Genomic DNA, 71,703 nt, shown 5'->3' with positions numbered 1-71,703 from the left:
CATCAGGGGAGTATTAAAAATCTTAACAGCTTTCTCCAAGGCTGGAATTCCTGAACAAACATAGCATAAAGCTCATACATGTTTTTTTTGAGTTGTAACTGCAGTTCACCTCATAAGGTGTAGAAGACACAATCTCATTTTTCCTACATAGTTCAAAGCATGCCCCAGCAGAACTAAAAATATTATATTCTTCCTTTGATAGGGAAGTCTAGGCATTGCCTTCAACTGAAGCTCTTCCTCCCAACTATATGTGAAGAGGAAAGTGAGAATTGATATGTTAAAAATAACTGCCCTGTGTTACAGTATACGTTAAGCAGGTCTTCTCTCTAGAAAAGATTTTTTTTGCAATATTGCTTTGCACAGCTACAGCCCAAAACCATTTCTTTTGCCTTACTCAGTTTTTGGGCCATCTTACTAGGCACCTCTCCCATACCTTTTCACAAACTTGAGAATCAAAGTCTCTATGAATTTAAGTTCCTTTCCAGGCAGCCAGTCAGAGGCATTTCATAAGTCTTGATTCACACCCCTAAACCAGGTAATTCTGAGCTACGTGTATTCTTGCACAGCTTTCAGCACACACTGCTATTGCCTCAGCTAACCCCAGGAACTGCAATACCCTGAATTCACAAAGACATTTTGCTACTGAGAAAGTTATATTCATCCCATCTTAAAAACAAGGACAATGTCAAAAATTACAATCTTTCTGATGTTCAGTGAGAAAAACCTGCATCATAAAACAACGGAACAAGCAAAACTTATTCCAAGACACTGTCTTATAATACAGAAGCCAAGTTGCCCTTGACCTAGTTAAACAGGAATGGAGAGTCCATACTTTGGTTTCCAAGAACCTTTCTTTCAAGAGCCCTGATTAAAAAACATTTCCATGTAGAGACAGTCCTGATCTAATATTTACAGTACACTCATGGTAAGTGCTGTATTTACCGACAAAATGACTACCCAGAGTTACCACAGGCAAAGACACGAGCGTTAGACCAACTGCTACAACTCAGATTCTTTTACTCTGCTGAAACCTGACAATGCTTTTTCTGAGCATCTATGTGCATGCTAGCACCGTAATCCCCTTTGGCCAAGGCTTCAGGAGACCAAGCACCATGCTGTCAAGATACTCAGATGACCTCGTAAAATTTATACTGAAGATGGTGTAACATGTTACCTTAACCAGGCTCTAAGAGTCATCAATTTTACCTGAAACATATTCTCGTCTCTGTTACTGCTTTGCTTAGAAGAAGCTGCGCCTTTTGAACTTTCACCAGTCTTTTGTTTCTTTACAGGCTTTTCTGGAGCTGCTTGCTTTTTCCGCTTTGCCTTGGAGCAAGAAAAAAAAAAAAGCACGAACCACAACTCATTATATAAGTTACAGAAAAGTTTACGTTAGAGGTCACAAACTACTACTATGCAATGCACATTATCACCTTCCTGCTGTGAAGGCAGGAATCCAATACTGTACATTTAGACTAGAATTTAAAAAAAAAAACAAAAAACTTCAAATGAGCCTAATTCTGTTCCCAGTAAAGTTTACCTAATACTTTGGCTTTAAGGAGAACTGAATTAGATCAAAATACATTTCAAGAATCCTACTCTTTCTGCACACCAATACTGTTGGTTCAGTAGTTTTAATAAAAAAATTTAAAGTCTGATGGAAGTTTCACCTTCCTTTCCTCTGAGTGCAACAAAAAATGCAGGACAGCTTACAAGTCATCTAGGAAAAAAAAAAACACTAGATGAGAAAATGAAGAAAGGATCTGGAAATCACGTCCAACAGAGAAATTTTTTTTTTTTTAAATCAGCATCTAATCTCTGCTCATAGCATAATAAATTAAACATGTTTTTAAAACATTCAGACAGTATCACCTGTAAATCAGATTACCCACAGATGCCACAAAGTTACTATTTCTACTAACGGTTATATAGTAACCGTGCCCATCCCAAAAAAAGAGTAATACAAAGATACCAAAAATTAGTTTCACCTGCTACAATCATATTGTGGATAACCTCTTTTAAAGACAAACAGTTCCAACAAATACAGGAGGTTGTAGCAGGGGAAGAAAAAAAAAAAAAACAAAAAACACCCTACTGCCCACTAAAGCAGACTGTTAGACTAAGTCTTTTCAAGAACACAGCTTCCTATCAAAAAAATCACCTGACCGTTTTCTCTTATATTAAGATCTGACAGAATGCCTAATTTGCGAAGTGCAACCAAGTCACATTTGAACCAGTTCAGTAAAGCAGACCGAGTCTCCTCACATACTACATTAAAAGACCTTATGTCTGTGTTACCACCTAACATTTTTTAAAACGATAAATTCACTGGGGGTTTTTTTTCTGGTTTTGTTTGTCAACAAAACAATTTAATAAATTTATACAGTTTAATAAGTTCATACAGTTTAACAAGTTTATACAAACTTATAAATTAAATAACTATTAAATATAAATGGGAACACTCAATTTATACATTTAAAACAGTCAACATGTTAAAATTAATCAACTCGAAGACATTCAGTTTGGCTCAGCTTTTAAGTGAGAAACTAGCAGATGGTATTACAGTAAATGTAGGAATCTGAAACAGAGAAAAAGAACGTGCAAACAAGATAAGCAAGTGGCATATGAAGGACAGGGCAAGTGAAGGTTTTTGTTTTGGACAAGTAATCCAGATACCAAAATGGTGGTGGGGGGGTTGGGTTTGTCCTCAAAATTAGTCCAAATTCTTGCCACCAGGGGCAGCTTATACAGAAGCCTTCTATCACTTGCCACAAAGCAACAGAAAATGCCCGGAAGCTTGTAGTTAGATATATCATACGGAAAACCCTGAAGGGAGCAAAATGCAACTTAGGGAAAAAAGTTTACTGCAAGGCAAAAAGCAACCTATCCACCCAAACCCTAATCTTCGGAAGTGGTTTTGTTGTTGTTGTTGTAGTTGTTGGGGGGTGAGAGAGGGGGGTGGTTCGGGTTAAGCGTCTGATAAATCACATGGAATGACATGCATGTCGTGACATAATGCTCACATAATTCCTTCACCCCAGCCTGAAATGTAAGAGTTAATACAGTAGTAATAAACCACATATAATGTTCACCTTTTTGTCAACTTCACTATCTGAATCACTGGCAGATGAGCTTGAAGACACAAGTTCCTTTGACTTAGGCATTCTAGGAAGAGAAAAATAACGTGAGAACACTGTACACGGAGTATGTCCCATTACGGCTGGAAAGCCATCTTCAAACCTGTTTGTAAAGGCCCACCTTATTCAAAGCCCTCCTAAAGACTTTCCGCCTTTTTATATAAGCTTTAATACACGTTGTAGATGCGATCTCAAACACTCTTCCCTCTTATATCTCTTCCCCTTTTTGCTGCAACTGCATTAAATGCCGCATTTCAGTTTCGTAACTGTTCACAAAGGGACAATTTTTCCACCAGTTTCATATACCCGTGGATATGGCAGAAATCATAATGTAAAAAATACAATACAATACTGTCCTCCAGTTGAATTCTATATATTACATTCACAAATATAAACTATTAAGGCCCTAGCATTATCTGTACTCCTACATGGGCATTTCGCCCACTTGGATTTGCAAGCAACATGCTGCACAATCATCATACACGAAGCTAAAGTTCTCACCAATAATACAAGAGTCTGAAAAACACCTTGGTTACAGTGAACTACAGTACTGCAATTAATATTTCCACTGCAGCTTCAACGCATCAGTCACTAGAGTCTATTGCATTTGCCAAACAAGTGGACATGCAACTTTCCTCGAATACATGCTGCCAGGTGTGCTTCTACATCTCTCTAGTATGCAAACATGTGGTTAGATATAGCAGTTGCACATCTTGCCTGCTACTAGAAACTCTTTGTAACAGATAAATAGCTCATTTTTTCTTTCAGAATAAAAATAAGCATCCCAGAGAGAAACTGCATAAAATGAACTACAGCTAGGAAAGGCTAAGAAAACACTGAAGAAGCAAATCTCAGGAAAGAAAAAGGAATAGCAGTGTTTTTAAACTGGCAGTGGAAAAAAAAAAAAAACATATGCAAATGAAAAAACGGTGTCTGCATAATGCTAATGGATCAACGTGGTTCTAAAGTAGGGTAAGTTCTGTCATAATAGCTTGGAGCACAACGATGGAAGCTGTAGCACTGAAAATGAAACAGGGTATGGGGAAACACAGATAAACCATGCTGCAGGATGGAGACAGAGGAGAGCTGGAATGGAACAATGTAAAAATAAGCAGAGCAATGACATGAAATCGAGGAGCCGAACAAGAAAAGACCTGAGAGGCAAGGGGCGCAGGGCCCAGCAGGGGACAACCCCAGGGTCCGCGCCAGGACGAGGGAGTGACAACATGGAGGAAGGTGGGGGCAGAAACTGGAGGAAAAAGAAATGGGGGGCGGCAGGTGCCCCTCGGGAGAGGCTGGCAGGGAGAGCGTGAGGAGACACCGAAGCACCGGTGAGAGCGAGGGCCGAAGGAGACGGCCCAAAAGAGGACGAAGTAAAGGGAGAGAAGACAGACAAGCCAGGACGAGTTAGGAACACCAGGTAGGCGGATCCCAGCCGCCATTTTCCTCCCCTATTCCTCTTTTCCACGGCTCGTGTTGCCCCCCAGGGGAAAGGAGCGAGGGCCCGAATGGGGGGCGCGGGCAAGGACGCCCAGGTCCTCCCGGGGCAGGGTGGCAGCAAGCGGGCTGCAGGCCACCGGCGGCGGAGGAGAGAAAAGGCAGCACAAAAAAGATGGGTCGGGGGTCTTCAGCGGGCAGGGTCAGATCCTGGCGTGGGGGGAACGGAGCCGGGCGGTTCCCCGCCGCCATTTTCTCCCTCACTCAAATCCTCTTTGCCCCCCCAACATGGCAGCTTCTCCTCGACAGCGGCTCCTCCTCCCGCCCCAGGCCCGCTCCACGCCGGGGCATCCCTCCCGCAGGGCACAGCGGGCACTCGAGGAAAAGGGGAAGCCTCGCCACACGGCCGCCCAGCGCGCCTCCTCCGCGCCGGCCGAGAGGCGCCGAGGCCCCAGCAGCCGGCGACGGGGGCGGCGGACGGGAGAAAATGGCGGCGGCCCCGGTGGGGCGCGAGGGGGGACCCCAACACTCACGTCCTGCTCCGCGCGCCGCTCCTCCGCACCCCGAGAGAAACGGAAGTGACGCAGCGCGGAATCCCCGCCTCTACCCTGCACCACGTGGGAGGGGGCGGCGGGGAGGTGTTTAAAGGGGACGCGTCCCATTGTTTCTCGTTCCCGCCTGCCGCGTCGCGGCGGCGGGCTGGGGCGGGCGGGCAGCAGCAATCGCTTCCCGCGGGGCCGCTCCCCGCCTCCGCCGCCTCCTCACGCTAATCAGGCGCCGAGGGGGGCAGAAGCGCGCCCTGCCACAGGGAGACCTGCGGGGCTGACGGCAGGGCCCCGCCCGCCCCGCGGCCCAGCCTGGGACCGGGGCCTCCCCAGCGCCGCGGCCCCGCTGAGGGGAGGCGCCGCCGGGGCCGAGCCTTCACCAGGCGCCTGCCCCCCGCTGAGGGGGTTGGGAGGAGGGCACTTAATGCTTAACGGGAACCCTTAAAGAAATAATAAAGTAGATCCGTAAATGTCCGTTTTCTTCCGGACGCTGCAGCGGTTCCTCGATCTCGCCGGGAGCCGCCCGGGCAGCAGCCGTGCCCGAGGAAGCGCCGTGAGGCGGCGGCGGCTTTGCATACCGAAACCGCAGCCCCGGGCGGCAGCTGAGGCGCTGTTGAGGAAGGCGCCGGTTCCCCTTTCTCCCACCGGCCGGCCCGGCTTTCGCCGTCTTCTGCAGGGCTGGGGGGCGGGTGAGCTCGGGGGGCTCCCATCTTGGCAGTCCCCTCGGGCCAAGCGCGGCTCTGAAGGGAGCGACGGTTAAAACCATCTCTGCTGCTGTTCTAAACACCTATTTTTTACAAGCCCTCAAAAAAAAAACCCTTGAAAATACCACCTGACAGGCTTTCCTGCTGCTGTAGCACGTTGACACCAGACAGCGCCGCATCCTCCGTGCCCTGCTGGTGCTGCCTGGTGCGTGGGGCCTTGGCGAGGGGCTGCAGGCTCAGTCCAGCTCTGCAAGCACACAGCAGCCTCTGAGAGAAACCAAAGTGAAGAGGCGAGGTGGGGAGAGGCTCCTCTGCCCCCAACTTGGTGAAAGGAAAAGGCTTTTAGCGGCCTTGGCTAACTGCAAGAGGCCAAGCACGCTGTCGGAGCACGAGTGGTTTCATGTTGTGTCTTCCGATACCTGTTTGAGCCTCTCTTTCCGTTTATGACAAAATTTATTAACACTAAAATATTATCGTAGTCAATACAACTTCACACAAAGCGAACACGGCCTGTTTGCAGCGATGGGTCCTGTAGTTGGGCTGTAAGCATGGCAGGATGCCAGTGCTTCAGATACCCGATATCAGTGTCGTTTAGGCCTCTTCTCATTGTTATTACCTCTAAACCTGTGCTTCAGCTACCATGACAATGCAAGCTTTTCGTAAAAAGTGCAAGAAAACTATCAAAAATAGGAAGTGGACTCTAGTCCCAATCCTAGCTTCCAGATAAAGCTACTGTTGGTACGGGTGGAGTGGGGTGATGGCTGATTGGCCTCTGTAGTTTCAAGAACAAACACTTATTAATAAAGTATCTAAAATCAAAAGTCTTGGGCTTTTTCAAATTCCAAAGATCCCTGTTCATTAACACAGGCCAGAAGGACAAACATCATGTTTCAAGAGGGGGTGATCACCCAGAGTCAGCATGAGCAGCTCCAAGTCCTAGGCAGTGTTGCTAAAAAAATACTTACGGGAGGTGGGCAAAGAGGTTTTTAGAAGGGATCCATGAGGTCTTTACAGCCTTCACCATGAATTGAGGTAAACTGGTATACACTCTCAGTACGAGAGCCAGTTTTTCACTTGTTCACTGTAGTAGGAGGAAAACAGGTAGCTAATAGAAGTGCTCTCTTTTAACTAATTGTTGGAAATTGCCTGTTTCATAATGTTATATACAGTTCTTACTACATGCCTGACCTTTGGAAAATAAAACTACCATTGTTTATATAGAATCAAAGCACAGTAAACCACATGCATGCAAATATAATTATCAGTACTGCGCAAATATCAGGCTTGTCAAACCATATAATTGTGGAAGATGAACAGATGATCTTTTAATACTTAATGCTTAACTCCAACAAAAAAAAAAAAAACAAAAAAAACCCAACCAACCAACCACCCAACCAAACAAAAAAACTATTCCACACAAGATAGTCTCCACATGTGGAATATTAATTTGAAAAAACATAGCCATTCTTTTCAAGGTTTTTACTAAATTTGCCTATTAGAATAGTAATGGCAGTTCAGGTCGTTGTAATCCTTATCTGCTTGGCTTTCTTATAGGTCAACATCTGGTACACAAAGAATGCTAAGGTTTTAGGAGCATCACATTCAAATTAACAATTCTTTATGCATTTTTAATCAACTCCTTCAGCCTTGAAATAAATCAAAATGACTAAAAGAAAGAGCTTTTTCTGCTGGATCTTAATGAGTTAATTTCTCCCACCTGCAGCATTTCCTCTAAAGCAAGCACCAAGTTTATTTTTACAGCTGAATTCCCAAATAACAGGTCAGTGAGGGGAAAGGAGTGTTTGCTACAACTGTGGATTTCATGTTCTGTTTTTCAGTAATGATAGGTTTCTTTGAGGTTTATTCTGGTCGTTGAGTATAGCGGCTGTTGGAGCTTTTTGGTAAATTACTCTTACTATATTTTATTCTGTTTAAAAAAAAAAGAAAGAAGATACTAAGAAAAAAGGCTGGCTGTGGGAAAGAGGCCTTAATTTTTCCAAGGTAAATTTCTTCTGTTACCTTCTGAGTGAGTCGTCTATTCCCTCCAGGGGTATAGTTCACTTTCTGAGCTCTTAAAATAGATTTTTGTAATGGGTTTGTTCCCTCATCAGACACTTTCCTTCTTTTTCTTTAAAGAGAAATTTTAGCATGCAGATTTGAATGGGAATGCTGAAAAATACAGGCTCATGCTTCTGATCACATAGCAATTACTAAGCGCGATTGTTGACTCCTCTCGTTCCAAATAGTAGAACTGGTAGGAAACACACCTTGGGCCAGGCAGAATGAGGGACAGCTCTTTAAAGTTTTAGTATTCAATACTTATTAGTTTAAAAGGTGGATGAAGAAATCGGCTGAGGAAGAGAAAGTTAGTCTATAATATGGACACTAACTTTATTAAAGTGTCAGGAAAGAAAGAGTAAGGGATACTGCCAGGCAGCATTCTTGCTTGTGTACTGTAACTTGTTTGTTTCTCGTGTGCATAGGACGCGTAATTTGAGTTTGCATTAACACTTGCATAATTTTGTATTATGCTTGGGTTTGGGTGGTGGGGTTTTTTAGGTTGCAATTTGGTGTTCTAAATGCTGGTAACTTCCATTTGTGATTTAATAAATTATTAACGCTTATGTTGTTATGGTCATTGGTCAACGTCTAAACTTTGTTGTTAAAAGGTAACACTTTTTTGCTTTAATCACTTAAACCCTTGGTGAAAACATATGGTCTTTGTCTTTACTGCTTAAAAAAACCCATAAGTTCACTTCAAAATAAGAAGGTTGATAAGCTGATGAATGTCTTGTCTCTCTGTAGCTACCTGAAACAATTTCCAGGTGAGAAGATAGCATTGGACTCCTAATACTGATTTTAAGCCTTTTCCTATCTAGGGCCTTTACAAAGAGAGCACTAAGTGTTAAATTACCTTTTCAGGAAATAGAAGCGCAGCCTTTGTTAACACAGTCTGTACTCCACCGTGTAGGAAAGTTTTACTCCTCTGCTACATCTGCCCTGCCCTCTGGTGGTCACACAAAGGCCAGCTGAGAGTCTGTTTTTACATAAACTGGAAGGTTGTCTCTGAGAAATCTTACTTCCATCTGCTACCAAAAAAAAACCCCAACAAACAAGCAAACAAACAAACAAAAAAAAACCCAAACAACCAAAAAAAGGAAACCCAAAAAGGTCTATGTTTGCTCACTTTTAGTGGTTTACAGAGAAGGTGCAAAAGATTTAGAGTTTTCCCCATTGTGTTTCAACTACAGTTTTGCCGTCCTGTGGTAGCAGCTGCGATGTACATCTTGGACATTAAATAAGTAGGATTGATGACACTGCATGTTATATGGTGCTTTCTTTTCCTCACCATGTATTGGAGATCTCCTTTCATATAGGTGACATGAAGGTCAAAGGTTTGTTTTTCTGAATGCTAGCTTGCCGTTTTTGTCTGTGATATTTTTAGATGCACTGAACTTTGCACAAATAGAGTAGCTGTACTGTTTAATCCCAAATTGAAGTTTTGCATTCCAGTGTATGTTTTCATTCTGGAAATTCTTGGCTATTCTTCTGTAATCTTACTAGGAACAGAGATGGAGAAGTTTCTTTTTCCTATTTAAAAAAAAAAAAATATTTTGAATGATTCACTAAAGCTTTTCTGCCTTTCTCCCTCTGCCACATGATTTGCACTTTATCACTCCGTTTGTTTTCCTTCCAGTTAAGGATACAGAAATCACAAAAGTTCAAAATGCCGTAAAGCATCTAATCTGAATTTATTACTGTTTCATGTTGAAGCAAATTCGATACACATGTCTTACAGAGATGCAATCTTGTTTTATAACCCACTGAGGTTTTTTAAGTATAGACTAAGAATCTGATCCTGCGAGCTAGTAGTAACATAAATAGATGTTGTGTAATGGCTCACAAAGTCATCAAGAAGCATCAGGTTCTTATTAGGAAACTGCTGAGGGAAAGACTTGTATAATACCACTGGGATTTTTTTTCCAAGAAAATGGGAAACCTTGATTTTTTTTTTTTTTTTTTTTGGTCACAGTAAGTGTGACTTCTCATAAAGTATGTTGTAATCTTTTTAAAGTGATATATGCACTGAAGATTCAATATGCAAAATTCACTCGGAAAAGTAATCTGAAACTTCTGCTGAAATTGCAGCTGAATCAGGCTGCCAAATGGGAGCTTATGCTCAGACATATGCAGGGCTGAAATCACAAGATATAGGGTGGAATATTTGAATTAGAACTACTAGAAATTACTTGGATGAAAGAAGTTATGAAACCTAAGACAGAAATCTGTACTGTGAATAAGAAAGCTTTTTTTTTTCCTCAGCTTGTGGATCCAAAGCTTGAAAAGAGGGTAAATATTCCAAGTTCACCTCATTAATGAAGATGGAATATGCAATTGCAGGCCTACCCACCTGCAAAATATAGGTTTAATGCTACAGTGTTAGAAGGTGTGTGAATGTCTGTGTGTTTATATAGATGCTTGTATTTTAATGAAATGTGTATTGAATACTGTATATTTATCAGTATAGTGGAAGGCTTATAACTGAAAAAACTTGAAAGACAGTGGAACAAAGATAACTTCCATTTCCTTTTTGTGCAAGTACTATGATCCAGTGGTCCAATTATGAACAATTTTTAATAAAAATGAGGGGGGGAGAGTATAGATATCTCTCATTTATGTATCCTGAGTCCATTGATGTTCTCATGGCAGAAGTCATGCTCTTCTATAGAAGATTTGTGTAGAACGCTCTCCTGAAGTACTCTTGTAGATAACATCAGGATTAGGGCTTTTGTTTTATACGCAATAGTAATTAAGTGTCTTTACCCAATACCTGCTTTCTTCACAGAAAAGCACTTTGAGTGGAAATGTACCACACAGGTTGGAAATTCATTCCTTTTCCCATGCAGGTTCCTTTTCCTATTGTGCTTGATTAGGATAAGATAGAACAAGAGGTACAGTACTATTTAGTTCCTGAAACTAATAATAATGACCAACAAATAATGTTCAGTGAATTGGCAAGGATGTTTGGCATCTTAAGGAGCAATACTTCATATGCAGCTGCAATAATGTAAGCTTTAGATGAGAAATTACTCCCTCTTCTCATTTGTTTTATGAAAAAAAAAGAAACTTTGCTGAAGTCTTGCTGCCTAAGATGACCGCAGGTACTGCAAGGTAAGGGAAACCCGTGCCTTTGTGAGTGCCACGAGAGATCCCTAGTGTGGGTGTTTTGAGTGGGTGTGGCTTATGGAAAACAAATACTTCTAAAATGATCACTTTTTAATTAATCCAGACGTGTTTTATAGGTCCTGATTAGTTTATGAAAAATGCACATCATACTGCAAAGTACACAAATGAGATGCAAGCGTTTAAGGATTTCAGTTTTGCTTTGTTCAGAGCTTTGAGAAGCATCCACTGCTCCGAGGGAAGGATTGCCTAAAGGTGCAACAGGGGAACAGATGGAAATTCGGTCACTTGAACCAGAGGTTGCTGCACTGACTGTAATGTTCTGCCCAACAGCTTTTAGGAGCAATCTGATGGACTGCTAGTGCCTAGAAACTGCAAATGGACAGGCCTTTATGGGCGAGGCTTTACCTCACACGTACAAGGAGCACATAGGAACTATCGCAGAATTAATTTGCGGAGAGGTCAGCTATGGCGCCTTGGGGACAGGCCAGACGACGTGCACGTGGCTTTAGGCAGACGACAGCGACATTGCTCTTCACATGTGCGGTTGTGGTGGTGCAGCTGGGGGCCCAGGTGAATATAAACTGGTTTGAAGTTTAGAGAAGTCCGAGGACTTGCCGTGAACTCTGCACGCGTGTGCTAACTGCAGCTGCTGCCTTCTAGCTCGGGGGCCTTGCAAGACAGCTAACTGGGTACCTGCTGTGTGTGCCGGGCTGCAGCTGGCCATGTGCTTGCGTGGGAAAGCCGGTAAATACTGGCATGTGCAGTGTGTGGCAGGGACACGCACCAGTGTGTGGCAGGGCGGCGGTGACCCGCTTCACCTGGACTTCTGTTACTGGAGCTCCCTGCTGCCATGCGTCGTGCCTCTGCAGGCAAGAATGAGAAGCCGACCTTATCTTTGCCGTACGAGTCCGCGGGCAGGGGCGTGGTGTGGCTGCGGGTGCGGAAGAGGGGCCAAGCGCGGGAGGACGGGGAGAGGCGGGCGCTAGGCGCAGCGCTCCCCCGACAGCGGCTCCCCGTCGCGCCTGGGCCTGAGGGAGACGGACTACGGCTCCCAAGAGCCTTTGCACATCCCGCGCATGCGCATAGGAGGACGCGGCGGCTCCGGCGCGGCGGCGGCTCCGGCGGCGGCCAGCGCGCTCCTCTGCCGTGGGGGGGCGGGGGGCGTGGCCACCGGCCGGACTACAACTCCCAGCGGCCCCTCCCACATCCCGCGCGTGCGCACGGCGCCGGCCCGGCCGCACTCCGCCGTTGTCGCCGTAGGTGGGTGGGTGGGGGGAAGGGAGCGAGCGCGGCGGTGAGGAGGAGGAGGAGGAGGAGGAGGAGGGAGGGGGGGTGAGAGTTGAGAGTTCAGCCGCCGCGGTCGCTGCCAGCTCGGACTCATGATTCCCATATGCCCAGTAGTTTCGTTCACCTATGGTGAGTAACGGCGTTCGGTGTGTATGTGTGTCCGTGCGCGGGGCGGGGGAGGGGATGGGGCCCGCGCGCGGGGCGGGGGAGTGGAGCGGGGCGGGGGGCGGGGGGGTCCCTGCGGCTCCGTGTCTGACCTGGCGCTCGCGCGCTCTTTCTGTCCCTTGTCCATCTGTCCCCTTCTCTTCCTCCCCCCCCTCCTCCTCTGCCTCCTCCTCCCCCCCTCCTCCTGCCGGGCCTCCTGTCATGGCCCCGACCGCCGCCGCCGCTGCCGCCGCCTCTTGGTTATCGTCGCCACAGTGCCCAGCCGGCTGGGAGAAGATGCCAAAATGGCCACCGGCAACTACTTTGGATTCACCCATAGCGGGGCTGCTGCCCAGTATAGGTAACCACCGCGACCCCTCCCTGCCCTGCCCCGCCCCTCCCTCTGTCCGGGCCCGCAGCCCCCTCTCCCCGCCTCGCCGCCGGTCCCGGGTCCCGGCCGGGATCTCCCCGCCCCCTCGGGCTCGGCACTGCTCCCACCCCGGGCGGGGGCTTCTGCATCCCGTTCCTCCGGGGTGGTTGTGCCCGGGACCCTCCTGCTCGCCTGCCCCGCCCGCGGGTGTGTTTTCTTATCCTGCTGGTAAGGGCTTCCCTGTATCCCCAGCGGTGTGAGGGTGGGGAGGTGGAGCTGGGCACCACGGACCGGGAGGAAGGAGGATCAGCGGCAGCATCAGGTCCCAAGGCCCTTAAATTAAAATGGCCACTTGCAGTCAACACCACCAGCGAGTTACCGTCAGCCACCCCTGGGCCCTTCTCCTCCTTCAGCTTCAGGGCAGATGGGGCTTGCTCCCCAAGTCTTTGCCCCCACTTATGTCAGTGTGGGAGGGCAGAATCCTTTTTAACATAGGTTAGAACCCAACCTATGAGAGGCCGGATGGATAAGGGTATAGCTGAAGCACCAGAAAATACAGCGGACTCCATTCCATTGAAGCAATGTTATAATTAATGTCTCTAAGATAAGGTAGAGAAGGTAGTTTCAGGGCCAGGCACCTTTTAAAAAGATTTCCTACTTTGATATCTGAGACCAGGAGCAGATCTTCTAGTGGAGCTCGGGAGCCTGTAACTGTACCTCTTACATCTTGTATAGACACACTGCCATAAGTCTTTGTATCTTCGTAGTTTTTGTGCATTCAAATTGTGTATCACAGTGTTAAAAAGTAATTGTTAGCATGTATTATCTCACATTTTCTGAAATCAGATTACTTAGTTTGGCAAAACCCAGATACAGTCAGGAACATCGTCACATTTTTGGCTTGTATTGGAGTAGCACCTTAAAGTCCATGTTTGAATCTACGTTAACTCGTTTCATAAATCTGTCATAAAGATCTTCCTTGACTCCTAAGTCTTGGTTAATGGGGAAAAACAGAATGAAGCAAGTATATGAGAGTTTGTTAACAAACGAATGCAGATGTATGCTACTGTTAACTAGCTAATAAGAACTGGATACCTTACATAGTTTCAGGAATATACAGTTTTATCGAGGTCTTGGAATGACTCCCAATCAATTCTTTCTATCTATTTTTTTCTTGGAAATGGACATAAAGTACATTAAATTTCATTTACTCCAATGTTTAATAGTTAAAGGAGAGGAGTAAACTTAGCTTGTCTTCTTTTAAGATTAGGTGCTCACAGTATGTTTATGTTTTACTTGACAGTTATAGTGAAATTTGAAACTGAGTTGTCATGGGGCATGAAGGAATTTCTAAATAGGATTTTCTTTTTTTTTCTTTTTTGTAAGTAAACAAATTATCTTTAATAATAAACTGAGATCCATATGTCTGCAGTTTTGAAGTGGAGATGAATTTTTAAAATTATTATTCCTTTTATTGTGGAGCTGAGGTGGTCTCTAGACTTCTGAACATGAACAACCCGTTTGAAATTTCCCTTTGAATTGCAATATGAAAACATAATTGGAGTAACATTCAAGTTCAAAACTTGTTTTCATAGTTAATCCTAAATGTATTCTTGTGAAAATGGAAACAACGATCAAAAGAAGCTTTTCTTTTGCTATCACAAGTGCAAGATACTATTTCCTTTGCTATCAGTAAAAGACTCTACATCCTATAAATGGTTTGTATATTTACCATGGCTGAAAGTGGGGAGATAGAGCAATCAGTGTTGAAGCAGACCTTTCATAACAGGGAATTCAATATTTTGAGCAGAAAACACAGGAGTCACTTAAAATGTCTAAAAGGGAGCTTACCTTCATGAAGTGGACTTCGCAGGTCCTTAGAAGCTTGTTTACAGAGTGCTATAAAATGTATATTCCACTTCAGTATGTTTGAGAAAGAGATGGTGGTGTGGTGGTGGCAGAGGAAGATAGTAAAAGATTTAGTACTGCAACAGGTCCTCTAAGATTGTTACCAGTATTTGAAGTAACAGTTTACAAAATAATAAAATTCTTGCATTCTTAGAAACCAGGATAACAGATAAACAAATGGATGTTTGTCTGCATAATTAGCACATAGATAAGCCTCATAAATCTACCAAAAAAATGTTTCTAGCCACAGGACTAATCCATGGATTTTAAAAAAGTTGCTCAAAACAGCAAGTTGTTTTAGGAGGTCAAATCAGACATTTGAAACTGAAGACCTTAGTTCTTTGATACATGCCGTTTAGAAGTCCTAGTGCTGTAGTTTTTATAGCAAGTAACATAAATTTTCATAATAAACATATTACTGGTCACATTTTTGCAGTTCTCCCTTGACAGAATGGCTGTAAAAAATTCTGATGTATGGAGAGAACTTTAGGCTGCAACTGTAAAGGAATCTCAGTCACTGATCCCTAATGATAATATATAGAATCCTGTTGATTTCAGCACTTGCTTCGGCTAAGTGCAAAAAATCTGTGCAGTTCTTTTTAGAATACAGACCTTTCTTGGAATATCTCCAAGTATGAAACTGTTAAATCTTCAGCTGGAGACATGCATTAAAAAAAAAAAAAACAAACTTTGCATCAGAAAGAAGGCAGTCTAAATACTTTCTGATCAATTTCAAAGAATAGAATAGAAAATTTTCAGTTGGAAGGGACCTACAGTGATCATCTACTCCAACTGCCTGACCAGTTCAGGGCCGACCAAAAGTCAAAGCATGTTATTAAGGGCCCTGTCCCAATGCCTCTTAAACACTGACAGGCTTGGGGCATGGACCACCTCTCTAGGAAGCCTGTTCCAGGGTTTGACCACCCTCTCCATAAAGAAATGCTTCCGAATGTCCAGTCTACGCCTCCCCTGGCGCAACTTTGAACCATTCCCACGCGTCCGGTCACTGGATGCCAGGGAGGAGAGCTCAGCACCTCCCTCTGCCCTTCCCCTCCTCAGGAACCTGCAGAGAGCAATGAGGTCGCCCCTCAGCCTCCTTCTCTCCAAACCAGACAAGCCCAGAGCCCTCAGCCGCTCCTCACAGGACATGCCCTCCAGCCCTTTCACCAGCTTTGTTGCCCTCCCCTGGAGGCATTCAAGGATCTTCGCATCCTTCCTAAATGGTGGGGCCCAGAGCTGCGCACAGAGCTCAAGGTGAGGCCGCACCAACGCTGAATACAGCGGGATGATCCCCTCTTTTGACCGGCCGGCCGTGCTGTGCTTGGTGCACCCCAGATGCGGTTTGCCCTCTGGGCTGCCAGGGCACGCTGCTGCCTCACAGTGAGCCTGCTGCCCACCAGCACCCCCAGATCCCTTTCTGCAGCCCTGCTCTCCAGCCACTCCTCTCCCAGGTTGTACTTGTGCTGGCAGTACTCCTTCCCAGGTGCAGAATCTGGCAGCTGTTCTTGTTCAATTTCATCCCATTAATCACTGCCCAGTGCTCCAATCTATCTGGATCCCTCTGCAAGGCCTCCTGCCCCTCAAGAGAGTCAACAGCACCTCCCAGTTTGGTATCATCATCAGACTTGCTAATGGTGCATTCAGCTCCTGCATCCAGATGATTGATAAATACATTGAACAGAACTGGCCCTAGAATAGAGCCCTGAGGAGCACTGCTGGTGACTGGTTGCCAACCAGATGTAGCCCCATTTACTACAACCCTTTGAGCCCTGCACTTCAGCCGGTTCTTCGCCCAGCACACCGTGAACCCACTCATCCCACAGCTGGACAACTTGTCCAGAAGGATGCTGTGAGGGACAGTATCAAATGCCTTCCTAAAATCTGGAGAAACTACATCCATCACCTTCCCTTCATCCACTAGGCAGGTGATCTTATCACAGAAGGATATCAAATTAGTTAGACAAGACTTTCTCTTTGTGAACCCATGTTGACTCTGCCTGATGATTGCATTGTTCTTTAAATGCCTTTCAGTAGCACCCAGTATGTTCTTCATAATTTTTCCAGGAACTGAGGTTAGACTGACAGGTCTGTTAGTGAGGTCTTGCCTCACACCCTTCTTGTAAATTGGAGTAACGTTGGCTAGCTTCCAGTCAGCAGGGACCTCCTCAGACTCCCAAGACCTTCAGTAGGTGATCAAGAGGAGTCCTGCTGTAACATCCACTAGCTCCTTCAGTGCTCTGGGATGAATCCCATCAGGCCGCATGGACTGACGAACGTTCAGCCGCTACGACTGGTCCTTTCCAATTTCAGCATCTGCATATGGAAAGTCACTGCAGTCGTGGTTCTCCCATTCAGAGGACTCAAAGGAGGAAATCTGCTGTACTAAGTGATATTTGAAAGGTACTTGTAAGAAAGGTTTTCTGTATTTAATTCTAGACTTGTTGGAGACCTGTATAAACCCTGCTGGAACTCCAGTTTCTCAAAATGACAATATTCTAATTTGCATTAATAGTAGTGAAGGGACAACGTATTAGAACCATTGGGTTCAAGGAAATAGCTTCTTTAAATCAACAACTGAAAGGATGATGAAGCTGTTATTGGCATAGAAATCACTGTGTCTTCCTGTGATTCAAGTTTATGGGTGGCCATGGTGGATCATTTAAATAGTCTCATCCTTCACACAAAGGATAAATTAAAATTTGCCCAAGGAATATAGTCTTTAAATTAAATACTGATATTTGAAGTCTTTAAGTTAAATACTGATATTTGAAGCAGTTATAAAGGCCAGATTAGTAGCTGTTCAGGTGTTAGATCTTGGATTTGGGAAATTCAGAAGTAGTGTGTGCAGGAGTTGATAACGTATTTACTCTTGTAACAGTGTAAGTAGAATAGTTCCCTGAATTGGCTAGATAAGAAAGGAAATAGATGTCTGTCTTTATTAGTTCATAAATACTAGTTTTCATAAAACACATTTGAAATCTTAACTCGTTTCATATTTAATCAAAGGCAGCAAAAGAACTAAGTGCCCTTTAAAGTTGTAAATAATGGATTAGAAGCGTTCTTGTTCCCTTCAGTGTTGTCACTGCATAAAATTTCCTGCTGCCCTGCTTATTCAAAATTCTTTGTGTGTACTACCCATAATAATATCATGACATAATGAGAGAAGCATTAGATTATGCGAATACCAATACAGGAAATTTCTCTGAGTATTGCAATACCTTTACAATTTGTGCTTTCTGCTAGTGGTGGTATTAGGGCCTAAAGTTATAAACCTGCATGCAATGCAAACTTCATCTGTTACGTATTTAAGTGACTGTATTAATCCATCTATTTAGGAGCCCGAAATAAATGTGGAATTTGGTGATACTAGTCCTCTTTTCTTTGTGTGTCTGTGCTCTGTAGGTCACCTGAACCACTGTGTGTCTACTCAGTTTGAAACAACCAACCAAACATGGCTTGTCTTTCATGTGTAAAAAATATTAGCCTTCTTGATTCGGTGCTGGAGAGAGGCATAGTTATGCTTGTATTCTAAAGCTGGCTGATTGAAATGTGGGGATGCTGGTGGAGAGATAGGGGCATTGAGAAATGTTTGGACAGAGGACTGTGCAAATGTGGTAGTCTCACATTTGGTTAATTAAAGGTTAATTAAAACCTTGCGTTAAGATGTGGGTTTCTATTAAGAAGATAAAGAATCTTTAAGTGTCTGAGTTTCATCTTAGTGATATTCATACCGTGTCCCTGCTCTAATGAGACAGGACACAGACGGGGGATTCTTGGGTAGTTAGGAGTGATTTGTTAACTTTGAATTGCCTTGAAGTAGCATGAATATTACCAAGTGTGGCAAGCCTTCACAGATAAAGGCAATTTTAGCAGTTTAGGTCCAGAGCAGACCACAGTGCCTGTGAGTTCAGGTTAAGTTGCAGTCTTCTAGGCAGCCATATGGAAGTGGACTCTTGCAGTTATAGCTGGTTTGGAATTTAAGTGCAGTGCACGATGTTACAGGGTGTTTGAGGTTGGTGCAGAACAGCAAAGGAAGGTGAAATGCTTGGATGGATATGTTGGCTCTTGAGAATTGTTTAGAGGTAGAGTGGTTTTTTCACATTTGCTAGTACGTATAATTAACTTTACTTTTGTCTTCAGTGTCTGCCCCAGTTACCTCTTCTTCAACTAGATATTGGTTTCAAAAGTATTCAGTCTTTCAGAGACATTAGGGCTGTAATTCACCCAGGCCTACTAGCCCAAGCTTAAAGTATCACTAAACATAATTCAGACTTGTAGTGGTGGACAACAGCCAGATAAGGACAATGCTGAGTAGGACTTTGGCTTCTTCTGAAGTGAAAGTGTACAACTAGACTTAAGCTTGTGTTAAGAAACACATTTATTCATCTTACAGTATTGTGTAATATGCACCCCATTCTAAAATGCATGGGGAATGAAAGTAATCATAGTTTTATCATAGGATGAAGGTACTTGTATCACAGCATAAAAACTCCAAATGCTTGCTTCCTGCAAATTTTATGCCCGTGCCATGTTGAGTTGCATCACATCTTAAAGCATGTGCATTTTTAGCAAAAGAGACTTCACAGAATATGATAGAGCTGCGTGGTGCTGATTCTCTTCTGTTCAACCAACGTTAGTCTTAAGTGCTATCCTAAACATGCTCTTCTACCTTACTTAATGTACACAAGAAGCCTCCAGTAAGCTACTGCTGTTTATAAAAAGATTTTGATAGGCTTATTTTCAAATCAGTGATGTCCCACTCTCAAAGGAGATATGCCAACGTAGAAAGTCAATAAGGGGTTCTGGGTTTGTTAACATGGGCTGTATGCCAGTATTGCAGTTGACTAATGATGGGAAGAGAGGAGGTGGTGGTAATTGGGGAGGAAAGGTGCCTCACTAATCGGAGGAGCCTTTGTCATTTTTAGGAGGGAAGTCTGCCAACTAGTTGAAATTTGCAGCAGGCTCATGTCTTAGGAACCAAATACTTGGGGTAGCTTTTCTGTTAATGGTGTAGTTACGTCCTTTGTAGTTGTAACCTCAAAATGGATTGATGGTTGTAGGCTTAACTCTGGGGTGTTAAATTCCCTGTAAAATTCTGTCTGCTACTAAAACGCAACAGTGGTAGGTTAAACTGTAGTTGCATTACTGGTACTAGAAAAGCAAAGTCGGAGCTTAAAGGCAGGAAACGTTTTAAGAATTGAATACAGTTTTCCATACTAGTGAAGTTTCTTTCCTGTTCTAGAGAACTTGTCAACTTTAGCATTTTTTCTGTTTAACATCTTCATTAATGATCTGGATGATGGGGCAGAGCGTACCCTCAGCAAGTTTGCTCACAACACAAAACCGGGAGGAGTGGCTGACATGCCAGAGAGTTGTGCTGTCATCCAGAGGAACCTCAACAGGCTGGAGAAATGGGCTGACAGGAATCTCACCAAGTTCAGCACGGGGAAGTGCAAAGTTCTGCCCCCAGGGAGGAACAACCCCATGCACCAACACATGCTGAGGGCCACCCAGCTGGAAAGCAGCTTGGCAGAAAAGGACCTGGGGGTCCTGGTGGGCACCAAGTTGAACGTGAGCCAGCAGCGTGCCCTTGCAGCAGAGGCGGCGAATGGCATCCTGGGCTGCATCAGACAAAGTACTGGCAGCAGGTCGAGGGAGGCGACCCTGCCCCTCTAGCTCAGCACTGGTGAGGCCACACCTCCAGTGCTGTGTCCAGTTCAAGAGAGACACGGACATACTGGAGAGAGTCCAACAAAGGGCCGCAAAGATGGTGAAGGGATGGGAGCATCTCTCCTATGAGGAAAGGCTGAGAGCTGGGACTGTCTAGCCTAGAGAAGAGAAGGCTGAGGGGGGATCTTCTTAACGTATATAAATACGTCAAGGAAGGGTGCAAAGAGGACAGAGGCAGGCTTTTTTCAGTGGTGCCCAGTGGCAGGACCAGAGGCAGTGAGCGCAAACGGAAACACAGGAGGTTCCCTCTGAACACCAGGAAGCACTTTTTTACTGTCAGGGTGACTGAGCCCTGGCGCAGATTGCTCAGGCAAGTTGTGGAGTCTCCATCCCTGGAGATACTCCAAAGCTGTCTGGACATGGTCCTGGGTGACTGGCTGTAGGTGGCCCTGCTTGAGTGGGAGTGGATCCCCAGATGACCTCCAGAGGTCCCTTCCAGTCTCAACCGTTCTGTGATTCTGTGATTTTGACAGGGAGAATGTTAGTAGTTGGTACTTTTTCTGGCAGCCGTAACATCTCAAGCTCAGTTCTTTTTGTCTTGCGTGTTATCATTGTGAACATGGCTGTTGGCTAGACTCGAATAAAATCAATGTTTTGAAAATGAAGAAAGCAGTGTAGGCAATGTGCTCTCCGTTGTGTGCAACTGCGTAAAGGGAGGTAGATACAGAGCATATGTTGCATCACTGTTACAGACACTTGCAGTTATGTTGTGATGTACAGTGAGGAAAACATTGCAGAATTTGAGCGGATTTAAATCAGGTTGTGAAACTATGTGTGAAGGTTAACAAAGCAGTAAGGGGGTATCGAAAACACGAGGATATTCATCTTTGAGGTGAGTATATGGTTTAGCTATCTAGTAGCAATCAGTATTTTTTGTTTGTAATGTAATGATGCAAGGATGTTTTTAGAAACAAGGAAGAGGAAGGGAAATTCAAAATTGCTACAAAGGACTTTTTTTAGACCTTATGTAGTTAAACCATAGAATACGTTACTAGGAGTTGCTGAAATTTAACAGAATTCAAGAGGGCATTGCACATTTGCATGCCTTCAGGCTTCGCTTCTGATTCTTACTGAATTGTGTTATAAACAATGTTCTGTTCACAGAATTGTAATAACAGGAAATAATAATTTTCATTAAAGTTCTAAAAAGATAGAGTCAGTCTTCAAAATTTTATGCTCGTAGTGAGTGACAGGCTCTAGAAAAGCAGAAGTAAAGTCACTTCTAAAGTACAACTTACTGTAGTGTGATATTTCATTTCACCATTTTATGCTGTTTATTGTCAAGTGTGTTTAGGAGGAAAAAAAGTCGCTTTTTAAAAAATTATTATTTTGTTTTTACTTTGCTCTTCCCAGGTTCCATTAATACACTTGAAACTTCATCTGACCTGTTATTCAGTAGTGCCTTTTCCTAGGTTAGGATCGGAAGCAGCAGCAGATTGTAGTGCTTCTTTCAGTTTTTGTAGAGTTAGGCCATACTTGTTGCAGTCTTCATATCCCTGAAAGAAAAAACTGCAAAACAGTATTTTTTGGTATTCTGCTACTAATAGTATAATCTATGAAACTTTGAGAAATCTGGTAGTTAGGTCTCAAATAAATGTGGTTTCCTTAATGCTAAAATGTTCAAATGTTCTTAAAAGTTAGAATTCAATAAATAAGTCTTAATTAGTGTGGTTTTTTTAATTCAAGATATTTGTATTTTAAAAATTATTTTAAGAGTAGCTTAAGTGTTGTGCTAAGCTGGCCTGAAAATCATTTCTTTAAATGAAAAAAAAAAAGACCTGCAAGAAATATGTTTTAGAAGTTGTAGTTTCTGAGGAAGCTTGTAGTTTGAAAAGAGACAAAATTGGGTTTAGTCCTGATCTTAACTCTATATCAAAATACCACTCTTCAGAAAACTAAAACTAAAAAAATTTAAGATCTTTGCATCTAGGAAGAGTTTTCAGTGTTCAGCACCCCAAACAGAGCTGGAATAGCAGCAGTGTTAATATGTGTGTGTGTGTGTTGGTTGTTAGTACGGAGATGCACTGGAGATCAGCATTTTTGTTTTTCTTCAGCTTCTGTGCACATGAGTTACAATTCATTTTTGTTTTGAAATTAAATCAGTCAGTGTGATGAAAAGCAAGGCTTATAGGGAACCTTTTATGTGCTTCCTCTATATATTCCTTTTACGTACTATATATCTTATATGGAAATAGGCTGCATTTTCCTGAAAATGTGTTCCTCTGACAATAACTGCTACAGATACCTTATTAAGTTTCTTAATGCGTGACTTACTCCGCAAATATCTTAACGTGGAAAATAAAATATCTTACAATCTTAAGTCATCTGAAGTTATTACGTGGCAAAATAGATAGCTTTATATCAACGTGTTGTATTTTCTTGATATTGCTATTGTGCAAAAAATAAATAAAAGCTTTCTACTTTCAAGTTAATTTTTTTTCAAAAAAAGCCTCAAAACTTTTTTACTAGGAAAGGCTAATAGCTGGAAATGAAAAGGGCATGAGCCAAGTGTTCTACAGAAGAGAATTCAGTATTTGTTTCTTAAATGCTCTTAATTCTCTGTCATTCTTGGGCTGATATATCACAGGAAATCCAGACCTTCTATCAGTGTTGCTATAGAAAAGTAACTAGCAAGTGAGGCTTCTGCTATATTAGATTTAACAGTTATAACACAAGTTTTCATCTAAGCTTTTTTGGTGAAAGAATGTTGCTCATTTACAAACCTACATTATATAGCTATTTAAGTTAGACAAACCCGTGTGGTTTTGGAACGGGAGAGCAATGTTTTGCTAAGTGGACACCAATACTTCATTAATTGCTATTGATCAGCAATTTCTGCCTCCTAGCCGGCTTCTGACTTGATAATTTTAAGTGTGCTGCCAGCTTTTTTTCACTTTGGAAGTCCATATTTCTTTTTCAGTATCAAAAACACTGCTACAGTTTCCCTGTTAAAGATCTTTGTGCAATTCAGAAAAGGTTTTTAATTGTTGCTTGAATATTCTGGTTTTTGACAAGGGGAACAAAAACTACCAACAGAATTATGAAATTAATCTAGTTTCTTTAATAGCTAATAGAGAGTAGTGGTGGTTAACACCTGTTTTGAGAGCTTGTCCTCAGGGTGTAGATTTTTTGTTGCTGGTGTTTTAATACCACTTGGCCAAATGTAAGTGTTCAACCTGGAATTTCCCTGGCTAAGTATCTACCTATAATTACACTTTTTTTTTAAAGCTATACTATAGCTTAATTGATTGTGGGGTGTAGAATTGGGCAGGGAGATCTTCATAACTCTTTGATGCCTCAGTGTTTTGTGAATGGAGACTTAGCAAATGAGAAGATTTTTACATGTTACACTGTTTCAGAATCACAGTTCTGAGTGTACACAGCGATATCAAATGTTGATACCATGAAAGTAGCTGCAGTGTTAGTCTTGCAAAGTATCAGGTCAAAACATGCACCTGTCTTGGGAAAATGAACTTTCACTTAGTGAAAGGAGTTTCATACACCAGCCAGCAATGTGGACAAGGCCAGTTTTTGCTGTGGCCTTTGCTCTGGGATGAATTCTGCAAGATTGTGAGCCAGTTTGGCCCCTCAGCCCCAGAAAATCAGATTGACATGGAACTGGAGATTAGCATGGAGAACGATACACGGTCACAGCTCACTGCAGTCAGTCTTATCTAGGAGTTTTAATATCATAGTGGTATTTCATAATATATGGCACTTGTTCTGATACTGGTGCATCAGAAAGATTAGTATTTCCCATCATTAGTGCCAGTAGAAATTAGAACAGGTGTTATTCAAAGATTTGAGTCAAAGATGTTTGACAAAAAATACTTTTCTCGTGCACTGTAATACAGTAATTGTGAAGAAAGAATTAATTCTCTTGATCTTGAGGTTACTTAGATAGGATGTGGAAGATGAGGGCAAGATAGGTATACACTGAGGTGTAAAACTTTTGAATAGAAGCAAGCCTAATTGGGAGGAGAAAGCAAAGAGCATGGGGAAATAGCAATACGCATGTAGGAGTTTAAAGCAGGTAGGGAGAGACAAAATACATTAGGTAAGGTGCTGGAAATGACCTTCTGTAGTTGACTGAAACATCTACCTACACAACCTGGAGCAGACCAATTGAGTGCAACACGTAGACTGTAAACCTGCTCTGGCTGGGATAGTGAAAATGCAGTGAAATAGAAATCTGAGCTGGAAGATGAGCATCGAAGAATGTGTGTTGTTCCTAGAAAGTAGATATTAAAGTCAGCTTGGTGGGGAAGCACTGTTATTATGATCAGTTAAAGAAATAGCTGTGGTATGAATGAAATGTATTCTTTTTGAATGAAAATTTCTGGTGGAAGATGTAATATAATAGCAATACAGCTATTATATTACTGTACTGTACTGTCAGTACAATTTGAAGCTGCCAAGTCCTTCACCCATAACTTCTTAAATCAAAGAATGATGTTTATTTTGATAGTAAATTAAAACACTGTAATAATTGTAATACGAAGTTACATTGAAGAGAGCTGGAATTCCTGGAATTCAAAGATGGTAATAAGGTTATTAGACTTTATTTTGGGGAAGAGAAGAATTGATCTACAAAGAAAACTGGCTAAATTACCAGGTCAATGAGTTAGCTTCTCTGTCTGCTGTGCTGCAGTACCTGTTTGCATGTCCTTAGCCCATAGAACGTAAAGAGTAATTTGGTTCAACTTTTTCCCACTGTGTTGGGGGATTAAGCTAAACTGACTTACCGTCTTTGTTGTGGTGAAGAGCATGCAGGTGGTTTGTTCCCATAGCTCAGCTGACATACTGTATTTCCTTGTTGCTCTAATAACTTGATCACATGCCTAAATCTTTTGGAGTCTTATTGGGACTAAGTTGAAATGCTTGATGTGGTGCAGTACGGAAAATTATTACTTAAGGTAGAGATTAGTAAAAGAATTGTAGAGAAGGAGCTGGTAGAAGTGGTTAGTAGAATTAGAAGAGTAATTATCAAATAGGAATAATTGCAGTGGAGTTCCCTAGGGATTGGTTCTGAGTCGTACTTAGTGTTTATATTAGTATGGCATGTCATGAGATTTGATGCAAGGAAAATATTGTCAATACACACGTAACTTTACAAGAAGCTGCTCTGAGGAAGCTAGACTGTTTGGAAAGAGAGCACTGGCTGGAGCAGAGTGGGTAGCACAGCTGAAACTTCATCTGAAGTGATGCATACGGTTCTTGCCATCTGTAGTCGAGAAAGAAGAATAGATAATAGTAGGATAGGTGCACAGATGAACTACAAAGAAAGATCAGTGGAATAGGGAGTCTGGCAAAATAATCTAGGAGGAGGTAAGTTCATCTCAGCAGATACGATAAGGCACTAATCGCCAAACAAGGATAAAAACTTGTAAGTTAAATGAAAAAGTTGGCACAAAAATCTTTTTATGTAAATTAATTACATGAAAATGTCTGGTCATCTTAATGTTAAAAGGTTTTCAGTAAGACCATGGGGAGAAAAAGGAATGTTGTAAGTTTAGAAAAGATGTCATGGCAATTTCTGTAACATAATGTAACATAACTTTTAAAAAGGAAGAAGCAGTCAATTCTAGAATATTTTTCTTGCAATGTTGCAAACTCGATCACTAGCTCTGCATGATGTTGCAGAAGCAAGGGGAACAGGTTTGCTAAAGTAAACATGGTCATAGAACTGTATTAGCCTTAGAAATCAAATGATTGGGGCTGTTAATTCTATACCATGATAAGGAATTTCGATACAAAAATAGCACAGAAGACATGAAACTGTCTGTACCTGAATCTTGTTAATAGTTCTGCTGATAGTGATCATAATCTCTTCACAATATTAAATGCTGAACACTGTCAGGTAGCTTTAATCATATATATTCTGAGAACAAAAGCATTTGCTTTATAAACTGACTGGTACTGTTACTTCATAGTGTGTTGGGAGCACTGTATCGTATTTTGTAGTAGTATCTTAAGCATGGTTTCATGAAACTTGGAAAAGCCAAGTTAATGCTTCCTGGACAGGTCCCTGTTCTTTCTTCTCCCATTTTTTTCCCTTGTTTCCCTATGTATAATTTATGTGGGTTCTGGCACTCTGCAGACTTGTTTTGAAAGCTCCAATGTTTTTAACGTTTCTACCATGTTAGAAAATGAGCCCAGTAAAAAAAAATCTCATTGTTTTCTGCTAGATTAATGAGTTAAATCAGTGCCCTGAATAGCTTGACAAGTAGCAGAACTAGCACCAGGGATGGAATAGGATGGCACAGCCAGGTTTGGTATATGGGAGGAGGGAAGAATAAGAGTGGGGATAGGGTGGAGCAAGACTTCCCTTGTTGGTGGTATTGGACTGTTGTGTTCAACTGCAGTCTGAGTTAAACAGTCTGCTGTCTGTTTTCTCAATTTAATGTGGTTTTAGTAGATATATATGATATAGGATAATTACCTCAGAATTTGTGAATATTTTACACTTCTGTTAGTTATGGAGATAATGCAGCCTAATTTTATAGCCTGTCATTCACTTTCACCATCATAAAATAGTGTTCCTGAATTTTCTGGTGGAGTCCGATTTCTCACATGAAACTGACAAAACAGAGAGTCTTCCTGTGTACGTCAAGTAGGAGGAATTGTTTCAAGCAGTGGTGGGAGCTACACCAAAGTGTTTTAGGTCTTTTCTTTCTACTGTTATGCTAAGAAATTGAAAATAAAATGAAACGTGATTGTAAGTACAACTCACAACTGACTTAAATTTGGATGGGATGCAAGTGGTCTTTTAAGTAACCAGGGGCCTACGATGGGAAGAAGATAGAGTCCAGGCATGGAAGTCCAATAGTAATAAAATTTTCTCTGTTTCTGCTGTAAGAATGTTTTTTGTTTTTTTTTACTATATTGAAGTTAAATGGGTTCTGCTGTAATTAAAATGACAAAATCAGTTTTTCTAAAAATAAATAAAAAAAATTACTAAACACAAGGGAGTTATGGAAAAATCTTTTGGAAATAGAAATCTTTTGCAAAGTTAATAGGTGCTTTGTTTCTGGTAATTATGTCAGAGAGAATATTGCAGTCTTTAGGAAAAAATACTGTAAGTGGTTCCTTTTGGTTTTGAGCGTAATCATAGTGCAATTCCATTGTGCCACTGAGTATGTTTGCTACAAGCGAGATTTCATTTTTCTATTTTGTTCTGAAAAATAGATGATACTACCTCCTTGATAGGCATGGAGTTGGTTTTGAATTACCTTTTAGTAGTGCTATGGAGATGTGAATCCCTGTAGAGATTCTTAAGTGTTACTGAAGAGCAGTGCAGGAAGTGTAATAAAAAATTCAGAATAATCACTCAATCCCCACTTCATATCATCGTTCTAGATAGTGATATTTTGCCCATTTCACTTTATTTATTTAAAAAATCAAAATAACTGTTCTAAGTTTCTATCGTAATGCACAGTTACACATTAGTATAGGACAATAATATTAGTTTCTGTTCAAATAATTAAACCTTTGAAGCCATCATTTTTTATTTCCACTGTTAATATTTACGACTTTTTAGTAAATAGCCACATATTAATGTCCTACCTGCAAATTTTAGAGAGGCAGATTAGTCTCAGCATGTGCCTGGAAGATTGCCAGAGCTCTGGTAGCAGTCTTCTCACTCAATTTGACTGTCAGTTCTTTTGATGCTTCATTTTATGAGGCAGTGGACTTCTGCACAAGCGAGTGGGGCCAGCTTTTATAACTAAACTTCCTCTATCAGAAGTGTGTATTTAAAGTGTCTCTGCCTTAAATGTAAGAGTTTTGGGCTAATTTTCATGGAAGTCTTTAAAATCTCATTAATATGGTTTACTGAAAAACTTCATGGAAGTGCAGGTCAGTAGTGAGCTCTCACAGAAAAGTAGTATTTTTCTTAATTTGTCAGGTATGTCAGTTTTATTGAAGAACTACTAAAGCATTTAAAAACTTGTTAGTCGTGAAAAGATAACAGTTTAAGACTTCTGTACTATTTTGAATGAAAGACTTGGGTTCCACTGCTTGAAAAAAAACCAACACAAACACCCCACCCCAAGTCATCACCTGCATGATACGTGTGCATCCACAGAAACTTGAAAATGATATGGCCTTTTTAATGGGAGTAAAGAGAGGTAATAAAAGCCATTACAGTGTATGCATAGATAGATAGCTGCTCCAGGTCTGTTTGTAGAACAGACAAGTATTAATCAAATCTGGGATTTTGAAATGCATTAGCTTACTATGTTGGATTAATCTAATTATTTACTTACTGTCTTTTTCCAATATAGCCAGCAGCCAGCTTCGGGTGTAGCCTATTCCCATCCAACTACAGTTGCTAGCTACACTGTCCACCAGGCACCAGTCGCTGCGCACACAGTTACTGCAGCCTATGCTCCCGCAGCAGCTACAGTTGCGGTAGCCAGGCCTGCCCCAGTGGCTGTTGCAGCTGCTGCAACAGCTGCTGCGTATGGAGGCTATCCTACAGCACACACAGCTACAGATTATGGTTATACGCAGAGGCAACAAGAAGCTCCACCACCACCACCTCCTGTCACTACGCAGAATTACCAGGTAGGTTCCAAAACAAAATTACTGCTGTTGTATGATTTTTAAATGATACTTTAAAAGGAGGAGGCCTGTTTGGGTAAGAGAATGTGATGATATTTATATTTTTTTTCTTCTGTGAATCACAGTTTGAGTACAACTCGAATTACTTAGTAGCGAAAACTGATAGAATGTGAGGTGACTGCAGTCTCATATGGCCCGTATAGAGGATTATCAGCACTAGTACTGCAGTAGCTAAGACATTCACACAATAAGCAATGAACTGATGTTTACCTCCAGGTGATTATGTGAAACTACTGCTGAAAAGAGTAGTACTGTATTGTCTCAGCTGGCTTAAATGTTTGAGTGGTGTGCAGTGAACTGAGTCATGGAACTGATGTAGCTGAAAAAACTGTTCGATAAAAATTTTCAGTGGAGGTAGAAATAGTTCCCTTGTCAGATTCCTGGGTGCTACAGGAGTTCTAGTACCAAACATATGAGGACAGAAGATTGCCCTAGCAGAGGAACTACCCTTTGGGTTAGTTTTTGGGTACCCTTTGTGAGATCACTGCCTAACCTCATGTGGCTACAGGCTTCTACAAAAGAGAGGCGTTTGTCTGTTTTCATCTTGGATGTTGAAATAGTGTGTCTCTTGTAATAATTTTTTAACTTTTTAGTCCTAAACTTATCAAGGCATTATCTAGATTCTAATTAGTATTTTGATTTGTTTAAAAGGACTATACTACTGCTGCATGTTGTCAATTCTTTTGTACAGCTTTTATAATTTGTTACATATGGTAATGAATTGTAATGTAGGAGGCTTTCCAGTAGCATGTGTACTCATAATTATGAGGTCAGTTGTTAGATGCATTTGGACAGAAAAGAGAGTCCCCTAAACTGAATAAAAATAATTCCAGTTTACACAGCTTGGATGGAAAAGAGTTTTTATTGTTATATTTCTTGGAAATAAAAAGAATTTTTATACATTAGTACACTTCAGCTATAGTAGTTCATGCCTTGCTGCTCCTCAGTTGATCAACTCTTTACACTTTGCCATAAAAATGGTGAGCATGAGAGAATATAGGCACATACATATAGTGGCTTCCAGGCCCTCCCCTTCTAAGTTTACTAGCCATCTCCTGAGTTCTAGAGGTGTTGAATGAGCTACTTGCCTTGCCATTGTAGACTAGATATGGTTCCCTAATGGACGAGTTGATACACCAGAAAGTAAATAAGGCTTTCAAAGTATCACTTTCATACTCTAAAAAATATAGCCAAGGAAAGTATCGTTAATGATGGGATTTTTAAATCCAACATAGGGTCATGTCTGTAAACTTGTGAATTTATCGTGGTTTATAGAAATTCACATTTTGTGGAGATCTGTGGTGGATTTTCTGCTTCATATTTTACAGAAATGTAGTCTGATACAATCATGAAAAACAAATGAGAGTAGTTGCTTTTCAGTAACAAAAATAATTTGGTAGGGAAAGTGATTTAATAGCATGAGGTTAATTCCTGTATTAAGTCTGAAAAAGACCATCAGGGTTGTTTTCAGGCCTGAAGTATCTGTAAACATAAATTTCTTTAATGCATTTATTTGTGTATACTGTATCTGTAAATGTTTTTATAAATCTACTTTAGTAGACTAGAAGAAAATACATTGTTTCTTTGACTCTGCTAATGACTTTTATAACTCCACATGTATACTTAAAGGAGAAATTTGCCTGCTTTTCTTTTTTTAATTTTTAGGATTCCTATTCCTATGTTCGATCTACCGCCCCAGCTGTAGCTTATGACAGCAAACAATACTATCAACAGCCAACAGCAACTGCGGCGGCTGTGGCTGCTGCTGCCCAGCCTCAACCTTCAGTAGCTGAATCATACTACCAGACAGGTGGGTGGCATGATTCAAACTGCTGTCATTATACACAGTCTGTGTACTACTTTAATACCTCAAAAATATTTTTTTGAATATTTCACATTATCCAGATTATTTTTTTGTTTTGTCATGTAATCTCTGTCAGTGTAGAAAAATTTGCTGCACCTAGAACTTGAACATTATTGTGACATTGCTATAAGTAGCTATCTCTGAGGTTTGGATTGTTACTAAACACACTCAAAACATACTTCTAGGCAAAATTCTTGTTGATTTCTCTAGAAACCTTGCTGAAGTAGGTTCAAATAGTCAACGGTGGGTTCAGATGATAACTTGGTTAGAAGACTCTCTTCTTTAATTCTTTAGTTACTTAATGTATGTAGTTCTGTAATTATTGGTATCATGATTGGTACAAAGCATAAATCCTATTTACTTTTTTGTACTTTAATTAGAAATAATAGGAAAGTTTAGGTGTACTTTGGTTTAGTGTACTCTAGTAAAACCATTGAATGAGAAGGTTGTTTGAAAACATGGCAGCACAGTTCAAAATAAATCGATCAATCTGAGGCTTACTAGTGTGAGCTGTGACGTGATTAAACAGTTGTGTGATACATGGCACATAATGCATAACCACGACTGTAAAAACAAACAAACAAAACAAAACACCACAACACAAAAACCCAAAACCAATCAAACAAAAAAAACCCAAATAAAAACCCACTTGTTACTCGTTTATTCCCCAGCATATCATTAAGTATCACTTAGTGTGGTTTGCATTTCATTCAGCTAAAACATATCAATGTTTGTACACTTTTATCTTCTATCCTAATTAGCTCCAAAAGCAGGATACAGCCAAGGGGCAACTCAGTATACCCAAGCCCAACAAACACGACAAGTGACAGCTATAAAACCTGCAACCCCAAGTCCTGCAACAACTACGTTTTCTATATATCCCGTATCCTCTACTGTGCAGCCAGTAGCAGCTGCAGCTACTGTTGTTCCATCGTATACTCAAAGCGCAACGTACAGTACAACAGCGGTTACTTACTCTGGTAAGAATTTTGCATATTATGTTGCTGGAATCTTTGCAGTTGTTACAGAAGAGGCTTTAAATACTCAGAATTTTAGCAGTTTGTGTTCAATTCCATCATAGTCTATGGAGAAGTATCAACCAGTTAAATCATTATAATGGCAAAATATTTTGCTGTATCTTTAAAAGAGGTTTGATATTTGTATGTGCCTATTTTGTTTCATGTGAGAATGTACAAAGCGTTGGCATTGCTACGTGCACAGTGTTTGTGACTTACTGTAAGGTTTGGAGAGAAAAGATGGGGGATAGAAAAAATAAGGAAACGCATCTACACAGATATTACCCAGGGAAATTGGAAGGGAGCATGTTGCCATCAAACAGCAGTTAAAGGGACAGGGAGGAGCAGTCCCATGTAAATCTTGTAAGTTTGGGTTGTCTTGACCCAAAATGGGAGGAGAATGGGTGCTGAAAAAGAGACTTTCCATCAAACAGTAGAAATCCAAAAAGTGGTTAAAGATGAAAAGATTTTAACTTTATGGCCAGATGGTAATCAACTGGCATATTATAGCTACCTTGAACGTTTTGTTTTGTTTTGTTTTCTGTTTAAAAAAGGGTTTTAAGACTCCTTGAGACAGAGCCTGATCAGAGGATTAAAATAGTTGAACCAGTAGATGTAGAAATTTTATGGGAAAACTGGCTCAAAGGTATGAAAGCCCAGTTTCCTTGATTTATTCAGCTTTGATACTAGAAATCAAGGACTGCATAGCCAGGTTTTAGTGGGCAAGCAGCTTCTCTGCACTAAAACAACACAAATCAGTGAAGCAGAATGTAATAGCACTAGCTGTTCTGTCTTTTATCTTCATTTTTTTCCCCCTTCCTCTACATAATGTCTGTCCTCCTTGCCATTTTGAAACATTGAAAAGTAAATCTAGTTCTGGAAGACTGCTTACTTCAAGTGGCCTTTGAAAAATCTTTTATTAAGATTCTTGTTATATGATACTTGGTCTTACCAGATGTACCAGGAAATTTCACGTATTCTCTAGGGATGCTTTGGTATACCTAACATAACTGTGTGTCTGCAAAGATGTGTCTAAAATCAAATATATTCCTGATACAATTGGTAGCTGTGTATTTGTGTACTGTGAAACATCAAGAAAAATTCAGACTGCCTAACAAAACCTCAATAAATCATTTATATCTTGCCCTGCCCCCCCCAACTCTATTATGCAACATGTTTTGAATTAGTGTATTATGTAATTGATACATGATGTACAGTGATGTAACATTTATTTTATTTTGATCTTTGAGGTACCTCTTATTCCGGCTATGAAGCCGCAGTGTATTCAGCTGCATCGTCCTATTACCAGCAGCAGCAGCAGCAACAGAAACAGGCAGCGGCAGCAGCTGCTGCTGCTGCTGCAACAGCTGCTTGGACAGGGACCACCTTTACTAAAAAGGCACCATTCCAAAATAAGCAACTGAAACCAAAACAACCTCCCAAACCGCCCCAGATCCACTACTGTGATGTTTGTAAGATCAGCTGTGCTGGACCACAGGTACCTGTATTATGTAATATTCTGCTATATGCTTTAGTCATCGTTTCTTCAGCTAAAAAACTGACCCCTTTAAGAATATTTGTTAATTTTTAAGATCTGATCCTGTACTTCTACTAAAGGAATAATGAAATGAAAATGTGCACTATTATAGAAGGAGTTCCTGTGAGAAGACAAAAATATACATCCCCTTAGCTTGTACAGAGAAGCTTCAGCTGTGCTTTGACTTCAGAAATATTCTAAACTTTGAATTTGATTTGCTCTTTTAGCATAGCAAACTTCTTAGAAAATACTTTTTTCAAAACTATGGAATTTTATAAATTTTGTGAATGGTAAGCCTGAAAATTTATTCTTCATTGTATTCCAGCATCCCAGTTTAGTTTCACAGTGGGTACAAGTGTGTAGAAAGTAGATACCAATTCATGCAGGGTGTTTATGTGTGTGTCTGGCTAAACAGTTCTTGTTCTTTAGGTAAACTTGTCATTATTTCCCACCCTGTCTGCTCTCTTGATTGCCAGTGTTGGTATAAGAACAAATATCAACTTCAGCATTTCATTTTCAGCACAGCTTTATTTATCCGCTACCTTCTTTTGAATGGATTTCTTTAGTTCACTGGCTACACTTAATCACTGTGGTCTTGTAGTTTGAGGAAAATTCAAAATCAAGAATAATTGAATGCAATGCAGGAAACTGCACTTTTCTTATCATACCAAGTTTTCAGTGGTAATACTGTTGACCAGTACTTGATTGTGGAAGTGAGAAGTTAGATGAGAAAAGCCCATATTGTGTTACCTAAAAGTGGAATCCTGATGGTGGAGAAGAAAATTTCTTGGTCTTAGAAGTGGCCTGCTAATGCCTTAGAGCATGTCATATGGAAGAAATATTCAGTGTAGGAAGTATTTATTATACAAAGCATGTGTTTTATGCTATGTTCTATATTACATGTATTCACATGAATGGTGAACAAGCAGTACAAAGATGGCTTATTGTGTGTATATTGTTAATTTAAACAGACTTACAAAGAACACTTAGAAGGCCAGAAACACAAAAAGAAAGAAGCAGCATTAAAAGCTTCCCAGAACACCAATAACAGCAGCACTTCTGCTCGTGGAACTCAGAATCAGTTGCGCTGTGAGCTTTGTGATGTGTCTTGTACAGGGGCAGATGCTTATGCTGCCCATATCCGTGGAGCCAAGCATCAGAAAGTAAGAGTTTTCTCTTGTTCTTATTATACAAGTCAGTCGTATATTTCCTCCTGTCATTTTTTCTCATCTTAGAGAGAAGAAAATATGCAGAAACAATATAATTTGAATTATTTTGTTTAAAGATGTTTAGTTCTGCTTTTTATGTCAAACTTACCTTTAAGCTCACTATTAGAAGGGCCTTGTTGGGAGAAAGGGGGGAAAATATTGTCACAGCATCAGTGAGAAGATGATGTGTTGGGGAAAGTATGTAAATCATAGGAAGAAGGTGTAGAGTAAGATGGGGAAAAGAATCAGTGAGGGCATACAGTGGCATGCTTTTGCCCCTTGACTCTTTTCTATACTTTTCTTGACAATCGTCTTACTTATATGGTGCTGCAAAGCTTTCCATGCACTTTGAAACACTGTAAGCTGAGTCAGTGCCAAGGGACAGGACTATAGTGCATCACTGTGGTATTTCTTGCAAAGAAAATTGGCATATGGGAGCAAGGAACAATGTCCTGTAGCAGACTTTATAATGAGTATGTTTGGTAGACTTTCGGTAAGCATATTTTCCCTACTGTTTGGGTGCAGTTAGGTGGGCATTCTGGAATAAAGACTGTGGGCTGCACTGTGAACCCCTGTGACCTGTGTTTTAAATTTGGCCATGCAATAGTAAATGCAGTGGCAGTGTAGAATGTTTGTTTAGATATTACAGATTTTCCTCATAGCTCTGGAAAAATTAATGTCAGTAACAAATACAGTATTAATATTCAGCTTTTATAGCTCTTTGCATCTCAGAACACTGTAGAAAGTGGCATCAGTAACATTGTTCCTATTAAAATAAATAAATCTCATAGCAAATTTAAAACAATTTTCCCAATGTCATTTTTTGTTAGTACAAAAGCAAAAATTATAATTTAGATAGACTTGCCTAGTGTTCTTTCTTTCATTAATAAGTCGAGCCATTAAATCTTTGGGTTGTGACCAATAACTCCATGAGTATGTGGAGTATAGTATATATTATCCTTATATATTTGGATGTAGCTTTCTCTTCCTCGTAGATAGTCACTAACGACTGCTAATTTAGGTTGTTATCAGTGTAAAAATGAAATCTCAAAGGACTCTATTTCTGTGGTACACTGAAGAATCTTGTGCATTCTACTGGAAAAAAGTAATTTTGAAGAGTTGCTTGAACTTAAATTTATAGTATTATGTGACACTAATATGTCTGTATTCTGATGGGGAACATACTTAAAAAAGTAAGAACAAAAATCTAAGAAGTGTGTTTATACAGTTGTGTGTGTGTCGTGATTGTGTACATGTGTTTGCATTAAAGGCATGTCTCGCAGATTTATATTTTTCTTCACTGCTACTTTCAAAGCCAGTCTTTAGTTTTGATTTTGCATGTTTTGTTCTTACAGACTACATGCATTGCTTTTTCAGGTGATGGTCAACTGTCACCAAAAAGAAGTATTATTCTATCTCAAGCATGTTGTGGAAAGGCCTCTGCTTATTACTTCTAAGAATAAGCATGTACTTCTTTACTTTCTATGAGATACTAAAGAGCTCTGAAATATGCATCTCACATCCTCCTTAACTGTCTCTGCAGATGTGCTTTTTAAAAAAAAAAAAAAAAGAAAAACCTTTGTCTAAGGAATCTTCTCAGTTCTGCTAGGTAACCTGGAAATTCTTTCAATATGAATACTCTTAAAATGTAGTGATCAAAAGAGACAGTATTGTTGATTCTGAATTAAATAACTCTTATTTACAAATATTATTTGGAACCAAATAGTTCAATGTTACTGCACTTTTTGGAGGGAGAGTAAAAAGCAACCAGGCAACAAAACAGTGAGTTGTACTGGCTTGTGAGTTTAGTGGCTTTCTGTTCTCATCTACGCAGCTTTTGGAGTAAATGTCTGAATTTCTAATGGAAATAAGCAACGTGAGATAACTATTAACTATTTGCCTGTTACAGGTGACAAGAGCTTATACATGTGCATCTTTTTTTTTCGCCCAAGATTACTTTTTGTAAAGAAGCAATAGCTAACATTTTAGTTCTATTGATTTTTTTTTTAAGTTATCATGATGTTTGTGTTACATAATTTTTTAGTTATCCCAGGGAGATCATATTATGAATTTCTCTTTATTCTTATAGGTAGTAAAGTTGCACACAAAACTTGGCAAACCCATTCCTTCAACTGAACCAAATGTGGTTACCCAAGCTACTTCCTCAACATCCACATCTGCATCCAAACCAACTGCCTCTGCTTCAAATATAGCAACTAGCAGCAGTACTGTGAACTCCTCTGTTGCATCTTCTGCAGTGAAAATTCTTACTCCCACAGCAAACACACCACTTAACACTGCGTCCAACAACAAAACATCTTCAACCGCTGCTAATATAGCTGTAAAGAAAATATCTACACCGAAAATAAACTTTGTTGGCAAGTACAGAAGTCAGTCTTTATTTTGAAACCTAACCTATTCTATAATTTTTTTAAGACTTAGTGCAGCAAATACAAATGTATCTAGTTAACTTTATGCATGAGTAACTCTGTTGTGTTTAAGAGAATTACTGATAGGTGAAAATAAGAATGTAAATTAAAGTTTTGCTTCAAAATTTGTAGTATTTTCTGCCCAGTTGTCTCCACCTGACCTCTCTTGGAGGCTTCTCCCACCTTCATGAGAAGCCTCCCACCTTTGGTTTCTTATGTAGTAGCTGCTGGAGTATTGCAGTTTATAGTCTGCTTGGTCCTAATTTCAGTTTACAGCCGGGGCTGTTAAGGCAACCTGCAGTAGGTTGGCAGTTGATAACTGGGCAACTGAAACATCCTTGTAACGGTGGAAATCTAACAGTGGAAACTTTTGAAATGAGTATAACAAACATTTAGAGATGGCAAGCAGCTGTTCCACAATAATCTATCCTGCTCTTGAAGGAAAGACCTATGCAGTTGCAACACTGAGAGTATACTACCTTTATTAGTACAAATATTACAAGGGTTTGAAGTACTTTTTTGGATCCATTTACCAAAAAAAAGATTATCTGATGACAAAAAGAGATTATTAAAATGTATTTGCTGAGTTGTTCCCATTCAGTCCTCTCTCTTTTGAAAAAGCATGAAAATTAATAATGAAAATTGCAATTATATAAAGCAGAATTTTTTCTTGCTAAAATAAAAAGCCAAGTGTTTAAATAACTTGAATGTTGTTAAACTTATTTTAAAAAATCTTTAATTGTATTTTAAATATGCTTAAGTTTTAACTAATTTTAAAAGACTGATAATGCTTTGGCCAGAACATTGATATTTGCAAATAAAGCCTTCAGTTTGCACATCATGCATGATCACATTCCCATTTTATGAAAGTTAATGATTTAACTTTTTTGATTTGTAGGTGGCAATAAGCTTCAGACAACAGGAAGTAAACTGGAAGAAATGAAATCAGCTGAAAGTGTTAAAACAACTCCTGCTGCTACAGTACAAACACAGGAAGTAAAGCCAGACACAGCAGCTGAACCAGTGACTCCCACAACTCTTGCTTCCTTGCAAAGTGATGTCCAGCCAGTGGGCCATGACTATGTGGAGGAGGTACTGATATGAAAATGTGTATTATTTTTTAACTATTTTAGTGAAAATTTGTTCAACATGAAACAGAATCACAGAACAGCTGAGGTTGGAAGGGACCTCTGGAGGTCATCTGGGGATCCACTCCCACTCAAGCAGGGCCACCTACAGCCAGTCACCCAGGACCATGTCCAGACAGCTTTGGAGTATCTCCAGGGATGGAGACTCCACAACTTGCCTGAGCAATCTGCGCCAGGGCTCAGTCACCCTGACAGTAAAAAAGTGCTTCCTGGTGTTCAGAGGGAACCTCCTGTGTTTCCGTTTGCGCTCACTGCCTCTGGTCCTGCCACTGGGCACCACTGAAAAAAGCCTGCCTCTGTCCTCTTTGCACCCTTCCTTGACGTATTTATATACGTTAAGAAGATCCCCCCTCAGCCTTCTCTTCTCTAGGCTAGACAGTCCCAGCTCTCAGCCTTTCCTCATAGGAGAGATGCTCCCATCCCTTCACCATCTTTGCGGCCCTTTGTTGGACTCTCTCCAGTATGTCCGTGTCTCTCTTGAACTGGACACAGCACTGGAGGTGTGGCCTCACCAGTGCTGAGCTAGAGGGGCAGGGTCGCCTCCCTCGACCTGCTGCCAGTACTTTGTCTGATGCAGCCCAGGATGCCATTCGCCGCCTCTGCTGCAAGGGCACGCTGCTGGCTCACGTTCAACTTGGTGCCCACCAGGACCCCCAGGTCCTTTTCTGCCAAGCTGCTTTCCAGCTGGGTGGCCCTCAGCATGTGTTGGTGCATGGGGTTGTTCCTCCCTGGGGGCAGAACTTTGCACTTCCCCGTGCTGAACTTGGTGAGATTCCTGTCAGCCCATTTCTCCAGCCTGTTGAGGTTCCTCTGGATGACAGCACAACTCTCTGGCATGTCAGCCACTCCTCCCGGTTTTGTGTTGTGAGCAAACTTGCTGAGGGTACGCTCTGCCCCATCATCCAGATCATTAATGAAGATGTTAAACAGGACTGGACCCAGTATTGACCTCTGGGGTACACTGCTAGTTATTAGCCTCCAACTAGGCTTCATTCTACTGATCACCACCCTCTGGGCCTGCCCATTCAGCCAGCTTTCAATCCACCTCACTGTATGCTTATCCAGCTCATACATCAACAGCTTGTGTATGAGGATATTATGGTGAGACTGTGTCAAAGGCCTTACTGAAGTCCAGGTAGACAATATTGACTGCTCTTCCTTTATGAAGTTGATCAAGCATCACTTTCCCTTGGTGAAGCCATGCTGACTACTCCTGATGATTTTCTTGCCCTTAATGCGCCTGGAAATGGTTTCCAGGATTAGCTGCTCCATCACCTTCCCAGGGATCGAGGTGAGGCTGACTGACCTGTAATTCCCTGGGTCCTCCTTGAAGATAAGAATGACAAGGCATTGGACATGCAAAGGCTTGTGCATATGTTCACAATTTTGTATTGTGCATGTTTCTTTTATGCTCAGTGGGGCATTCTTCGTGTGGTGGCATGAGATATGTCGATGAAGTGTGATGTAAATTTTTCATGATTTGCAAGTTTGTAATGATTCAACTCAATATATTGAGGCTCAAATTTAAAGCTGTGTACTGTTTAGGATGGAACAACTTTGTTAATTATCAAGCACAATGGTGTGTTTGTCAGAATTGAAAGTTGTATTTTGCATTCTTTCAGTTATTGTGTGAACTTTTTAGCATGTTTTGAGCCAGGTAGACATTATCCAATGTCACTGAATTAGATTAATTTTTACATCGGCTATGTTTTAAAAAAAAATATCCAAATGTGTTCTAACTTTATTTTCCAGGTAAGGAATGATGAAGGAAAGGTGATCCGCTTTCACTGTAAACTTTGTGAATGCAGTTTTAATGATCCTAATGCCAAGGAGATGCACTTAAAAGGGAGACGGCACAGACTTCAATATAAGGTTAGTAGAAATGCTGATGCTTCTGTCTGAAAATCCACCAGATGTCAGATGACTATTTACATGTTTTTACATTTAAAGGCTAGACAAAAGTAGGTACTCTGAGTAAACAGCATATAAAAAAAGGTATAGAAACATCTTTCTTAGGGAGTATAGTCTTTAAAGAAGTAATGCAGACTATGAAACTGTATTTTTGTTTGGGTTTTTTTAAACATTTTGAACATTGCTTTCAGGCAACATTTACAACGTTAAAGTATGTTATAACATATGTAAGCAACACTAGGTTCTTTATGTTGTTTACCATTAATTTCAAATAGTGTTAAATAGTAGTGCTCAATGTTTTCAGCAGGATAAACCACATAAACCCTTTGTGGAGACATTAGAGAAACAAGTGTTGCAGATTTTTTAGTCATGAATGGAGAGGCACTCATACTGACATTTGGTGTGCATTTTGATTATTATGAGATTATGTTGGAAGAATCTATTGTGGTCACAGGAGATACAATGGACCTGCATAATCATTAAAGGGATGAAACAGGAGAAAAAATTGCTGGAAAATTTCATTCAGTAACTCATGGTTATGCCCCTGTATTTGGGGCCCTTCAGGAACAGGGAATCAGGAAGCACACTGTAATTAAGATGAAATGTTTTTTTCAGGCTATAGAGTAGTCATCCTGCTACAGAATGAACAGCAAATTACTTATGTAACATTTTAATCTTAAATTGCTTTGTTCTCATATAAGTGAAGAGGGAATTCATGCTATTTGTAATACGTTGATATTTCTTTCCTTGAAAATACTGGACACAGATTTTCCTTCTTTAGCTACTCATTCAATGCAGTTCTAAAACTGCATTTTACTCCCCTTGAGTTTATCGTAGACCAGTAGTGTGTGTTAACATGTCAGAAGAACTCTGTAACCTTGAGATGACTAGAGGAAAAACAACATTTCATTTATTATTTTTCTGAACTAGAAAAAAGTAAACCCAGACTTACAAGTAGAAGTAAAGCCCAGTATTCGCGCAAGAAAAATTCAAGAAGAGAAGATGAGGAAACAGATGCAGAAAGAAGAATACTGGAGAAGGCGAGAAGAGGAAGAACGCTGGAGGATGGAAATGAGGTAATGCATTCTGTTTTATCAATGAATGAGACAAAGCTGCAGTCAGATTATCTAAAACTAACTCTGCTTCTGTAGTTACTTATTTTGAATACTTGATTTGGGAACTCTGTGCTGCCTTGTTTTAAATTGTCATTATCCCTCTGGGGTTTTTGTTTGTTAGTGTTCAGTCCCTCAGGGGAATGCAGCCTTATTAGAATTATTTTGCTATAAATTCAGACCCACTTTCAAAATGCCCATTCATTTTAGTTACCCTCTGGAGTTCACTGGTATTTGCATATGACTGCTAGAAATGAGTTAGTGAGGACATACAAGAATACACTTAGAATGGTTGCAACTATTAACTGCTATTTAAAGAGAACACTTTGATTGATGCACTTCAGGCGATATGAAGAGGACATGTACTGGAGGAGAATGGAGGAAGAGCAGCATCACTGGGATGACCGTCGCCGAATACCAGATGGAGGATATCCTCATGGTCCTCCAGGACCTCTGGGCCTGCTGGGAGTTAGACCAGGAATGCCTCCTCAGCCCCAAGGACCAGCTGTGAGTTTCTTAACTTGAGAAAAAAAAAAAAATCATACTTACCAGGAGGCACAGTTAAGAACTAAATTATTCAGTGCTACTTCAGTTGTCTCCATTGTTTCTTAATAAGAAATTATATGCTAATGAAACTGTGTAGGTGGACCTGTCTTCCAAATTAAGTCCACCAAAATGACAAAAGGATGCCTTGAAGACAAGTACTGTTTCTTCTGAAATACAAGTCACTCTGGATTTGTGTACTACTTTTTATTTTATTTAATTGCATTATACAATGTTGTTTATCTAGTCGTGGGCAGGTGTATGGATAAAAAGTGCTTGGATCGTCTGTCACAGAGGATAATGGTTAGTGGTGGGTCGTACTCTACCTGGAGGTCAGTAACAAGTGCAGTACCACATGGGTTTATCCTGGGATTTGTCTCATTAGCACCTTATCAATGATCTGAAAGGTGATGGAGTGAGCCCACACTCACCAGGTTTGCAGCTGGTGTGAAACTGAATCAGTTTAGGGTAGAGAGAATAGTTCATAGAATCATAGAATCATTAAGGTTGGAAAAGACCCTTAAGATCGTCGAGTCCAACTGTTAACCTATCACTGCCAAGTCCATCTATACCATGTCCTCGAGCACCACATCTGTCCGTTCTTTGAATGCCTCTAGGGATGGAGACTCAACCACTTCCCTGGGTAGTCTGTTCCAATGCTTGATCACCCTTTCGGTGAAGAAGTTTTTCCTAATATTCAACCCAAACCTCCCCTGGCGCAGCTTGAGGCCATTTCCTCTCATCCTATCGCTTGTTACTTGGGAGAAGAGACCGACCCCCACCTCGCTACAGCCTCCTGTCAGGTAGTTGTAGACAGCAAGAAGGTCTCCCCTCAGCCTCCTCTTCTCCAGGCTCAACAACCCCAGCTCCCTCAGCCGCTCCTCACCAGCCTTGTGCTCCAGACCCTTCACCAGCTTCGTTGCCCTTCTCTGGACACGCTCCAGCACCTCCATGTCCTTCTTGGAGTGAGGGGCCCAAAACTGAACACAGGACTCGAGGTGCGGCCTCACCAGTGCCGAGTACAGGGGCACTCTCACCTCCCTGGTCCTGCTGGCCACACTATTCCTGATACAGGCCAGGATGCCATTGGCCCTCTTGGCCAGCTGAGCACACTGCTGGCTCATGTTCAGGCGGCTTTCAACCAACACCCCCAGGTCCTTTCCCTCCAGGCAGCTCTCCAGCCACTCCTCCCCCAGCCTGTAGCGTTGCATGGGGTTGTTGTGACCCAAGTGCAGGACCTGGCACTGAGCCTTGTTGAATCTCATGCAGTTGGCCCCGGCCCAATGATCCAGCGTTCGTTAGCTGATACCTTTGAGGGCAGGGCTGCCATCCAGAGGGACCTAGGCAGACTGGAGGCATGGACCAACAGGAACTTTATGGAATTCTGCAAGGACAAATGCCTAATGCTGCACTTGGGAAGGAATAGCCCCTTGCACTGATACAGGCTGGGAAGAGACAGGCCACGTAGCAGCCCTGCTGAAAGGGATCTGGGGATCTTGGCAGATAGCAAGCTGAACACGAGTCAACAGTGTGCCCTGGCAGCAATGAAGGCCAACAGCATCCTGGATTATATTAACAGGAACATAATCAGTAGATGAAGGGAAGCGATCAGCATTCATTAGACCCAAACTGCAATACCGCATTCAGTTTTGGGCTTTACAGTACAAGAAAGATACTATAAACTGTAGCAGGTTCAGTGTGGGGCTACCAGGATGGTCAGGGGTCTGGAACGCATGCCCGCTGAAGACAGACTGAAGGATCTGGTCTTGTTCAACCAGGAGAAGACAGAGCTTCAGTGGGATGTAATAGCCTTCTAATACCTGTGCATTATAAAGACAATGGAGCCAGGCTCTTTACAGTCATGAGAGGGCGAGAGACAACCAGCTTAAGCTGAGACAAAAGACGTTCAGACTGAATACAGGAAATAATTTTTTTCACACAGATGTTGTGCAGCCCCCATCTTTGGCGGATGAACTGACTCCATTAAGCACTGAGCGACACGATCTGGTCTTATAGCTGACCGTGGTTTGCATGGGAGGTTGTCATGAGGCAGTCACGGACACTTTATTTTACAGCAGTATGCAAGTATTTCCCAGTTGACAGGATGACAATAGGTATTTATGTTGGGGAGATACTTTCGATCCCAGGATTTCATCATTTGTTTAATTTTGATACATTTAATGTTTTCAGACATGAATGATTGTGACCAGTGTAAGTTGTTAGGGACACTTCAGTTCATGTTTTGTTACATTTCAGCGATTTTGAGATTTGAATATTCTGTTGTTTAGCCACATGTTTGGTTTTTTGTCACTTACCATTTGTGAACTTCGAAGTGTATCCAAATTTCAGAAATATGCTTTTTTGTCTGTTTAGCCTCTACGCCGCCCTGACTCCTCTGATGACCGCTATGTGATGACCAAACATGCTGCTATATATCCAACAGAGGAGGAACTTCAAGCAGTCCAAAAAATTGTTTCTATTACTGAGCGCGCTTTGAAACTTGTTTCTGACAACATGACTGATCATGAAAAAAGCAAGAACAAAGAAGGAGATGACAAAAAAGATGGCAGTAAAGACAGGTATTATTTTTAATTACTTTTTAAGAATTTCATCGTTTGTTTCTGAAGTTTTTTCTTGCACTGTTTTCAGTGCTTCCAGGGATTCTCTTGTCTTTGGGCTTTGATATGGTATATGTCACTATGACCTCAAAAGTATGTGGAATACTCCTATTTTGTTTCACTTTTCTATCTTCAGGATTTGTTTTAAGGTTTTTGTGTTATTTTAAATGCAGCTTTTAACTATAATTCACAGAGCTTTGAAAGGAGTTTTACGTGTAGGCGTTTTGGCTAAAGGTTTGCTACTCCGTGGAGACCGAAACGTCAATCTTGTTTTGTTATGTGCTGAGAAGCCTTCAAAGTCGTTACTCAGTCGTATTGCTGAAAGTCTTCCCAAACAACTTGCAGTAAGTAGAATTTAGATTTTTTGGATTTGAATTTTTGTAAAGATACTGTAAAAATCTCTCCTCAAGTTAAATGTCTGCAGGGCTCACTGTGCCACATTTCATAGCTCAGGTTCACTTTCTTTCCATTTTCAGAGTGTTTCCATCTGAATTCAGGGACTATGCGGCATGTTTTGCTTTCCATGTATTGTGTCTGTGCAAGTGTCTAGGTGTTTACGCTAGCGGTGTAGTATCAAATCATCATTTAACGGATTTCATTTAATTGGGAAATAGAAACGAAGACAGAATGTTACCCAGTTACCAGCAGCAATAGAGCTAATTTGTGCAGTGTTACAGGAAGCTTGCTGCCTGAAGGTCAAAGTTCTGCATTAATGCCAGTCTGTTTGTACTTACATCTTGTTTCTGATTTGTATGTGTCGGTGCTTTGTAGTTCCACAATTAGTTAACTAAGTCTTGTGTGTTTTTTTTTAAAAAACACTCTTAGACCATTCAGCAGAATTCATATAAACCATTTGCTGTATTTCCACAAGAAATGAAAGTGTAGAATAAAGTCTCTGCTCTCTGCTGAACAAAGCCCATCCACCATGGTTATAGAGTGTTTGTCACAGCATTAGTATTTCAATACTGTCTGGTAAAGTGTTCAGCAGAATCAGTGGCATGGTTGAAGCTTTAGCAGGATCAGATTAATGAGAAAATGATCTTGAGTTTGCTCTTGTTTGAAATAACAGAACAGAAGAAAATTTAAAAACTGCATATCTTGGTCTGGCTTTGTGGAGAAGTCAGCTGTCCCTCTAGTTTGTGGAAGAAGGGGACAGAGGTGCCTACAGCTTCCTTTTGGGGGTATTTAGAGTTATTAAATCTAGTTGCAAGAAGCAATTTGGAATAACCACCTTTTTAGTTACTCTTACATTTTTTCCCTGGTGTTTTTCTTGCCTGTTGTTCTTACCATGTTGTGACACACAAGTATGGAATGTACCTAGCAGTACCCATCCTGTAACCGTGAGCTTGAAGAACAACTGCTGCATCTTTGTGCTTTTTACAGGCTCCTATGTTCCAATGAGAAACATATCCAGCTGACATTTTAAGTGGCACTTATCTCAGACACTGTCAAGATTCTTGTTATGTAATTTACTTGTATATGAATTTCCTTTCTGGGTAGTTTTTTCTCTTTTGCATTCTTGGTGACTGCTGTGTATTTTCATTAATGATTTGGAAACAGTATGCAAGTCCATATATGTATCTTTATTGTGTATACTGTGGTTTCTTCAGGAGATACTGAGGTATCTGCTTCATATAATTATATTTCATTTCTGTCTTTCTGTTAAAAAGACTATGTTGAAATCCGTTTTCTTCCCCTTACTTTTATTGGCCACATGCTAATGGAAATTTCTGTTTCTCAATATTTAGGTAATAAGTCCTGAGAAATACGATATCAAGTGTGCAATCCCAGAAGCAGCAATAATTTTAAATTCATGTGTGGAACCCAAAATGCAAGTTACTATCACCCTGACATCTCCAGTCATTCGGGAGGAGAACATGAGGGATGGAGGTTGGGAAGTTGTTAAAGATGTTACTTCTTTCTCACCTGTTTTTTTATGTTTATCTGTTCTGCTTAAGATGGCATTAAGGTCCTGGAAGGCAACATGCTGGCACATGTATTTGATCGAAACCTCGTTTTTCAACAACCAGTCTCGGTAGAGAACAGTTGGTTAAAATAAATGCTTATATTTATGTTTATTTAATTTTTAAAATTTCTCACTTTGTATCCAACCTCAGCTTTCTGGAAAAGGTACAAACTTGACTATTTTTTCCCCTCTTTTAAAATTATGTGGAAAACTAAGGATTTGATAGCAAGTGGCTATAAACTGGCTTTCTAGAGCAGTCTTGCCCTAAGAGAAAGATTGTATGGTTTTAGAAAATCAAATCACAGGTTTTTGGGTTCCAACTGGATCAGTATTACCATCACTTACACATTCCAAATAGCCGTGCCACTTAAAATGCACTTTTGTAATACTTTTGATGGTAACAGTGCTTCTACCTTAAAAAGACGATGCGATTTTTTCCAGCTCTCTGAGGTTGCTTTTTGGTCTGGAGTGCTTCTTGACTATATTTGCGCTCCTGGTATTACAATCAGTCTTCTATCCAACTGGCAAACCCAGACTAGTACAATAAGAAATGGCTTTGTCGTTGAGCTGAAGCAGAAGGTGGAGCTTGTAAATCAATTTACATTTCTGAAGTCCACAGTTTCTCTGGTGCCAGCAGTGTTGCTTTAGGGTCTGTTCTGTAACACTTTCAAAGCTCCAAAAGCTTTTAAGCCAACAAGCATGATTAATGTCTGCAGTACATTGGTTCTTTTTGTTTACGGGTCAGATAAAATTAACTTTTGTTTCCTTTTAATCCTGTATTTTCATAGTTGAAAGAGATCATGGCAAACAGGGTTCTGGTGTTTGACAGTGAACCTACAAATAGGAAATCTGAGGCTATCTTAACACTTCTCATATGCAGGTTGAAAAAAATTGTATGTGTGTATGTATACATGTGCTTGCGTATATACGTATTTATATAAGCCACAGAGGTTTTTTTATTTCATCTCATCATTACATGTCCTCTGAAATACTTGAGGTTTTTATATTGCATTAGTAAATGTCCTGTAGCTGTGACTAGTGCATTGTAAGCAAGCTGTGTTAACAAAATCGTCCTCCATAATCAGAAAGAAAAATTTCAAGATGCATTCTCTGGTTTGGATGACTTCTGAAGAGTCTTTAAGAGTGCTTTGTACATGATTTTTAAGCTGTGCGTATTATTCCTAGCTATAAAGGCTTTGTACATGTACTGTCACACCCAACCAATTTGACTTGTTTTTTGACAATCTAACATGGCTCTTGGTTTGTCTGTGCTGAATCAGACTTCACATATTATTTAAGTTGATAAAGAATACTTTAACTTAAAAGATTTGATTATTAAATTAGATTAACCATTAAATGAAGTTAACCTTAAACACCATGTTTATTTCTCAATGTACTGTGCAAAAGTATTGATTCCTGCCACAATACTCAATTTCAATTAAGTGGTTTCTGGCCTAAGATTCCATGATGTGGACTAAAAATAAAATAAATTTCAAATTACTGCCATCAATCCCTTAATTTATGCCACCTAAAGGAAACAAATCTGTATTTTTGTCTGACCCACACTTGAGTTAAAATGATCATTGTGAGTTTATTCACTGCTGAATGCAGTACTGCCTCTAGGCAAGCAAAATCAAGTTAGATTTATCTTCAAGACACTGAGCAGTATAAAATGGATGTGCAGAAACGTTCACTTTTGAAACTAGAGCAAATAGAAGACTGAATTGCAAATTATTGCAGCAAGGAAGGCCTTATTATGAAGACTGCTGCTGATTTGCTGCAGAGTAACAGTATGTTTTTGCGTTTTTTCTTACTGCAGCTTCTCATGCTCTGTGTCTTACAATGGTTTAAAGTTTTCGGTTTTTTTAGCCCGCTTGGGGAGCTAGTTCAGGTGATAAGGAAGGCTTTACCGGAAGAACCAGTTTGAGTAAAGATGAGACTGAGACTTGCACGTGGAGTAGAATCGTGTTTGATGTCTAATAATCCCATTACATGATAAAAGGCTAAAAAAAAATACAGTGAAATAAAATTGTTAACCGCATAGCTACTGTTTCTTACAGTATTGTGCGTTTGACAGTTTACTGAATCTGATATATTCAAAGTGCTCTAACCCCTGCTGTGGAATCTTTCCTTCAGCAAACAAAGTGTACATACTTATAAACGCCTATATGTGTGCGCGTGTGTCTTTTTTATCCTTAGCTAACAGCCCCGGTCCAAAGCCTTCTAGCAGAGGGACTTGATTCCTGTCAGGGGTTGCTGCCAGGACATCGGAAGGATTTTTGACCAAGGTTTTCTAAAGCTCAGTGTCACACCTGCCATGCTTTACAAAGGAGGGGGTTTGGATGCATAGTCCTAGCATCTACTGTTACTTTGTGGTTTTGGTTTTTTTTTTCTTTTCGTCTTTGTGTCTCTCCTAGAATTAAGCAGTGTTCACACTAGTCTTGAAATAGTTGACTGGGTAAAATGTATTTCCCATAATAAAATTTACCTAAATTGATATACCTGTTAACTTTTAATGAAGAGGTAGTGTGGACACAGCATGTCTAACTGAAGATTAACCCCTTATATTTAGGCAAGTAATAAGTTAAGTTATATAGGGTAAGCATTCATGCTTGTGTTTTGTAAATTAATTCAGTTTTTTGTCTCAGCTTAACAGGGTGGTAGATTAGGCATCTGAATTTAGTTAAATAGTCTTTAAGGGGTTAATCCTGAAATGTGAAACAGATGCAAAAATCCACAGATTAAATATTACAAGAGTTTCCTTGATACATTTTTTCAGTCAATGTACTCTCAGTGCAATAGGTGCCTTGGCAACTTCAGAGTCTTTCTGAGTTTCAAGGGTGTTCATGTGGTATCCATTAGTAACGCATTTCAGATAGACATTTCCAGCACTGAGTAAGATTCACTTAAACTGTAATTCTTTTTACTAACATTATTTTCCAAATAGAAGTTTTTCAGAGCTAGAAGCAATTGGAGTTTCCAATTATGTAATGAATTATTGTGCTAAAATTTTACACAGTGTCACCTATTTGCATATTAGTTTTAGAAGAATGTAAATAATTGACTGATTAGGCTACTAGGCCCAACAACCCATATTTTTATTTTCTATTTCTCAACCTTACTTTGCCACTTTTTTCCTGCTGTGGGTTTTCTCTAAATATACTCCTTGTCTCTTATATCCAGATTGTACTCATTTCATCAGTTATCTTACCTGGCACCTCTTGTATAGGTTTACCTTTGGTGGTTTTTTTGTTTGTTTGTTTTGTTTTGTTTTAAAGGAAACACCACTTTAAATGTCTTCATTTGCTCTGTAAATGCCTTGTTAGTGCAGTTTTTCATCTTTCCACTTTAACATGCAGTCCATAAGTTTAAATACCTGTGTGAGAAGATACCTGTGTTCTTCTCAGCTTCGTTCTTATTTTAATATCCTCCCCCTTTTAGCTCTGTGCAGAGCAATGGGACCATCCTATTAAAAATGCTCAAATCTGAATGTAGTAGTTCAGATTAAATTTAATTATTATATTGCAAAGTTGTACCACCATGTTAATTCACGGCTTTTTAGCTCTCTGTATAGTAAAGTATCCTACTATTTATTTTACATTTGTGTAAAATAGGTGGTTTCAGAGGTGTCTTCCTGCAGCACCCCTAAAAGCTTCTCTTTGCAGGCATGTTTCATGAGTCTCTCTCTCTCTATATATATGCTTTTGTAATTTTATTCTCTAACTTACCTAAATTTATATCTTCCTGGAGTTAACTATTGTTCCATACAGCCAGCTCCTGTGAAATGAGTGCCATTGAGTGAGGGCTTTTTGTTTCATCTTATATGGTGTAATCACCAGCTATGTTACCAATATACTTTGTTACTAGTCACATTTTCATGATGTGAAAATGTCACTAGACATTTTCATAATTAGTAAAACAAAGAACTTTTAAAGCTGATCACTGCATTATATCTGTACAATTTTTAAGTTACCCAAGGATACCATTTCACATTGTTCAGTGGTTCCAGTTTCGTTGATTAAACCACTTCCAAAAGGGCCTGTGGTCTCTTTTTTTGGTAACAAAGAAATCAGCTTGGTAATTAAATCCTTTTCTGAACATTTAAATATACAAGATCTACTATATTTTCTTTATCTTTCAGACATTCTGCTTTGATTTTTTAAACTATTCCTTGCTTTTCTTCTTCCTGCCAGATCTTAAGTAAAGGAGTCCCTTTTCAGATCCTTTCTTGCATCCTAAATGATATTGGAGCACATATATTATAGAATCATTAAGGTTGGAAAAGACCCTTAAGATCGTCGAGTCCAACCGTTAACCCAGCACTGCCAGGTCCACCACTAAACCACGTCCTCGAGCACCACGTCTACCCTTCTTTTAAATACCTCCAGGGATGGGGACTCAACCACTGCCCTGGGCAGCCTGGTCCAGTGCTTGATCACCCTTTCGGTGAAGAAGTTTTTCCTAATATCCAACCTAAACCTCCCCTGGCGCAGCTTGAGGCCATTTCCTCTCATCCTATCGCTTGTTACTTGGGAGAAGAGACCGACCCCCACCTCACTACAGCCTCCTGTCAGGCAGTTGTAGAGAGCGATAAGGTCTCCCCTCAGCCTCCTCTTCTCCAGGCTCAACAACCCCAGCTCCCTCAGCCGCTCCTCACCAGCCTTGTGCTCCAGACCCTTCACCAGCTTCGTTACCCTTCTCTGGACACGCTCCAGCACCTCCATGTCCTTCTTGGAGTGAGGGGCCCAAAACTGAACACAGGACTCGAGGTGCGGCCTCACCAATGCTGAGTACAGGGGCACTCTCACCTCCCTGGTCCTGCTGGCCATGCTATTCCTGATGCAAGCCAGGATGCCATTGGCCCTCTTGGCCATCTGGGCACACTGCTGGCTCATGTTCAGGTGGCTGTTGACCAACACCCCCAGGTCCTTTTCCTCCAGGCAGCTCTCCAGCCACTCCTCCCCCAGCCTGTAGCGTTGCATTGGGGTTGTTGTGACCCAAGTGCAGGACCCGGCCCTGAGCCTTGTTGAATCTCATACAGTTGGCCTCGGCCCATCGATCCAGCCTGTCCAGGTCCCTCTGTAGGGCCTTCCTACCCTCCAGCAGATCGACACTTCCACCCAACTTGGTGTCATCTCCAAACTTGCTCAGGGTGCACTCAATCCCTTGTCCAGTTCATTGATAAAGATATTGAACAGGACCAGCCCCAACACTGAGCCCTGGGGAACACCACTCGTGACCGGCCGCCAACTGGATTTGACTCCATTCACCACCACTCTCTGGGCTCGGCCGTCCAGCCAGTTTTTAACCCAGCGCAGAGTGCACTTATCCAAGCCGTGAGCAGCCAGCTTCTCCAGGAGAATGCTGTGGGAGACAGTGCCAAAGGCCTTATTAAAGTCCAGGTAGACAACATCCACAGCCTTTCCCTCATCCACTAAGCGGGTCCCCTTGTCATAGAAGGAGACCAGGTTAGTGAAGCAGGACCTCCCTTTCATAATATTCATATTTATATGAGGAAGAGAGTACTACAAAGTAATGAAACTCTGTAATATTGAAGAACATTTCACATTCCTTTAGTCAGGTTTTTAAAGCAAAATAATTTAAAGTTTAGGGTATGATAAAAATAACATCATTACAAAACATCTAGCTTTTAAGATTGTCATAGTTAGTTTTTCTTTTAAGAATAGGTCCCAAATAACACGTGACCATTAAAATTTACAAGAAACTAAGTTTGAATGTTTCTACTTGGTTAAAGTGGATTTTTGTGTTCCTTCTGTCTTGTGTTCTCTGTGCTGGTGCACTGTGTCCAACCATCCTTCCTTCAGTATTTAATTTTAGGGCATATGTGTTTTTCCAGTGTTAGCTGAAATAAAGTACTACGCATTGCATAATCTGCAATGCATTTGAAAATAACCTCAGAGCTAAAGTATAATATGCTCTTGATCTTCATACTGGGTTGATGCCCTAATCCTAATTGAATGGCTTCTGTTGAACATTTACATTTGTTGTTCAAGGGTTTAAACTTTAAATGGCATGTGTGACATTGAAGCTACTTTAAGGAAGTGTCTTGCTCACCTGGTCAAACACCCATTCCTCACTGCATTTTGCCAATTCAATCCATTTTAGATGTAACCTCGGGTATGGTGAAAGACCCACCGGACGTCTTGGACAGGCAAAAATGCCTTGACGCTCTGGCTGCTCTACGCCACGCTAAGTGGTTCCAGGTTCGGAACATCATTTTACTTTCTTCTTGTAGCCTTATGAGAGATTAGTTCAGTTGCAATATAAATGTTTAACTGTGTGAAAACACTCAGCGTTGTTCATGCTAATAATACTTAATATTTTTCTGGTCCCTAAATTTAAATGTAGAAGGTTGAGTATGGAGGAACTGCTTTATGCAGTTATTGCTCATTTGACATGATTTTTTTTTCTGGTCATTGAGAAGGCGATGTTGAAAGCTTGACTCGCTTGGGGTGATCATATGTTGTATATTTGTTATATATTCCATAAGGCTGCAGAGTAACTTTGCTTTAAATAATGGAATATGTGTTTAAAGCTTTGTGTTTAGATTTAAGACTTTTTTTCCTGTTTCTTTAAGTGCATTAAGTGTAGGGAATGAAAGGTGAGAAGCAACTGTTTGGTTTAGTGACTTTGCATTCTGGCAAAGGCACAATAAAGAAACCAAACAGATTCCCTTGACCTTTCAGTCTCTATACCTATTTCTTAGATCTTTACTTTATCCTTTTTATTTCTAATATAGAAAGATACTGTATTTATTGTTACAAGTGAACATAGGTCAAAGTGTACAGGGGATCAAGAAATGTTATTCTTGTATAACCTGTGCACTTTGACTTCTACCACCTTAAATTACTAACCCTGTATAAAATACTGCTGTAAATGGCAGCTCACGGAATAAAGTTGTAGAATGATTTGTTTCAATCTTGTATCTGAGCTTCCATTGAACAGTGGTGTTTTAGTCTTTCAATAACTCCTATTTGCTGTAGGTGCTGGGATTGATTAATTTGATTTTGTATTGCTCTCAAGGCTAGAGCTAATGGTCTGCAGTCGTGTGTGATTATCATACGTATTCTTCGTGACCTCTGTCAGCGGGTTCCAACTTGGTCTGATTTTCCAAGCTGGGTGAGTAATGTTCTTTTGAATGAGTCTTTTTAATACACATGGTACTGCAAGTAAAGCACAGGGAAGTGTTACTACAGTTTTTAAATGTAGACTTTTTCAAGAAGTAATGTAGGGTTTTTTGGGGGGTTTTGGAGGTTTTTTCCCTAACAAATAATCCAGATTTCCTCTAAAAAATTAATTTCTGAGGTTTTTATCATTTGGAGATGGAATTTATTTTTTTCCTCAAAGGAATTTCTTGCTCTTTTGTATTCTTTGTGGCTAGCATTCTTATTCTAGATTTTGGCATTTTTTCCTTTACTTTGTATAAAAGAATCTAATTTTTTCTAACCACCTACTCTGAATTGCTTGGAGTTTACTGAAACTTATTTAAAATGTCAGCTGTGCCCAGATAGTTCTGTGATAACAGAAAGTCTACTTGAAAGAGCAAATCACAGTAATTCCTGTGATCATTAGTATGTCCCTTCTGCAAGATGAAATACCACAGTGCTTCAGTTCAGTCTGTGGATGCGTCACCATTAGCATTTTAATCAGTGTCACTTAGATCTCTAGGTTGTACTGGGTTACCTCTCTTAATTCTTGCAGCCGCGTGTTCTTGGAGCATTCCTTTTGCATTGACTGTCTGAAGTGATGCTCTCCAGGAGTGCAACTTGTGCTCCAGATATTAACAGATGTTCAGTCTGTGGACTGGACAAAGTTAGTCTGAAACAAAATCTCTGAAACGTGTATCATGTGGGAGTAAACTTAGCTCTGACTGTTTTGTTTCACAGACCAAATCCTGTTGCACTGTGCTGCTTCCTTTTCGGTTTTGGCAGGAAGAGTACTAACATTGTCAAGGCAGTTTGAGCAGTTGGCATTATTTCAATGAGAAATGTTTTACAACTGTACTAAGCTTGCAGACAATTTTATTAAATTACTTCTGATAATATTTATTGCTTCTGGAAAAAATGTGGAGCAGTTATTTCTGGTTTTTAAATATTTAAAGTAAAAAATAGTGCCAGTTTCTGTGCTGCATTTCATGAAAGATACACTGTACCAATATAGCTTAAAGGAAGCTAGGAAGTATCTAAGTGCCCTCTTGATATCACTATGATACTGAGTTGCCAAAGAATAAACCCTGGCATACTTTTAGAAAAGCATTCTTAAAATTATTGCAACACACAGCAGGCACATAGATGAAGAACAAGGAATGCTGTTTCTTATTTCTCACATTATCTGTTGTAAGGCACATCCAGAAGGGAAGAGAGGTACGAAGCAGCGTGTCAGGCCTCGCCGTGTCTCAGTTCTCTCCAAAAGTGATTCCTGATTTGCTCCTGGTCCCTGATGCATTGTCAGTGACATGGATCAACATTGAAGTCTGTGTAGTCAGCTCTTCTTTTGGCCTGTTGCCAAAGTCTTACTGATAAAAACAATGACAGAATGAAAATGGTGATTTTAAATATATGTAATTTCTGCCAGTCACAGATGGAATTTCGTAGCTTTAAGAAATATATTTTTCCAGATACAGAACTTCTCCTAACCTGTATGCTAGAAGCCTGTTGCAAAGCAAAGAGATGCCAGAGCTTTTCAAAAAGAACCTAAGTAGTTGTAAAAATAGAAGATAGTAGGAAGTCTAAATATGGACATTAGTAGTGCCCTCTTTATATACCTAAAAATAAAAACTAAATTAGAAGAATTTTGTCAAGTTCCTACAAGTTAGAAGGAACTGTTATTCAAGGTTGATTTTTCAAACTTGAAATCCAGCCTTTTGTGCACATAAACACCAGGGCATCATAATTCACATTTTCCTGGGATTAAGTTGTAGACTTTAGTGTGTTGTATGAGGATCCAAAAGAACTAGACTTGAATAAATGCAAAAACATTGTGTGCTTTTTTTCTTTCCTGCTGTATTTTGCTTCATACTTGAAATCCTGAGTAATACAGTGGGAGTATGGAAATACTGTGCTCAGGAATTGAAATTTGTCACGTAAATGGAGCTAAAATAGAAAGGAATGGGCACCCTTAGTGAAGGATTGTAATCAATACTGCCTATAGTTACTTGCATGCATCAGCATAGGCATTTACTTCCGGAAAGTAAAAATAAAAGGCAACATCTGAACAACTGTAAACTCAGTGAGGAGGGGGAGGACCAAAATACAACCCCCCCCAAAAAAAAAACACCCAAAAAGAAGAGAGAGGCATTGTTTGAGAATTAAACTTACCAAAGAGGTAGTATTGAAACATCATTTAATGCTGGAAAAAAACCTAAGGAAAGCTATTGTTTGCCTTTGCAAATATTTTTAAATAGGTTTTTCTGGAAAAAATAGTGTCTAGTAAAAGTAAACAATGGAAATATTCACAGAAAAAAACTATATTTAAGCATTTAAACCATTTTAATTAATATCAAACAATGTATAAATTTTAGAAAGCCTGTTTATCATCAAGGTTTTTTTACACTTGTTCAACATCAGAGTTAGTGTTAACCTATATTCTGGAGAAGACTTGCTGTGAACTTCAGTTTTGCTGTACTGAAGAACTAGTAGCCACTTAAAAGATCATTAAATTTTCGACACTTTAAGTTTCTGTACTCTTGTAGAAAAAAAAATATTTTTCTATAGCATCCTGTTAATTTCATTGGATACAGTGTGTGCTGTTTATATTCATGTGGCTGACAGATTCAGGTGGCTCACCATGTTTTATACTCTCTCAAAAACTGGCTGGACAAATTGTCTACCTGCGTATGTAGGCTACTACTATATAAATTTCTAGAACAACTTTCTTTTGAACAACTTGTGATGAGAAGCATATCAGTATCAGTACTCAGTGTTAATCTTGCACCAACTTTATTCATCTTTATAAAAGATCTGATTTTTTTTTTTCCCATTTTACTGGAAAGTGTTCTATGATGTGTAATGTTCTTCAAAATTCTGGATACAAAAGTTCTGTATTGAACAACAGTAGCAGCTTTTTCCTGTTTTAATCCGTCTTCTAAATTGGCTGTATTTTCTTATTTTTGATCTAGGCTATGGAGTTGCTTGTGGAAAAAGCGATTAGCAGCGCTACTGGACCACAGAGTCCTGGGGATGCACTGAGAAGAGTTTTTGAGTGTATATCTTCAGGAATCATCCTTAAAGGCAAGTTGCATTTGATCAGTGCCTGTGTACTTATGCTTAACTAATGTAAAATCTGTAGTCTTGGTTGAAATAAGGTAGAGATGTGCTACTAATTAGCCTCACCATTGTAGGTGGTCCTGGCCTTCTGGACCCTTGTGAAAAAGATCCTTTTGATACACTTGCTGTAATGACAGATCAGCAACGAGAGGATATTACTTCGAGTGCACAGGTAAGATAACGTACGTGTGAAGTAACTAAACTTGATGGCTGGTTTTGGGGGTGTTTTTTGGTTTTGTTTTTTTTTTAAATGAAGCTATACAGTGGACGTGAATTTTCCTTTCTTAGAATATAGGTCGGGCTTTCAGATGATCAGTCTTAAGCTAGGCAATAAAAATGTCACAACAGAGGATGTGTAACAGTGTTCACTTTTGCACTAAAATTAACATATTTTCCTGAAAAGTTTGAAGCACTGCCATCTATATTTATCTGTAGAGATGCTCACTCTACAGCAGTATTAGATTTAAAATTACATTGACATTTAATATTTTATTAATAAATCTGTGTAAGTTTAATTTTTAATATTTATTGTATCCACTTACAGTGGTGACCATTCATACTTGCAGCTTAAGATGTTACTGCCCCTACCTCTTCACTTGATCCTTTTGCTAAAGATTGCTAAGGTGTAATGGGACATGTGACAAGCCTTGGCTGCTGCAGTGCAAGTCCAGCAGCTAAAACATATGTGCATTATTTTTAAGCTAAGATGATGTATTTTGTACAGAAGCAGCAAATGTGACATACACATTTTGTTGTGTTGACTTTGTTTGGGGAAGGAAGAGGGGATAATGAGAGTTAAGGATAATATCATACACCACTAATGTCCTTCATTAATTGTTTGACAAAGTACTCAAAATTGATATTTGTTTCTAACAGAAATGTCCTCTTTCTACCCTTTTTCTAGTTTGCACTGAGACTCCTTGCATTCCGTCAAATACACAAAGTTTTAGGAATGGATCCGTTACCACAGATGAATCAACGCTTCAACATCCATAATAATCGTAAAAGGAGAAGGGACAGTGATGGGGTTGATGGATTTGAAGCAGAGGGGAAAAAAGACAAAAAAGATTATGATAACTTTTAAAAATGTTTGTCATCAGTGCTAAGATCAAAGGTGATAAGAAGTCCATTTGTTGCCTTGCTTTTACTTCATTCATAATAATGTCTGTTTAAAACATCCAAACCCAACTCGGGAATTAGATTTGGAAGAGAACAACCTAGCTCTTCTGTGAGATTCTGAGTATTTTAATGGATGTACTGTACCAGACAAATTATGGATGGAAAGACTGCAAATGGAAACTCTGTTGTCATAGGAAAAAATAGTTTTCCCTCATTGCATTTTCTTTAAATGTATTGCTAACTTTAGTAACTTTTCTGTTTTTTTTCTTTTTTATTAACAAGTGCGTTGTCTTATCTTGACTGTATTTAATGCAGCATTTGTGCTTCTGTTGCTATGTGTATTTTGACTTTTTATTTAGAAGTTTTTTGTTTGCCTTTGACACTAGTTGTATAAGTTACTTTGTGTTAGATAGTATAAACTGTTCCCCTCCCAATTAATATTTTACAGAACTTTTTTTTGTAAAGTGAGACTGCAGGATTATGTTTTTTTCTAAATGTGAAGGGGTTACAACACATAATTATCCTGCCATTTGAGTGCTCAGAATTAAATGTTTTTGCCAATCTTGTGGCATTTGTCTCCTTAGTGTGATATAACGGTGTAATTAAGACAAATTTGTGTTAATCTAATCAAGTTTGCTGTTAGTTGTGCATTAGCAGTATAAAAGCTAATATATACAGTATGGTCTTGCAACAGTTTTAAAGCAGGTGCATAATTGATCAAAGTTTTGCATGATGTTTTTATTTTTCATAGAAAGGCTTTTAAAACTATCATTTTAGGTTAAATGCGTAGGTCTTTGTATGATTGACTTTGTGACATAGCAAGGCCAAAAAATAACTTTCTGAATTTCTTTTCTTAACGTACGAGCAAAAGCAGGCATTTCCCATTTAGACAAAGTTAGTCATCCTTTTCAGACAACTTTGTCGATATGATATTAATGCCTCTCAGCCCTTAAAATAAATGTTTGTCATATCAGTGCCTGTGAGGTTATTCCTTATAGCTATTCCTGTATAAACTTTCTGTGATTTTTTCAATAATTCAAATTTAAAAATGAAGTATTACTGAAAAAGTGAAGGTTATCAAAGAAAAAACCCAGAAAATTATTTGATGTGGCCATAGTGTATGCTTATGTCTCTTTCAAAAAGCTAAATATAGCAGTGGTGTAAGTAAAGTTACATCATACTGTTGATGTATGCTTTGGTACACAGGTGTGATTTGTTGTCACAGCACTACAGTGGAATACACAAATAAAAACTAAAATTTATTAAATGACTAAAATTCATTATACACTGGAAACTGAAGTTTCATTCATTCTGTTCAACGTGTGCTATGCTTTGTTGCAAATCCATAAAACACAGGTTAACATAGACTAACATTCCGGTAACTATTTTATCGATGGCTGTAGGAGAGTATCACACATTACGAATATTATTTGTTATTTCTGGTACCATTTATTAAAAAAACTTGTGTTCCCTTTTGAGGTCGAATTTATCTTTGACCTTTTTAATAAGTAACTCTTGGAGTAGGGGGATGTTCTGTTTGCAACACCTACATGGGCCTATGGAGTAAAAATACAATACTTTAGAAAAATAGAGGGAGTCTAAAGACTTAAAGAAAAAAATTAATACAGTGTTCTTCAAGCATCAGAGTGCAATTTTTAAGGGAGTGATTCGTGGTTAGCAAATAAAAGGAAAGCTTTCTCCTTCTAGGAAAGATTTCTTACTAATTTCAGCATCAGAAATACAGACAGCAGAAATGCTTTAAAATTACTTTAAAAAAAAGATTACACTAGTTTCTGTTGTCCAGCCTTGATACATAGCTCCAAGCACGTGCTTGTTCTTAGTGTTTTTTTAAGAGGATATCTTGCTGCCATGGTGTCTCGTTAGCCATTACTATTTATTTTGAAAGCTACAGGTGCTATTCATGTGGCTAGTTCAACTCCATACCAAAGTTCCTTTCCTCATAAAGAAAACTTGTCTATTCAGGCATGTGACCCTAAAATTTAGGATTAAAAAGGTCAAAGATGTATTTTGGATTTCCTGTATTTTTGTTCTACTGGCTTTTAACTCTTAACCAGTTTCTGGATCTTTTGAAATATTGTATACTTAAAGTGATTCCACATTAAATATGAAGCTGTGACCATGATTTTTGCGCTGTGTGGTGAAGAGTGAATTTGCAGTTTGTTTCTGGTTTTCCTGCCCAAATTAATGGGCTATTTTAGGTAACTTCTGACTGTTGTTAATCTAAGAAGAATAGAAAAACAAGGTTTTAAAAAGTACGGAGCTAGCTTTGACTTTAAATATTACACTGTGCACTTAGGAAGACAAAACCGAGACCAAGTAATCAATTTATGAACAAGCAATCATTTTAATATCCTGTGTTTTGGCAATGCTAGCAGTTTACTAATACGCAGTGTTTGCCTTTTTTATTCAGCAACGCTGTGTGTTAAATCTCAAAATCCCAGAGACCATAGTCATCATACACAAGAGAGAAATGTACACAGCAAGAATTTTCCCCCTCAGTGCTCACCTTAGAGGAACAGTTTGTGAAAATGTGAGCTGTTCTGTTTTGAAGCTTTTTCAAACTTTGACTTGTCTGCCTAGCTTATAAGCGTGTCCTGTCTGTGAGCAGTGTGGTTTCACATGGATTCCTGTATAGATGCATTGCTAGAAATTAAAGTCTGTTGGACATAGTCCATCAGCTTCTTGCCCTATTATGAAATTCTAGATGAACTGTTAATTTGATAGAGCTATTGAATGTGATGGGTTCATTTGCTGCTTTTATTTTTAGACCTATTTCACTACTCAGGAGTGATTTAATAGTACTTAAAATTGTTGTATCTAGCAAATTTATGAGAGTTGGAATCAACTTTAAATATTCCTACAACAATTTGTATGCATATTTAACATTCTTGTTGATGGTTGAATATCTGCTAATCATTAGTCTGATAAGTATTCACAAAATGCCGAATTCATTTCTTTATTAAACAGTTAAGACTTGTTTGGACTACCAAAATCGATTTTAATGGCATAGCATTAATAATAGAGTGGGGAAAAAAAAAAAAAAAAAGTAGTAGGCACAATTTGCAGTATGTTTTTTGCACTTACATTGTAGGTTTCCAAAGTACAGTGATAGATTCAACAAAAACATCTGGTTTCCTTCTGTTTGTTGGTTTGTTTTTTTTTTTTTCTCTGAAAGCTGTAAGCCAAAGAGCTTTCTAGCCAAAAAGGCTAGCAAATTAAATTTGTCCTGAGAGATTCTTTTATAAATCTTCTCAAGAGTTCTTTTCTCCTTCAGTGTGTTATTTCTCAGCCTTTTTAAAATGAAACAGACATCCAGTCTTTTGGGGAGGAAAAAAAATCCAAGGAGTGCCATCTACAGAGTTATCACAATGGTTTTGATTTACATCCAGATAAAAATCAGGCTTCATTCTGTAAATATCTGTTAATTTGTATTCTCCTGTTTTGTTCCACTTTCTCATTTGGATTATGAAAATGTGCACATATATTCCTAGTACTGAGAGAATTTTGCTGTTGTTTATTGAACTGCTTTCTGATGTTTTACAGTCTGCATTTTAAGAAATGCTGCCCTAATAACACTTAGCAAGTGTAAAGTTCCTAACAGGGTAACCGTCATTGTTTTCCATGGGTACATGATTGGCAGCTCTTCCTGGGGATTTTTATCCTGTGCAGTGCACACCTTCCCATTTAACATAGCCTTAACATACCTGCTTTAGCATGGGTCATCATTAAGGGTCATTTTCTTTAATAACTGTGTTTTCTTAAACTGTTTTGCTATTAATATTTACTCTGAAGCCAGTGATTCATTTATTGCAGGGTAGTTTAAAACCTATCAGCTTTTAGAGGCTCAGCCTAGCTTAAATCATATATTCTACATCAATCCTATCTCATGTTGATATCCTAAATGCAAAGAAACACAGAATGGCATCAAGAAACCTCTATGGATTTTTGTAGTTTTCTATATTTAAAAATCTTAAGATTGCAGAATGGAATAGCTGACCAAGAGAAAATAAATGACTTTTTCTACAGTAAAAGGTTATTTTAACATTAAAAGAGAGACAAAAAGCCTCGCTTCTATATGAGAATCACAAACCTTGCTCCTTATGTGTGCTTTTTTCTTTCCTTTTCCGCATGCTGCATCGTGTTTGTATTAATTGTATGCATATATGATAAGGAAGTTCTGTCCAGGATATGTAAGACAGCCTTATCACAGACGTCATGTCAGGCATACATTTAAATATGCCAGTAATGTGCTGGTTATACAAGTTAATGTTTTCTTACTGAGACAGTAAGCTGAGCTGCACTGCTAACAGTGCAAGTCAGAACAGTATGGGAGAGATGGAGGTGCCTGAATACAGGGGTTTACTGTCATTTTACATGCTGCTAGGGTACGTGCTGCTCCAAAAGGGGACGGGCGCCTCAGAGGTCCAGGCCCATAGCTGCCAGCCCCATGTGCATACCTCAGTATGCCTTAGGGCGTCTGGAATGGCACTCCTCAGGTAACTACCGTGTATTTACACGCATGAGAGAAAAGCGCTGGTACTTTTAAGAATTGGAGCCAGTGGGATCCAGAGTGTTGCCAGTATAGTCATGTGAAACTGCACCTTCCAGAAGGTGGGATAATCATGAAGGAGGCATTGTGGTATCGGCAACAGAGTGTGCTTGTCGCAGTAAAGTGCCTATGATAATTAAATGCCATCCCAATTTCTCCCAGTAACTTCAATAGTTTTTTGTGTGTGTTTTGTAAGTGGAGAGGGAATAGCATAGAATACAATACAATAGACTATTTCAGTTGGAAGGGACCTACAGTGATCATCTACTCCAACTGCCTGACCAGTTCAGGGCCGACCAAAAGTCAAAGCATGTTATTAAGGGCACTGTCCCAATGCCTCTTAAACACTGACAGGCTTGGGGCATGGACCACCTCTCTAGGAAGCCTGTTCCAGGGTTTGACCACCCTCTCCATAAAGAAATGCTTCCGAATGTCCAGTCTACGCCTCCCCTGGTGCAGCTTTGAACCATTCCCACGCGTCCGGTCACTGGATGCCAGGGAGAAGAGCTCAGCACCTCCCTCTGCCCTTCCCCTCCTCAGGAACCTGCAGAGAGCAATGAGGTCGCCCCTCAGCCTCCTTCTCTCCAAACCAGACAAGCCCAGAGCCCTCAGCTGCTCCTCACAGGACAAGCCCTCCAGCCCTTTCACCAGCTTTGTTGCCCTCCCCTGGAGGCATTCAAGGATCTTCGCATCCTTCCTAAATGGTGGGGCCCAGAGCTGCGCACAGAGCTCAAGGTGAGGCCGCACCAACACTGAATACAGCGGGATGATCCCCTCTTTTGACCAGCCGGCCGTGCTGTGCTTGGTGCACCCCAGATGCGGTTTGCCCTCTGGGCTGCCAGGGCACGCTGCTGCCTCACAGCGAGCCTGCTGCCCACCAGCACCCCCAGATCCCTTTCTGCAGCCCTGCTCTCCAGCCACTCCTCTCCCAGGTTGTACTTGTGCTGGCAGTACTCCTTCCCAGGTGCAGAATCCCGAGTTTGTTCTTGTTAAATTTCATCCCATTAATCACTGCCCAGTGCTCCAATCTATCTGGATCCCTCTGCAAGGCCTCCTGCCCCTCAAGAGAGTCAACAGCACCTCCCAGTTTGGTATCATCATCAGACTTGCTAATGGTGCATTCAGCTCCTGCATCCAGATGATTGATAAATACACTGAACAGCACAATGTGTACATGACTTTCCCCCTATTTCTCATACGGAGCAACCAGCTTTCTATGGCCATGTGTATCAAGAATGTGACCCAATACATTTTCATTCCCAAGTGTATTGTTTCTGATAATGTATCCATATGTTTCAAGTTTATTATAATTTTGGTGGTCTTTTACAGAACCAAGGGCACACACATTTTAGCAGGAAATTGTCTGCTCTTCCTAGCCTTTTTCCCTTTGATGGTCAATCACCTCAATAGCTGCATTTCTCCAGTGAAAAGAAGTAGTCTTTGAGTGAACTATTACTTTGAGAAGAAAGAAGAAAGGGAAAAAAAACAAAGAAAAATGGTTATCAGAAAGAAGAACAGAACTGATTAAATGGGTCCAACTGAAGAAATAAAATGAGGAAGGCCGTTAGAGAGCTACAAATCAAAGCTAAATTGGAAATGAAGGAAAAGTTACATCAAGTAGTAAAACAGTCAACTACAAAAATAGTGTGGGAAAATGAAGAGAAAGGCTCTATTTCATGCAGAGAGAAGACCTAGTCCAGTATGTGATTTGCCACCCATGTGGCAACTGCAGTGCGCCACAAAAGCGTAGAAGAAAAAAAGAAGTGCCAGGTGACTGAGGAGGTTGAGACTGAAATGGTTTAGGCCAGCCAAGCTGAGGTGTTAATAAATGTTACACAAAATGTCACTGAAAATGAGCTGGAAGGAAAGGTGAAGGGAAAGATGAAGAGAAGGGACTGACCTTTCGTGCATCTATCCTACTTCACAGACAAAACTGTGCATGTCGTGTCCATGCCCTGCGCCTGTACAGGTGAATGAAGAGGAGAGTGTTGGGGAGTGTGCGAGCACACTTCTCCGAACACTTGGAAATCAAAATGAATGCTGCACAGCCAAAAAAAAATCCACAGTGTTAATCAACAGGCTCAGCTGGACTAATATTTGAAACGTCTCTGTGTGCTCACAACAGCAGAGCGCGCTGTGTCGTTAGCAGCAGCCTCCATTTGGAAAGGCAGAGTTAATTTTCACCTTGCTGTGACAAGCACAAAGAGAAAACGGTGGTGTTTCAGCTACGCCAGCGTTCCTCTCTCTTGTCAAAAAAAGAGTTTTAAAAAAATTTTAAAATAAATTTAAAAAAAGATGCAGCAAAGTTGCCATGGCAGCAAAACCAATATAAAATCTCTGCTAGTGCATAAGAAGAGAGCAGTGGTTAGAATCACAATCATGACTATCTCATGAATAAATGACAAGTAAATACTTTTGGAGGGAAAAAAAAGAAACATTTCAGAGTAGGCATAGAAGAAGGGAGAAGAGAGATTTGATTTGTCCAGAGTTACTGGGGGGCTGCAAAGAAGAAATGAGCTACAGAAGTTCTCCCAGGTGAGGATTCCCGCTGAGGAAGGTGACCTAAGAAAGAGTTTATAATGGAAGACTTGAGAAAATGTGTGTCAGAACAGTGTATCTGGCAAATAATTGAGAACAGGAGGAGAGGCACATTTCAGATGCAATTCCTGTGTGAGGAGATAGTGTGCATTTTTGCTTTCTTGCGTCCATTTCTTAAGAAACTTCTTGCAGATGCTGACGGGGGTGATTTCAGGGCAATAGATTCAGGATAAGCATTCCTTATATGGCAGTGGGTAATCATAAACCAGGATTCTGGATGCTTTAACTAATGTCCCCAGCATGTTCTCCAGCATATCCAAAGGCATAAGATGCACCAAGTTACAACTGGGTGACCAATTCAGAGCTCCTATTACAGGGATAGCCAGGGCTGAAGTGTTTCGCAAGGAGCAGTGAAGCAGAGTGAGAGAATACAGACCTGAAAGACAAGGGCTTGGAACAAAGTCCACACAAGAAACTTCCACTGACCCTCTGCTGATTTATATATTCTCCCTGAGGAGCGGCCCCTCTGCATATGTCACCCATGCATCAGAAAAGAATAGAAAATTTAAAATAACTTATTTCCTTGGAAAAACCTTCTGGAGTTCTGGAAGCGCAGGTTAGTTCTGGAGTCCCTGAGACAAACATTTCCAAATACCCATCCGACATTCAGGCATGCCAAACTCCCATGCAGACATCAGCATGAATATGTTTCAATTCCAGAAAATTTGGTCAAGAAACTTTCCAAAGGCCCAGAGCTGAAAACCACAGCAATTCTGGAGAAAAGTGTTCTAGCAAATCAAAGCCAGTTGCTAACAGGGAAGAATATATGGTTTTACGAGATTTCTTTTACAAGATTTGCTGCTTCTACAAAGTTTACTGCTTCAAAGAGTGGTTTGTCTTAGCCAAATAAAGGTTTACCTTCCTTAGACAAAGGCCTTTTTGGAGTCAGGGACAAAAATGGGAAGCTAGAGCCAGCCTCTAGACTCATGTTTGCATTCTACCATTAGCTTCTGCTAAAGAGCATGTAGCTTTCCTTAAAGGGTAGGTTTGTGCCTGTTTCTTAAATTATCTGGGCTGGAATTTTTAGCTCCAGCAGCTGTATGGGAGCTGGGGACAACAGCATGACCATTTAGCTGGATGGCTTCTGTCAATACCCGACATCCGTGATTAGTGACTCACACATGCATTTTTCATTAGGAAATCAAAGCCAAGAGTATGTCAAGGCCTGGTAGGCAAAGTAAAACAAGCACACGTTTTACCGCAGTCATGAGCTAGATGCAATTTTCACTGCTAAGGGAAAGAACGGAAGAGACAGGACACCGCTCGCAAAAGCTTCAAGTCTCTATGTGTACTTCACAAAGAGAAGAGGCTGCCGTCTAGGCCCAATACTGAGTATTTCTCCCTATGGATATGCTGGAACCTGCCTGTCCTGTACCCTGTGACTTGGATGCTGGATGGTTCTCACTAGTTTCTCTTTTCCCAGAGCAGGAGTCCTCATGCCCAGCAGGGAGAAGTCCTGCAAGTAACAGCTATGGAACTAGACAGACCAGATTCCCAGCTGGTGACGGATAGCTGGAAATCTTCCCCAAGGACTTTCCATCCTTACTGTGTTTGGAGAAGTTACTTGGGCAGAAAGAACTGGGGCCGCCCAGTAACTCCGGCAAGGACCCCTTGGCAGCTTTTTCCACCACCCAGCTCAGGGACTGGCATCCAAATTGGGACCTGAATGTTGCTTTTCTCTTTCCTGGGGTTCATTCCAACACAGAAGAGTCAATTCAAGCTCTTTGATATCAGGAGGACCATATAGCTATTTATCATTCTTGTTTTACACGAGCTCCTTAGCACCTCCCTTTGGACTGCAAGTTGAGAACTGAGGGTGAGAGGTGAGCCCTGATTTAACTCTGCCTCCCATCCAGCTGTGGCGTAGGCTTTCTCCTGATATCGATGGGCTTTAGCTCACCCTTTGGGTACTGTTAAGGAGAAGAAGTCTCCAGCCTGAAGTAATTTGGATTCACAGTCTTTTGGAGAACAAAAGGAAGAAGTTCACCACACAACAAAGAAGTCTGTGTGTGCCCATGAACAAGTAATTGTGCTTGCTTTCAACAGAACTAAAAAAAGGTGGGGAACTTCCCTAGCTCCTGTGTTCTTGTTTCTGATACCCATGCTTCCTTGGGTGAGTAGAGTTACTAGTTACTCACTTCCTCTTCTCCCACTTGTAGCTAAGAAAAGGAGGTAGTTTTGCTATTAGATGTAAGGTGCTTTTTTCCCTCAATTTTCACAGCTCTCACAGCAATACCTTGTTTTCCATCCTCAAGTTGAAAACATGTAATTCCCAGCTGCGTCTCTATGACTAAAGCAAACACTCTGGTCCAGGGTGTGTTCTCAGCAGTTAATGCCTTTGTCCTCCTTTTCATTATGTACTTGTTAATTTAGTCTTGCATTCTTCTGCATTCATGTTTTGGCATTATATGCCCCAAATGGCAGATTAACCTTCCTGGGAAGTGGTGGGATGCCCCCATGCCCCTCTCTACTTTTACTATGTCCCCATGCCCCCCTCTTTTACTATCATTATCACTTGATCAAGACTTAAAATTTCAGTTTGCTCGTTACCTCTGGAAGGCCCTTGTAGAATAAAAACATTCCGTAATTAGGGGATGGACACAAAATTGCAATGGTCTGTATTGCTACCGCTGAAGGAACTGCTGTTTGTCATCTGAGTCATGAACTGGCCATGTGGGACCTCCCAGATGGCTTTACTTAAGAAATAAAACACATCTCTTCAACCACCTTCAGGGAGGAACCGGGCACATCGTGTCCCAGGACTGAGACACAGGATAGTGCAGGAGTCAGAGATGGAGGTTTCAGATGAGGAAAGCTGGTACAGAGCTGCTTTCCCTTTACCGGGGGAGAGTCGCAGAAAACCTCCCCAAAGAAATCAGGTTCTCACAACAATGAATACAAAACGCTGCTTAAAAAAATTGAAACACACAATGCAGTCAGTAAAGAAAGAACACTGCAACAAAGGTAAAAGAGAAAGAATTCATATGGGACAGCATTAGACAATCTCTGACCATATGCTTAGTAAATGAGAATGAAAACAAATGGTTATATTCCACAGCTCTAAATATTACCTTGGAGTTCACTATGAAGGCGCCAGACTGTAAAGGATGAAATCTGAACCGACTTTGGAAACTAACTCCCAAAGGACATCTGAAAGTACCAGCAGATGAAAATGTCAATGTGAATTCAGTGCTAAAAGCATCATCTTAGAGTAGAGCCCTTCTTTTATTTTCTTTTTTTAATAGAATTGTCTTAATTTGCATAAAGCTAACATACATGACTTTTAGTAGGAAATTATCTTAACCTGTGTAAAGTAGCGATAGCTGCTGGCTGTTCACAGGCAGACCGATTTGCTGACCTTTCCCCAAAGGACATCACAGTACAATCTTCATTTCCAATTTTTTCTTCGATCTGTAATCCAATAATCTGACTTCCAGCTTAGTCTTAAGTCTTGTACATTTCTTGCATACTGATTTCAGCTACTTTAATGCGGTGTCACGCTATTTAATATACTAAGCCCTAAACTGAGTTATTTAATTGAACAATAAAAATAGGGAGTATCAGCCCCAGCATGCATGGTCAATCTTTGTATACTCAGGGTAAATCCAACACTTTTGGGACGCCTCCTACCTTCTGAGCAGGCACGGCCATCTCTGAGGCTCTGGGAAGTGTCAGATTAATTATGCATACACTACAGAAATTTCCAGATTTCTACACCTAAGGGCAATTGTTCTGGTACTGCCCAGGCAAGCGTAAAGCAAGAAAAGTCTTCCAATTCTACCCAGGTAGCTTTTCTGGATAGAAAAAGAGGATCGGGAAACCTTGACAAATGGTTAACTAACTGTGGGATTCTCTTTCCAGCTGCTACTTCAAAATCTTTACCTGTGTCACCATTGGAAGTGCATGTACTAAAAGCAGTCTCCAGACCTGGATCCAGCTGTGGTGCGGGGTCAAAGGGGGAGCACAGCTGCAGCATCCTGCCAGTGATTTACCACTCTTGAATGGAAGGTCTGCACACATCTGTGCCTTTGTAGGTCTACAGCAGGGCAAAGCCTACCTTTATTGTCTTCAAAATGAGGAAATAGGGAGTAGAAATTCAGATGTAGTCATGCAAGTTTGCTCAACACTCAGGAATGGCTTTTAACACTTAATTTGTTACACCTGCCCAACGTACACCAAAGTGCCCACAACACCCAGTGACCTGCACCCCTGCCCATCAGAGTACCCGTGGGACTCCCCAAGGCACCACGGTTTACAAAGCCCCAGGCTCAGAAAAGCTGAAATGTGGTATAAAGCCATATGCAGTGATCTCTGCCAGCTGCGCTCCAGATATTGCCTAGGATAGTGCCTTATCCAGGCTACTCGTTTCCCAGAGACAAAGCAACCCTGACGAGAAGGTCACAAAGCAAAATATGAGATACAACTTCTTGTAGTTAAGAGGATCCCTGAAAGAAAACTGATAGGAAAGCTGCAAACAGCTCCTTTGTGGCTCTTCTCCATCAGCTGTTCCCACAGAGCCCGGGCACAGCTGAGAATTCAGCCCAAAGAATTACTCAAATTTATGGCATCTAAGTTTTTCAAACAAAGCAATCTCTGTTCGTGGGAAGAGTAGAGCTGGTCTGTGAGTTTCCCTCTTGTAGACAGCTTTAGAGGTAAATACGTGATTATATTTTTAGAAAGAATGCAAAACATCAAGATAAAATGGGGGTAGTGAAATGCCATATGTTCTTCACCCACCACAGACAAACTAGAACCTGAGTTTTAAAAAGTTTTACTCTTCTACATTTGCATGACTGTCATTGACATACATCTAAAACTGAACAAAATTAAATGACAGAATTTTATAAGCTCTTTTTTTTTGTTTGTTTTGGGTTTTTTTTGTTTGTTTGTTTTTTAATGCACAGAAAGTCATTGGCTGCATGGAACAAGACTTCCCATTTAGAAGTAACATGGGAAGAAAGATCCTGTTAATACACCATCCCAGGAACTTCAATTTGTTGCAGAAATGAGTTTTTAAAAAGTCTTCATTAGTGATGAGAACCACCATGAACGATAAAACACTGAATTGTCTTATTTCTTCATGGGGAGGGGCCAATCCAGAAAAACACTACAGAGTAAAAATGCTTGAGGGAGGGGGCACATGAAAATAACAGAGAAGTTAATATATAAATACATGAATGAGAGGCAGTAGATGACTAAAGGGGAGTGTAAAGATGAGATGGGGAAGGGGGACCCTCAGAAAAGCCAACTTCACTCTGCCCAAGCTGATTTACCGAGGCGCCCTGAGCACTGGGCAGTCTCTTGAGGCTGTTTCTGAACAAGGAGTTTATTTGGTTACCCCCGTGACCTTCAGAAGGACCCGGTTTCCCTCCACTGTCTGCAGGGGGAACCTATGGAGATTAGGTGGCTGGGCCGAAGTTGGCTTTCGTGAGTACTCCTCACAGGCACTCAAGATTTTAAAAGAGAAAGGGAGAAGACTGCACAGAGGTGTTTCTGGGGAAAGGGAAGACAACCAAAGCCCTCGGTGCTCTGTAATCTGCTGGGGCACAGTGTCTGTGGGTTGCAGATGGCCTTTTCGGATGCAAATATACTTTTCTGAGGTAAGTTAACTTGCATGTGTGATAGCTTTGTTTCAGCCTTTCCAGAAAAGACGAACGCACTGACTGATGGTGGCGATCCAAATCTGGCCCTCAAATTCCAGGAAAAGGGCTTCAAATCCCTTCTGTAATGGGTTCAGCCCTGCACATTTGGCAGCCTGGGGATCAAGCCCCAAGAAGGAGCACTCCCTGTCCATTACCAGGGACAGGACGTGGGACTATGTGGATATTTTGCTGATGCAGAATAGCAATTACATTCTGATTTTTGGGATGTAGGGCTTTTTTTGATGAGATGTTGAAGAATGAATTCCCATGTGCTATGTGGGAATTAAAGCTCCTTTTGCACTTCCCATTGGAGTTAAGACTCTGGCCTGGTGTCAAAACATCCCTTCCTCTCTGATATGCGTTATGCCAGTAAGTAGTTGCTTTTTGCCTTAGTCTGCTGTAAACTTCAGGGTGTGCTTTGAGGTAGTCATGCTGTTGCCACTTTAAATTCAGATGCTTTAAAAGATTTTTTTTTTTAATAGTGCTATTCTCTTTCTTTGTGTATTTTAATACACTAGAAACGATGGAGGTGCTGTCCCAATTTTCCCCTCACCCTAGACTGACACCAGCGTAATCTCATGGGCTGTAGTTTTGACCTATGCAGCTGAGGTCAGATGCAATGTAAAGGAATGATGTGGGAGCAGCTGTGGAGTGAAACGTGAGAGCTCTTCTGCGTGGGATCCCACACCAGAATAGCCTTTGTTGTAAAACTACTTGATGAAACCTAATGTCTGAATTTTCTTTTTTTCAGGCAGAAGGTGATTAAATCCAAGACTTCTCATTCCTTGAGTTCGAGACTGAAAATACCGAAATTAATTCATTTCTGAATTAAAACAGTCACTCCATTTCATTCTTATAAATGCCGTCTTATGACTCCATGTACCTCTTTTTCTTTCTCCTTTAGTCTTCCTAGATCTAGGTTTGGAGCAAGACAAATAAAGTGAAGTATTACAACAAAGAGAGGGGGAGCGATATGAAAAGTGCTTATCATTAATATTTGAAGGAGCTATTGATTTTCATGTCCTATGGTCCACCGGTGTTTGTGAAGTATGTTTCATTTTT

At 40.4% G+C, this 71,703-nt stretch overlaps 2 protein-coding genes across 6 annotated transcripts in view; one reads left to right on the top strand and one right to left on the bottom strand.

The window, feature by feature from the left end:
* Positions 1–5,277, bottom strand: part of SUB1 (SUB1 regulator of transcription) — a 12,691-nt gene extending 7,414 nt beyond the window's left edge. The window contains exons 1-3 of one of the 3 annotated variants that reach the window (XM_082335733.1): positions 5,108–5,209; positions 3,093–3,165; positions 1,207–1,326 (exon numbers count right to left, since the gene is read on the bottom strand). In XM_082335733.1, coding sequence (XP_082191859.1) covers positions 1,207–1,326; positions 3,093–3,164 — 192 coding nt within the window. In that variant the 5' untranslated portion in view covers position 3,165; positions 5,108–5,209. Of the gene's footprint in view, positions 1–1,206; positions 1,327–3,092; positions 3,166–5,107 lie in introns of all 3 variants that reach the window. The other 2 variants (XM_082335732.1, XM_082335731.1) reach the window with 2 other exon arrangements.
* Positions 5,278–12,331: 7,054 nt separating this feature from the next.
* On the top strand, positions 12,332–60,577 carry ZFR (zinc finger RNA binding protein). 3 transcript variants are annotated; one of them, XM_082336473.1, is made up of 20 exons: positions 12,332–12,426; positions 12,718–12,802; positions 28,735–29,017; positions 30,740–30,884; positions 31,700–31,918; positions 33,205–33,452; positions 34,463–34,654; positions 36,789–37,089; positions 38,027–38,220; positions 40,029–40,148; positions 41,118–41,263; positions 41,644–41,806; positions 44,216–44,421; positions 44,654–44,804; positions 46,209–46,350; positions 52,553–52,650; positions 53,471–53,566; positions 56,565–56,676; positions 56,787–56,884; positions 57,617–60,577. In XM_082336473.1, the coding sequence occupies exons 1-20, from the start codon at positions 12,390–12,392 to the stop codon at positions 57,794–57,796; spliced, it is 3,216 nt and encodes a 1,071-aa protein (XP_082192599.1). In that variant the 5' UTR covers positions 12,332–12,389; the 3' UTR covers positions 57,797–60,577. The 3 variants fall into 3 exon arrangements, with proteins under 3 accessions (XP_082192599.1, XP_082192600.1, XP_082192601.1); XM_082336474.1 differs by having other exon boundaries at positions 36,789–37,077; positions 57,617–60,576; XM_082336475.1 differs by lacking the exons at positions 52,553–52,650; positions 56,565–56,676; positions 56,787–56,884; positions 57,617–60,577 and having other exon boundaries at positions 53,471–53,541.
* The last annotated feature ends 11,126 nt before the right edge of the window (positions 60,578–71,703 follow it).

This window comes from Platalea leucorodia (genome assembly GCF_965183815.1).
Source record: "Platalea leucorodia genome assembly, chromosome: Z".
Lineage (NCBI taxonomy): Eukaryota > Metazoa > Chordata > Aves > Pelecaniformes > Threskiornithidae > Platalea > Platalea leucorodia.
Note: the sequence above shows the minus strand (reverse complement) of the source record. Positions and strands in the feature narration are given on the sequence as shown.

Coding starts and splice junctions, on each gene's coding strand:
- ZFR (XM_082336473.1), top strand. CDS start 12,390: ATGATTCCCATATGCCCAGTAGTTTCGTTCACCTATG. Junction 30,885..31,699: donor TGAATCATACTACCAGACAG/GTGGGTGGCATG, acceptor TATCCTAATTAG/CTCCAAAAGCAGGATACAGC. Junction 52,651..53,470: donor GCCACGCTAAGTGGTTCCAG/GTTCGGAACATC, acceptor ATTGCTCTCAAG/GCTAGAGCTAATGGTCTGCA.